At 42.8% G+C, this 64,799-nt stretch overlaps 2 protein-coding genes and 1 long non-coding RNA gene across 4 annotated transcripts in view; 2 read left to right on the top strand and 1 right to left on the bottom strand.

Moving 5' to 3' along the window:
• Nucleotides 1–15,356: 15,356 nt before the first annotated feature.
• On the top strand, nucleotides 15,357–24,784 carry LOC112961015 (dual specificity protein phosphatase 13-like). Its single transcript, XM_026055806.1, has 3 exons — nucleotides 15,357–15,547; nucleotides 16,236–16,456; nucleotides 24,570–24,784. Exons 1-3 carry the CDS (start codon nucleotides 15,357–15,359, stop codon nucleotides 24,782–24,784), a joined length of 627 nt encoding a protein of 208 aa, XP_025911591.1.
• On the bottom strand, nucleotides 16,515–23,588 carry LOC112961043. 2 transcript variants are annotated; one of them, XR_003251928.1, is made up of 3 exons: nucleotides 23,493–23,588; nucleotides 21,502–21,572; nucleotides 16,515–16,642 (listed from the first exon to the last, which is right to left on the bottom strand). It is a non-coding gene; the product is annotated as an uncharacterized LOC112961043 (long non-coding RNA). The 2 variants fall into 2 exon arrangements; XR_003251927.1 differs by lacking the exon at nucleotides 16,515–16,642 and adding an exon at nucleotides 21,195–21,313.
• A 27,963-nt stretch (nucleotides 24,785–52,747) lies between the features above and the next one.
• The window catches only part of DUPD1 (dual specificity phosphatase and pro isomerase domain containing 1), a 16,212-nt gene continuing 4,160 nt past the window's right edge, over nucleotides 52,748–64,799 (top strand). Inside the window, exons 1-2 of the mRNA XM_026055863.1 lie at nucleotides 52,748–52,923; nucleotides 63,483–63,703. Of these exons, the coding sequence (XP_025911648.1) occupies nucleotides 52,748–52,923; nucleotides 63,483–63,703 (397 nt within the window). The remainder of the gene's footprint in view (nucleotides 52,924–63,482; nucleotides 63,704–64,799) is intronic.

The raw sequence follows: 64,799 nt of genomic DNA, 5'->3' as shown, positions 1-64,799 counted from the left end.
TCCAGCGACGCGCGGGTCCGGCGCGGGTCCCGACCCCACGGACACGCGGGTCCGGGGCGGGTCCCGACCCCCCAGGCACGCGGGTCCGGGGACGACCCCGACCCCACGGACACGCGGGTCCGGGAACGACCCCGACCCCCCAGGCACGCGGGTCCGGGGCGGGTCCCGACCCCCCAGACACGCGGGTCCGGGGACGACCCCGACCCCACGGACACGCGGGTSCGGGGCGGACCAGGGCAGCCCCCACGGCGCCGGCCGGGTCTCATCCCTTTGCACCACCTGACGATTGGTCTCTGTCAACACGCCATGTCCCGCCACTGCTGCCCTCCAGCTCCTCTCTCTGGCTGATGCTTGCAGGTCCAAAGAGGGTAGGGAATTATGGTTTATAATTAACACAATTAAAAATAGACATTGAATAAACTCAACACCGAGAGGCCAGGAATCCGTTGTGCAACTGGCACGTTAGGAGGAAGCGAAGTGGCATTGCTCAAACAAAGGTAATCCAAGACACCGCAGCGCCGGAGCTTCGCCTACCAGGCAAGTACTTTTAAGCTTGTTTACAAATGAACCCCCAGCAAACTCAATACATGCACCGAGCAGCATGAACTGAGCCACAGCCAGGTCCACCAGCGGTGAGACAACTGCCGTGCTAGGCCATATTATTGTCTCTGTTGTCAGAAACTCTTAAGATTTGTGAAAAGCTAGTTTGCTTTTCAGCTGGATTCCCAGGGAAAGGAGCTCTCACTGAAAAAAATGCTTAAAGTTGAGTGGTGTTGGTTTTTTTTAATACTACTCCAGCTTGTATTTGAATTTCTTAAAGATCTGTCTATAAGGTAATAGTCATGAAACAATGTATAAGGGTTTTCTTCTCCTCAGCTGATGTTTACAAGAGTCTTTCTTGGGATGAGAGAAACTGGCCAACCAGTTACACTGGGGAAAATGTGTAACAGGCTGTGAATAAAGTGCTGAGCAGCACAAAAACAAAACCTGGGGAAAAAAAATTAAGAAGTTTGGGGGGGGGGTGCTTTGTCTCTACTAACTCTTTATAGCATAGGACTCCTTTGCATTATTTATAACTAGGATAGAATTTTGAGACAGAAATGGGATTTTTAATATCAACAGCCTTCCTCAGAACATTTTTATTGAGAAAGTATGTTCGTATGGCTGTGGAAGCCATTGGGATGCTTGGAGTAAAAGAGCACAGAAAGAGAAGACTGGGTTAAATTAATTCCTACTAAATACCTACCAGCAGACTCGCTGTCTATATGGGGAGCTGGAGACAGAACTGTACCAGCGTAAAAAGGATACTGTGTCTATTTATAGCATTGCCTTCAACGCAGTAGGAATTCAAAGGAAAACTCCAACTCAGCACACAGTCTTCTCATCATCTGCTTCTGTCAAGATTAAATCAGGGCTGAGCTCATTCCCTGCCCCTGCGAATCCCTGCAAGGAAGAGTCTCTTCCTTTCTGTGAGGGGCTACAGATCAGCTCAGCGCTCATGTGGCTGGGGCTCCTGGGGTCCCCGCGCAGCCAAAGGCCAGGACTGACCCCTACCTCATCCCTCTCAGTTGCCGATGAAGGGGGAGGAGAAGGGCCCAGCAATTTAGCGATGAGGACTCAAAGCGTTTCACCTGCCCTGCAGCCCTCTCCCCCTTCTCCCTACACCGGCTTCTCTGGGGCACTCGCAAGCAAAAGAGCGGCACAGTGCCCATGTGCACCCCGTCTCAGCAGGGAGGAGAGGAGGACATGCTCCTGGCCACCCATCATGTCACCTACCCGGATGAGACCCTTACTCTACAGCCCCGCTTGCTGACACCCTGGGGCAGTCCATCCCTGGGAGGGAATGGGGCGCAGTAGATGTGTGGGGCACGTATTTGTCTGCTTAAACAGTCCCTGATGTTATTAAGAGTAGAAATGAGAGTAGCCCTGAAAAATGTATTTGAAAAAGCCTGCCCACCTCTCTAAAAATGAGGCTCCTGAAGCTCCTCAGCTGCACTCTTCTTTCAGCATCATGGTGCCTCAGATCTTTCCCCCACATCTTCCACCTTCCAGCTTCTCTTTCATATGAGCTGCAGTTTTCTTCTTCACAAAGCACTATCTGCTCTACACTTTCGGTGCCCCTCCTTTGTTATTCTGTTGTCAAGCTATCTGCAAGGTGGGGAGCAGAAGTTGCAGGACTTGGCACTGCCTTTGAGGTACAGGTAATTATTATGTGCATCTGTTATTGTGGTTGCTGCCTTAACAGGTGGAAAACATGCTGTTCTCTGATAGATTTGCAGCACTCTGCGTTCCTACCTTGTCTTTTCTCCAAAGCCAGTCATGTGGTGTTCCTAAAATAATAAACACAGCCTCACTGCTGCCACAAAACCCCTGGTAAATATATTTTTATGGGAATGAAATATTAAAGGATTTGAACAGTTATTCACTGAAAGCAAAATATGAGCAGTAAGGTTGAGTAAAGATTCAAAGGCTGGTTTGCTTCTCTTCCCTGGGGTACATCTAGCCAGTACTGCTTGCACTTTGGAGACGGATAGTGGGGAATTACTTAACCCAAAATGATGGAAACAATTCAGGCTATAATAATATAGTATGAGAGTTTCTCACATTACATCTATTCCCCATACTGCTGGCTATATTCTGCCCTCAGATTCACAAGCACAACTCTCATTGGATTCTGGAGGAACTGTATTTGAAGACAAAATGCACTTCATTGTCTTTCTGAAATCTCTCTATGGTTTAGTTGCTAAATCCTGAGCTCAAGCATTGAGAACAAAGCTTGTTTAAACATTTCCTAGTGTCTGTCCGTGTGAGATTCCCATCTGCTGAGTTTTATTTTGAATGTCATCTTCCTACTTTCCCTGAAAACACAAAGCAGAAACACACGTTTCCTCTGCCCTAGACTGCAGGAATCACCAAAATTCCCAGCAGGTTCTCTCACAAAATACAATGGATCCAAGTCTGTCTAAAAATGCTGCAAACCCTTTGTGGAGTAGAGAGGGAGGAGACCAGAAATGTGGGCCAAGTTTCTGAGTGTTATGAACCCCCCTGACCCCAAAGGGACTCCATATCCTGTTTCCTCTCTCCCAAAAATTTCACCTGGCTTTGGGTTTCATTAGGAGAAATATACTTTGCTCCAGTTCCAGACTCTGCGTCTTCAGTTCGCGCTTCCTGCTGACACTGCAGAGAGCGCAAGGGCCATGAAAGTTGAGACTGACCTGGGGGCTTTAAATTTACTCCAATAGCAGAGCAAATTAAATAGAGAGCACATTAAGCAGGTTGGGAGATTGTTGTTGACCAACAAATCTTCATTAAGTTCCCGAGCCAACCTGTGCTGCACCTCTGATGAAACTGATTACCGTGTCTCCTTCCTCGCTTCAACTATTTGTTCACCAGGCTTACAACAAATTCAAACTTGTTTTAAGTCTAATTAGAAATAAGATACACCATTCATCCACCTTGCCCCATGCCTGCACCCAGCTTGCAGGTGTCAGTACATCATTCAAATAGACCAAACTCTACTCTCTTCACCACCGGTTATCTACTGTCCTGGTTTTTGCTAGCTCTTTTATTCACTGCCAGCATCTCATGGTGGCTTTGTTCATTGCTCTACGGTGACTTTCTTGGTTAATAGTTTGCATTGCCAAGGACAAGGTCTGAGATCAGTCCCTGGCACTGCTCTCCAGACCTTTCTGCTGAGCCCACCCTCCAAAGCCACCAGGATGAACTCGCACAACTTGTGCCTCCCTGCAGGGAAGCCTGTGCCCAGCGTAACTGCAGCTTTGACAGGATTAGAGCAAAGTCCTTATCTGGCCTCTGTGACTGAAGGGAGGCTACGGCGACTGGGGCCTTTGACACCCTTCCCTGCAAACCCCTCCTGAAAAGACTGCCCCACAGGTAAAACTCAGGTGCCAAGCTACTCTGCTGTATGGGTTTTAAAAACATCCTGCCCCATTTAGACCAAACTTAGAGAGGTAACCCCAGGGGAGGGAGTACAGGGGAAAGCGAGGGGAATTAAACAGCAGTGCTGAGAGGTACATGACTATCACATCAATAACACGCATGCACAGCAGGATCTGCTCACCCCAGCGTAAGTTGAGAAACAGTTATAAGGTATTTCTCCTCTAAATATAAGGTCAGAAACAAAAGGTATGCCCAGATAACGGGAACACCATGAATAAGGGAGTTAGTCTTCAGTGTTATTCTTTGCCTGATAATGTTCATAGTGGCCAAACTACATGTTGGCCATGGAGACTGGCTGTACCCCRTATAGTGTGTCTTTCCTCTCAGACAACACTTGGAAAATGTGGACAGGACTCAGCCTTTTTTGCACCAAAGAGAAGGCCTCAATTATTTATGCAATTTATGGGTTTAGGCAGCATCACCTCAGCACCCAAGCTGTCAGTATTTCCCAACACCTGGGCACTGCAGGGCAACAGCCCCTTTGAAAGCTGGGGAAGGGAAGACTGAAAAATGCAACCAAACCAGCTGCCTTCTAATGGGAGCTGTGTTATTTTTGTGCTGATGGTGAATTGGTTTCCAGCTCTAGAAAAAAATGAGTTCTGTTCTTCCTGTACCAGGTGATCTGTGACATTTTGGATCACATACTTTTAACTGCTAGTTGTTTTAGAAATATGGTAAGAATTAACCTAAAGGAAGAATGATTAGAAATACCTGTAATCCCAAGAGCTAACACAACTGCTGGGAAAATCTAGACCTCAAATCAGCTGTGYTACAGAATCTGACGAGTTCCTATTTTTTCCCCTTCAACAGAATTAGTAGTGAGATTTTACAATGAGAAGAAAACAATTTGCTTAGGTGACTTGGGATTTCACCTCCTTCCACACAGATGAGCCAGCAAGTCTCAGCTCTGTTCAGTCTCAGTCAGACCTCTGTACTAACTTCATTTATTGTTTCTAGTTCTCAAATAGTGTATTACGTTATACCCCAAAGGGCCTGATTAGAACTGGCCAGTATTTTAATGATTTATGAGGGGTATCTGGGACTGAACGGGTAGCATACGTGTTGTGTCACTGCTATAGGAGGAGCCTTTATTGATCCATACCAGTGTGCTCCAAGACAAGAGCGTGTCAAATTCCAATAAGCTTTAATTCACAAACCTGATTTGACAGGTGGCCAGGCTTGCACTGGGACTGACCATAGTTCTTATGGTGGGAATAAAAGAAAACAGCTGGATCACTTCTAGCCATTGCATTATGAGAGGATTTCCATTCCTTTCCCCTGTTCTATTTCTATCTTGCAGTGGTTAAGGAGGTGTTTATCTTTCCTCGTTCTTCAGCCAGAAACCTGGGTGACTGGAGCTTGCTGTCAGTTCTGTAGCTTATCTTTCTGCCAGAAGATACTGGTGGGAAATACAGGCTACTGGAACTAGCCTTGCAAGCCTGAGTCCTGCCATGCATATCACATTGCTAGAAAGACTCAAATCAGAGAGGTTGATGTAGGAGAAGGATGAAAAAGCACTTAGAAAGCTGGTGCAATTATTTCTAATCTATGATGTCACTGTGTTTAATAAAGGCTCATATTGTTTTTTAGGGAGAAGGACTTTGCAAGCACCGAAAGGAGGGTATCAGGAGCCCCAGGTGGAGTACAAGGTTTCCATGCTTAGGGGTGTCCCTTGATTTTACACATTCTGAGCGCCAAAGGCAAAATCAGCACAAAGCATTCCAAGAAAATCTCATCCCCCAGCATCATTTTTGGAAGGAAAACCAGTAGGCGGCCAAACTTGACCATGGCTTTCACTTCAGAATTTAAGCTGCCATTAGCTCACTAAAGGGGGCCACAGCTTTTGACCCAAATTGAACCTGAGAATGACTCTTCACTCAGGTTCAGCTGTCACTACAAGTGTTTGGCAGCACTCTGCCCTGAATTTCCGCCCAGCTCAGACCTGTGCAGWGATGTAGAGAAAACATCCAACTTCTCTTTACCATCTCCACTTGTACAGTGGGAAGAGCAGTGTTTTCCTCACAGGCTAACTAACAACTATAAAATGCATCCAGTGCTCAAGAAACGCTGATGAACCACAGCCACCTACCTCCTACTGCATCCCATCTTCCTTCCTAGCAGGTTCTTAAGTCCTCCTGCTATTTAAAGTGTAGAGATACATGTCTCTGCTCTCCTGTAGATGGGTAGCACAAAGCTACCTTGGTGGTTCTGGTGGAGACCGAAGGACAAGAACCAGGGGCAGGTAAGCAGTCAACGCCCCCAAACAGAACAGACCTCCCCTCCCCCCCCCAAAAGCAATACATTATTTTTAAGATAGAAGAACATACCAGAGCTAGTCATGGAGAGAAGGGCTTCACATTGTGCCATCTTTCCTGTTAAGTTCTGGGGGCAGGAACTGTTCATTTGTAAGCAATGGGATTCTTCCACTTCTAAAGCCTGATGTTGCTGGTGCTGGGCTGAAACATACTGCTCTATTAGTTATCATTATGGCAGGCTCGTTTACCTTCAGATGTGGCCTGGCAAACTCTGGCAGGGACACAAAATGCCCGCCTGAGGGACTGCATTACACCTGGGCTTCTGTGCAATGCATGGCATGTGAAATCCTTAGCCTCTGAACAGTTATTGCTGAAGCAATAAATAAATGTGACTGCCTCAGACCATTTGGGGTACCAGAGGTGACCTGGGAAAATTAGATTAATTAGATTAAGACTATGCAAGAGGGAGTAAACCTGAAGACGAGTAAAATAATGGCTGAGGGATTGGAAAGAGCGTTCAAGTGACATTTTGCCCTTCTTTAATCAAGCTAGAAGTAGTGTGCCCAGCAACCCGTGCGTGGCCTTCTCTGTTGTGTCCAGCTGGAGGTGAGATGCCCGGATTGACGGTCCTTACAAACTAGACAGTGTGTGAAGCCATGTAGTAGCAGAGCTGCTTGGCAGTGATGGTTTCACCCCAAACACCCGCAGTGAGGGAGCGCGACAATTTACACTGCAATGTGTAGTGCTAACAGGCCTAACAGGCTCTGGCTCCCACGCAGCAACGGTGCTGAGGCTGAAACGTATCACCACAAATGTAACCCTCCAGTACGCTGGGTCTGCTTCAGAGAAACAGACTCAGCAGCTTTCAGGCAACCTGTGAATAAACCTAAGCTTGCACATCTCTGCAGGGCCATGCTGTATTAACATCACCTGGTAACGAGAGTGCTACACACTCTCTACAACTGCAGGCTGCAGAAATTGAGAGGGCATTACTAAAAGTCATGAAAAAGAGAAACTGGGATTTCTGTTGTTCAGGGACAGTGAAGGCTTTGATGTGTTTGTGCAGAAACACCAGTGTCAGTCAGACAACCTAGCTGGTTACCGGCAGCTGCAAAATGAAACCAAAATGGCGCACACTACTCCTGATTTACAGCAACCTGGATAAACTGGCTAACCTTACTTTCAGGAGTATTTCATCCTTGGGGTTTTTCAGTAATTTTCTAGGTGTATTCCCAGAAACAAGGACAGAGATCACCTCTGCAGAGTATACTTGTCCTCACCCTGGAGAAGTCACTGCCAGAGGCGGCCGAGTTACAGCAGTGCTCCTTGCGCACTGGAGGAGAGTCAGCCTTACCCTGGAAGCACTGAATCTTAGGCAAGCTTGTCTTTAAGTGGGAGCACAGGGATAGGAAGCGTCTAATGAATGTAGCATATCCAAGAGGTGTTTGGTGTTACAGTGCTGTAAATTGGGATTTTTGTTTTCTCAAGGGGGAGTAAAATATAGTAGTATCTAAGGTAGGAAGGCATTACAGACTGTCAAGTCTGATGGCTGAAGTCCATGGCAGAAGGCACTAGCAATGATGTTTGACTCAGGAGCAGTACCCTGGCTGGGAGCTAGTCTCTCATGCACATGTGGACATGCTGTTGCAGTGACCGGTGGCATGCAGAGGTGGTAGATGCATTTTGGACCAGCTAGGGTCTTTGGGTCATGTGCAATGTGTCTGATACTCTACCCGATCAGGTTGGGTTAATGGGTGTAAGGATTTGCTTGGCAACTGAGAGCACAGGAGTACTGAGGGGCTCCAGAGGGCCCAATTTCACAGCTAATCTTCTGTACCCACTGCCAAAAACCCTCCATCTCTGCTGGGACTGGGGCTGGAGGGGAGCTGACTTTCCTTTGCTTGCTTGCCAAGAGCCAGGTTCAGGCCCTTGGAGCTCTGCAGTGCTCCTGCTCCAGCTGGTGACTTCACGAACACCTAGAGTAAGGAGGAACACAGCTCCCTGCACAGCTTTAAATGTTTGTCTTTCCCTGCATATGCTGATGACATCATTGCCACCTGAGGGCCTGAACTCTGGTCTTGGCAGGTAAAAGCCTTTCGGATCACCTTACACTGGGGTTCTTGCTCTCGATGCATATTTATGTAATGATTGCTAGATGGCTGTAATTAAATGATTGTAAAGCACCACCTAAAATGCACTAGTAATAAATTCTTAATAGCTGATGCTATAACAAGCAGTACAAAAAATATATCGTACCATGCAAATTGTTAAAACAGTGTCTGGGCCTGTTTGGTGCACAGCTTTAAATAGTTACAATGCGTGCTATTAAAATGGCCCATAAAATTTGTAACTAGTAAATAAAGGGTCCAATTCAGCAACAAAATATATCCAAGCTTCAGTGGTGGAGAAGCCATGGAAAACTGACTTTTGTGTCCATGCCTTCTGCCAGCTCTGCATGGCCAATCATTACACTGAAGCAGGCCCAAAATAGCTGTTAAAATAGAAAGAGGAGTTTTCTTAAGTTATTTTTCCTACAACCATGAAGCAAAGGATGAGAAGCCTGATTCTGCCACCCTGGCTCCCTACTAGCTCCACTGAAGCCTGTGAGACTGCTTGCACGTGCAAAGCTTGCTCCTGTGAGTGTGTCCTTGCCGGATGGACCTCTCTTAACTTTTCTGTAGCATCTTAACTCAGTGCCTATCCAAAGACACCTCACTCACCTGTTTACCAGAGCACAACACACTTTTGGGACCTTTCTTTCCATGCTCAGTCACTTTCATTTTAGCTATTTTTGGTCAAGTCTTTCTCATTTTCCTTCTGCAAGTTGCAGCAGGTTTTCTTCAGCCTGCTCTCTTCTCCTCTCTGGGCACAGGAAAGCAGACCTCCTCCTGCTGCTGGGGATGCCTTAGAAGGCCTGGTCCAAAGCTTGCTGATGTCAGTAGGATTGTTTTGAGCTTTGTTTCTCCAAGTCTTTCTCAATGAACTTGGGGTGGATGAGATCTCCCCTCCTATCTGTACAGCCCTTCTGGTGCTTCTACCTATTAGACATGGTTTCTGTGAAGCATGCTCCACTCCTGCCTGGTGCAAACTCTGTCCCTGCATCTGCCCTAGCTCAGAAACATGGTTAGGATCCTATTTATATTACAAAAATGCAACTGTGTCCGGAAAGCCCTTGGTTTTCCATTCWGTGAGGAAGAGGTGGGCTAGGGAAAATACATTTAGCTACCCATATTTGCCTTTTCTCTTTTATCCAGTTAAAGCTGCAGTGTGGGCAATGTCTCTACAGAGATGATTTTCTGTGGCCAACAAAATAAAATAAATATGCAGACAAGACCCAGAAAAAATAGCAACATCAGCAGGTGGCCAGGTTTTGCAAATTTGGTGTGATATTACTGCACATGAAAGGATGGCTGCTTCTGTCTAGCCACCATCAGGAACCACACACATGGTTGGTAAATACAAGTGCAGTAACCAACTGATGACAAGAGAATATTTTATACTACAGTTATAGAAGAAAAGTAGGCCACCCTGCCTCCAGGCCTACATGCTGCTGTACATCCTGAAACAGTCAAGATCATCAGGTCTGAGCCCTGCTGGCTGGCTCACAGACTTGCTATGAAAAATTTAGACATACATTTTTGAGGCTTCTGAGACCTGGCTACCCATAACATCAGTAGAAGTTGTGATAAATTCAGCATGCTTGAGAACCAGGATGGCTTGATTACCTTCTTCCTTACATTTGCATAGTCCTTTGCACCAGAATTATCCCTGTGGATTCCCCTGGATGTTACATGGTGCAAAGTTCTACTTGGACAGAGGGAAGGCATCACTGTACCTCGCTAATTAGGACAGAAAACTTGGTACCAGCATAATACTGAGGGGAAAAGACAGACAGATGTTTTCCTCTTGCTTCTGCTGCTCAAAGCTGTTCTATACAGAGATTAATTTAGCCAGTCCATTCCTCAGCATAGACCCTGCATAGTCTGTTGAGGGCAAGGCCATTGAAAAGCTTTTTACTAAGTCACACCAAGGCATGTGGTTGCCTTACCCTAAATGTATAGCTAGGTTAAAGTTGTCAGTCTGGAAGCCTCTACTAAATTTGGAAGTGCTGTTCAGATTACATCCCCCAGCTGCTGGAAAGATTTTCTTACAAACAGTTGGCTACTCAAATATCCCATGCCTCCCTGGAAACTGCCTGTATCTCAGCTTTCAAGTCCAGCCAGCCCTACCTCAGTCATTGCTATAGATGATTCATACTGTCCATATCCCATAGCGCTCCTAGCAATCAATAAATTATGGCTCCAGTGAGACTATTGGGTTAAACACCAAGGAAGAAAGAACGATGACAGCAATACTTGTCACTTGTGCAGAGATGTAGCAACACAAAACCCTCCCGCAAACATATGTTATCTTGGAGGAATCTTTCCAAGGGATAGGCTTTCTGAGAAACATTTATGACTTTCGAATACATGATAGGCATGAACCTGACACGACCCACTTTGGCCAAGCCCTGGGCTTCAGCCTGGTCTTTTACCATCACAAATCAAACACAGTCCATTTGAAGTGCGGTCAAACTGATATCTTCACTAAGTTGACAAGATTACAGCACATACCAGCTTGCCAAAAAACAGGATGCAGAGCACTTTGTTCTCAGGATTAAAAATTCTAAAAATATATTCACTAAAGCTAGGGGAAAATGGCTATGTTCTACCCATAAACGCAATGCTAATGCAATGCCTGGGGTGATTAAAATATTCAATACATCATTGAAATGCGAGTATTGACATGCTGATATTGTACTAATATCCCTTCTTTATCTTGGCAATGCAAGGAAAAGCTTTCTACTAGAATGCTTGAACACTTTCTACTAGAACACACCAGTTTAATACGCTAGCCATTAGAGCTGATGTTTCCTCCTGACTTTCCACAGCATTACGCCACAGGGTCTCCTGTCCCCCTATCTCAGCCTTCACACAGTCCTGTCAGCTTGATCTTGTGCCAATGTAATGTCAAGTGGGCAGATTGCACTGACCTTTGATTCCGTTCTTATCCCATTAAATTCTGTGGCACTGGAGAAATTGGCTAAAAAGTGGCACACATTTCCAAGGACTGAGATTCCTGTCCAGGGATCTGCCTCTAAAGGCCCTCTCCTCAGCATGGCACTGAGCGCCACTAGTTATGATATGGAGAAGTCTGTAGCCACTGAATTAACAGAAAAACTGCCAAAGCATCCACAGTACATACAATCCCAAGGGGCATTTGCTGCTGCACAGAGAGGAAACCTGAACAGTCAGGAAGGAGAGGTTCTCAGTGACCCTTTCACAGGCCCACTTTCCTTTCTTCCCAGCATATGCCATACACATTGCCTAGCATAATGAACCATCAAACTGGCTCTTTTCTTAGCCCTGTTGCAGAAAAGTCACTAATACTTTTCAAAAAAGTGGGTTATAGATATAGGCATTGCCTGGTGACATATACAGCCTGTGCTATACACTCAAGGTCACTCTAGATCAGCAGAATGACCTTTTACTCTGTGATAAGCCTCTTTGATTGCAATTCTCCTGCTGCTGGTAATTAAGGAAATTCTATTATACAGTTCAGCTAAAATTACAGTTGTAGTACAAACCAATTCAAAATTAATCTAAATATAATGGTAAAATTTCTCCTACGTGGTTGAATAATTACCGTGATACAAATCCAGTAGGGCAAGGATCAGAAACATTTCCTATGAATATCATTCAGAAACTGGCATTTTAAAATTGTATTGCTCATTACATACAACGTACATCACAGAAGCAGATCCATTACAAAAAAAGAATATAGAGGAATTAAGCTAAAAATCATTAAAATATATTTTTAAAATTAAGGAGAACCACACTATTACATATAATCATTTTCCTTTCATACTAATTTGTTTTAATCTATTCATGCTCCTTACAAAACATTACACAAGATTTTATTCATATCATTGTTTTCTTTTAAAATGTGCATTTCAGTAAATGGCATTTGCATGTATAAATTTAGTGAGTTAAAATGCTAGAGTGAAGCTAGAATTGAGCAGTCATTTATTCAGAAAAAAATTGCCTTGTTTTTCTATGTGTAAATTTTCTATGGAAAGCTATCCTTTTTTTTAGTGTATTCATTATTTAACATATTAGTTGAATAGTTCTAAAGAGAATTCTGTACTTCTGAATCATTCACAGGCCGTTAGTTCCAATTATTTCACATTTGAAACTTGAACCCTAGCCCTTAGTTTTTATTGGACATAGAGTTTACATGAAATTATTCTGTTCTCCAGTTGAACAAATGTGACCCAGATTGCAGAGGGAACAAGTTTTGTACACAAGTTCAGGATTTCACGTCTGTATTTCAACAAGAGCAAATTCTTTAGCTAGAATACAAAATTAATGTGAGCAGAAGCTGCAAGTCATCTTAGGATAACTCTGAAAGAGCATGCCCCTCTTACGAAGAAAATCATCATTCCAGAACTTCTGATATCCACAGAGCAAGCAAAGCATGCCACCTCCTTTTGCTGAGTCTGCACGGTTGTGTTCCCTTCTAGAAAGACAAGTTTTTAAAGTATCACCAAAAGAGCATTTTTCCTAAGGTTTGCTATACATCAGAGCTCTTGCCCCAGTTGGTACAAGGATGGGATTATGGGCCTGAAAAGCACAGTGAGTTGCAGCCTGTCCTTCACGATCTTAATGACAGCCTGAACACCGTAGTGCTACTCAGGGCTCTTTCACAGTGCCCTCTAATTCTCCATTCCCGTGACGCTTAGGAAAGCAAGACTGACAGCAGCCTTCAGTCCTCTGAGGCTAGGTAATAGGAAAATCAAAGTATTTATACAGTGGAGAGGGAAAGAGGAAGGAATAACAGGCAGTAGTAAATAAGAAACCAAAACCAAAACAGTTGAAAGCAACTTTATAGGGAGTGAGAAGTGCCCTAGAGTGGTCATTAGCCACACTGCAAGGAATGGGATACATCAAAAAAAAGGAGAACATTTGCTGCAGATATTATGAGGTGGGAAGGATTGGAGGAGGCTTATTCTTGGAAGTATTTAATGAAATAGCAGATGGCCCTGTGGCCAGGACACAGGAAATGCAAGTTCTATGTCTGCTGCCAGCTTCCTGTGTGGGATCAGACAGACCACGCAGGTGTCCAAGATCCCCAGCTGCAGCCGGGGTCATGACTGGTGCCGAAGGCATGGAGGCTCTTCTGACGTACCTGGCATCGGGGTGGCCAACATCAAAGAAGCTATCAAAATTGATGGGGAACGTCCATTCCAGTGTGGGAATTCCTCCATTCCTCCTCTTGCATAAAGCCATCTGAAATGGGCAAGAACATCTGCTTTTGTTTTCACAGTAAAAACTGAGACTCAAGGAGATATGTGCATTTGGGAGGGGAGTGCATTCCACAGTGGAGCTCTTTGTAATACAAACAATACGTGACCATCCTGGGAACATCATTATTTGGGGGAAATTTACTGTTTTCAAGAGTAAAAAACTATGCCTGTGAAGGYGGCAGAAGGAGGTGTACTGAAAAAAATCCCTCCACATAAAGGGCCCTGATAAACAGCCAGATGGCAAGATGAGTCACCTGAAGTGTGCAGCAGAAGGGTGGCTTCTAGGCAGTGTTCAGTGAATCTAGCACTGACTGACACAGCGGTCACTGCTCCCCCCTTCGTTTCTGTCAACAGGGATTTAGTAGTCCAACTTCTCCAACAAAGCAATGAGTTAACACAGAGGTGCAATGGGGCATAAGAGCCCTTCAGAGCTCCCAAAGCAGGTTAGTCTTCAGACTCTCTGTCTGTCCTTGTACATGCCAAGTTAATTTTTTTGAATAAAACTACACCTTATGTGAATTTAGTGCTAGTGACAGAGCCTTGATGGGAAACCAGAAAAGTGTTTCACCACAGCTAACGTTGTTTGGAAGGAAATTGTAAATGGAGGTCCTTGAACATGAATACAACYTATTTTTAAGTGGCAGAGCTGCTCAGCAGATAGATGGGAGGTTTCAGGTTTGCTCTTCTGGACACAAACCACCACAGACCACCCCTCCTCTAATCACTTAAGTGAAACACGTTCAGCACAGCCAGTGGCAGAGCAAGATTTTGAATCATTGCCTACAATTTTATCTATGCCATAGACTGATGCATCTGGTCTAGAGCTGCATGAGTTGACAGACTTCTTAATACCTCCATAATGCAGATACTTGACTAATTTTTAGAACACAAAAATACTTTTAAAACAATTTTTTAAAAACAGAACTCTAGTAAAAATATATTGTGTCTATTCTCTTCTTCTCAAAAGTCATCCCAACAGTTAAAATGCATCTACAGCTAACAGAAGGAGCCACTATTTCAAAAGAAGTGTGCCACATAGGAATTGAATAATTCCAGAAAGAAATCAAGGCCTGAAAAACTGTGTTTCTCCTTGTAATTAAAGTATCCTGTTCAAGATTAGAAATGGAGTAATAGTTGGAGGGGGACAGAGAGAAGAGGAATGCAAATGAAACAACCTATAAAAAAAATACACAAATGCTTATACAGAAGGCATCAGGAATCACTATATCTTACTCATGCAGATTCTTTCTGCCATGAACATTTCTTATCAGGACAGCAAGTATGGCTGGTAACTACTATTGGAAAGAACCAAAATGCTCATTACAGAGCTTTCCCTGTTGAACTTGACAGTTAAGAGTTAACCAGTGAAAAAATTTTTTATGATCAATTCTATTCAACTCAGCTCAGTTTGTTTAACAAATTATAAAAGACAACTAAGATAAAGCATGTATAAGCAAGTCCTGATTTCCTGGTTGCGTGGATAAAGGAAAGGCTCAGCATACAAAACTAGTAACTGTTTTCTATACCCATGGAGTAGCTACGGTTTTATAATACATTTTCCATAGCATTACCTCTTTCCATTCAAAAGCAGAAGAACACATGTGCTAGCATATCAAAGACTGGGACACTTTATAAAGTATATAAACACAGAACACAAAGACAATCTCTGCTCCAAAGAGCTTATTTCTGTAATTGTGCGTGAACTTTGTGAGGGGGTAAGGGAAGGTGAGAAGAAGAGAGGGCGACCTCAGAAATGTCTCCAGCTGGTGGTGAACATCTGCCCTCCCCCTTTCAGGATGGCTTGGGATTCACTCTGCAGAGGTGACTTACTGCGCCCCAAGATAAGAAGTGCCTCAAGACGGACTACAGGAAGCCAGAGCAGCTACAAAACACCATCTCTGGAGGAGCTGCGGCATCTGCTCTGGACACGCACACATCCCACTGGGCATGTGGACGAAGTCTGGCCAAACCTTTATGTGGGAGATCTGTAAGAGAGAGGGAAGGGTTGAATGTGTTTAACACAACTCTTAGCCTTGGTCCCTTCCCCCTACTCCCACAAAACCTCCACCCTTTATTTAAAGCGAGAGTTAGGTGCTGATTTTGGGACCCCTCATGGTAAGTCTAGTTGTTGAGTAAGATTGAAGTGCACTTAGGATGCCACAGCATAGAGAAAAGGCATCCTGAGTATCCTGATATTTCCATCCAAGAGACCAAGAGATATTTCTGCTCCTGCACTAGTACAGGAGTCCCACGTTGCTACAACCTGGCAGGGGCCATGACATGAGTGTGGCAGGCACGCACATTGGTACTATGTAAAACAGGATCATCCTGTTTTTCTTCTCATATTGCCAGATGACATCAGTCCCCCGCACTGATGAACACTCAGCAGAGGTGACTTGGTGAGACAGCAAACCAGAAGACACTTGACTTGTGCAGAAATATCATAACCACCACCTTTTTATTTTCCTTCAGTCGAGAGGAAAAACCCTCTGTTTCAAGACAGAYAGCCACGTGTGTCTTGAAACATTTTGGTGGACCACTTTGAACCCAGCTGACCTGTCAGAAAATAGCTAATACTGCTTCACGCCATTTTAACAAAYGGTGCACCATCAGCAGCTTGTTCTACCCTGTGTTGTAATGTAGCAGGGGAATATAACCCACCTTTCTTCTTTCAGGTATGTAGCTCGTGACAAAGCACAGCTGAGCCGAATGGGCATCTCCCATGTTGTGGACGCTGCTGCTGGGCGATTTCATATCGACACTGGACCGAAGTTCTACAAAGACCTGCCTGTGGATTACTACGGCATAGAAGCAGAGGACAACCCAAACTTCGATCTCAGCATTTACTTCTACCCAGTTGCTCGATACATAAGAGCAGCACTGAAGTCTCCAAGAGGTAACTAGACCATCTGTGCATGTTACGTACCTTCTGCATAGGAACCAAGTAGGGCAAGTTATCAAAGAGTATTCAGCATAAGCCAACCATCTGCAGATATGGGTAGGAATGGAAATACCCAAACCAAGCAGTGTTACACCTGCCTCCTGAACTCCCATGGTGAGACTGGGAAGCCGATAACATAGGCTGTAAAGAGAAAGTAAGTAGCTTGTTACTGAAATTGCTACCCTGTTCGGGAAAGGATAGAAATAAAGCCACGCTGCTTTAGAAGTCTATTTCTAGCCCTCTGGTGTGGCTTACATCATCTTCTTTTCGGAGGTGACTGTTCAGAAGCAACCTGGTTAGCGCAGAGATTCCTGAGGGCTTCTGCTACAGGACAGGGCTTGAGAGACGGGGCTGCAGTCCGTAACAGAGACAGAGCGCCAGACCCAGAGCACAGGAGCAAGGGTGCAGTTACCCTGAACCATCCCAGTGCAAAAGCTACCCAACATCTTTGCCAATGCACTGGGCAGGCTGTGCTCAACAGCCCTTGAAATGGCTCCTAACACACATGGTGTGATATGTCACAGCAGCCTCTGCTAGGGCACGCAAGTCTGCCACCATCATGGGCGGAGTGTGTGACATTGGTGCTTTTTGCTTTTGTTTGCTTGTTTTGAAAAAGCACACGCTTCTGTAGGCTTCCTGCAATTCACATGTTATGTCTTCTTTGTATTTGGCATGTGAAGGAAGGAAAATCTAAAAGATAACTGAAAAGATGATGATTTTCTCTGAAGGTGAAACAGGGAAGGATGCACTGAACAGGCTTTCAGAGGGGTTTTCCCTATACCTCATGCTATTCAGCATCTCTGTAAGCAAAAGACAACAGAATAGCAAGTATCCTCTATTACATGCATGGACACTCTGACCTGGGAGTTGCATACAACTGATCTTGCCAAATTAGTGATGGAGTTTAAAATAAAAGCTAGGATGGGATAAAGACACATGTGCAAGTATCATATTTGGGAAAAAGGATCAACTATAATTCTAAAACTGTAGAGATCCTACAACCACAGAATAGGGAACAACTTGCTAGGAAGCAGTTCTGTAGAAGAGAGCCTAAGCAACACCAGCAGTCAGGAGCTGATGGCATGCTGTTGCCAGAAAGGGTATAACCTTGGGATAGGAAGATAACCCGCAAAATCCTTGGACTTGCTTAACATTGTCCAGGTGCAATGCCAGAGGCCTGGGGCTGGTGGGGGGATCATGAATATTAATGACAAACCTTCACAAGAACAAGTCTCCACTGTGCCCATGCAAAAAACAAGTGATTTATTCAGAGAACAGTTATGCACTCAGCAGCCTGTTTTGCTTGCTTGCATAGCGAGCTTTAATATCAGCAAGGGTCTTAAAACGGTAACTACCCAGTCTGATGACATGTAACTGGTAGATGCAATCTACACCTCTACAGATCTACACTGTACAAGCTAGGGAAGAAGGATAGAGTAATTGAAAACCACGCAGCTACATGCAGAGTTTACACCTACACCTCAGAGTTTACTGCTGTTTGGAGGGTTTGATTTGTTAGAAAGTATCTGCCTCTGTGAAACTGAGAGTTGCGTTTGGATTGCAGAACCACTAGCATATTTAGGGAACTTGGATCTGCACCCATATCTATTACAGCATATGCTATTTACAATTGAAGTCAATATTGGTGGTGCTCCAGAGAAAGGTAAAATACAAAATCATTTCAAGTGTGTGCAAAAGGAGTAAAAAAACATTCCAAACTGATTCACAAGAGTCAGAAAACAACAGATGAATCATGGGGGCCACAAAAGCAAACAAAACCAGTGTTTCACAAGATGCATGCCCAAATACTGAAAGTTATGAATGCAGAACAAGTTAGGGCTCAAGGCGAACACAATGAACTCATCATGTCTAGAGTGCATATTTATCCCTACTCCTATGCCTTTAGATACTGATTTATTGAACTCCATATGGAAGCAGGGGTTCTGGGAATGGAGACAAGGTGAAATTCAATCGTATACAGTCCAGCTGTTGCTGACATTCATCATTTTAAGGAAAGTGCAACAGTTTGGAAATATATAAACAAGATGTTCTAGAAGCATAATTTCCTGAGCTACAAAAATTTAGCAGCTAAATACCCATGACCTGCACAGGGATGAGACACAGAGGGGATTTTTACTCACATCATTTAGAAGATGAGAAAGAACTGCATTTATTATAAGCAATGATGCCGAACAAAAAATCATACCAGGTGACAAGAGGCCTGTTCATATTAAATTCAGGCTGTAATGAGGTACTTCTGTTTGATTGACAAGTCATTTAAGAAGACTGCTGTTTTACTATTACTAGCAACTTCAACATCTCCTTTTTTTTTTTTAATGGAATTAAATTATCTTGTTCACCTGGGAGGATAAGTCAAAGTTAAAACTATATGAGGCACAAACATATTTAAAACTATGAATCAAATATTCATTAGAATTAAGTAAGAACTGCTATTCCTATCATGCTTGAAGCAAAACACCAGAAGAAGTCCAGAATACAGCATGGACAGATTTATTCCAGATTTCTCGCCTAAATGAGCAGAATAGGTCTTCAGTGATGCAGAGAATTTATTTTAATGCAATTAACATTTCTTCAAACCCAGATGCTAGAGCATGCGCAAAGGGAAGCGGGGGAGTGTGGACTAACATTCTCCTAATCGAGAACTATTGTCTTTTAGGCAGGTTGCCCTTTGCTTCTGCCCACTATTACTGTTCCAGCTGCAGTGGTAGATGACTGCATCGCACCCCCTGAATGACTGCTTTCATCCTCTTTATCACAGACATTACGTCCAGAGCACAGCTAAATCTACGTGCAAATGAGCAGGGTTTGATAAAAATCTAGTAAAAGAGAGAAGGAAAGCGAACTCAACACAGGTGAGAGGAGGCCATGGAAACTCTCAGACTAACACCACACAGAGAGAAAGACTTGCAAGTAGAGAGCTTCTCCATTTATTGATCTCCAAGCATTTTTAAAACAGTCAGATTAAAATCACCCATTATCTTAGTCAAATTGTAAACACTCTCATAAGGCATTTCTCTTCTTACACTTCACTGGAGCAAATTTCCTCTTTCCTTTTTGTTGTTGTTTTTTTGGTTATAAAAGAAGCTTCACTAGGGAGAAAAGGATCCTCTCTCTTGACTCTGCCATAGGTGCATTATGCGCATCACTTTGACCTCCTACTCCCCCTGCGGATGACAGCCCTCAACTGTTCTGGGATGCCTGGGAAGAAGGGGCGCTCCACAGTCGAAAGCCYGCCTTTGGCTTCTTGCTGTTTTCAGCTGTGAGAAAAGAGACAACTAATAAATACAGAACTAGGCAATTGACTCTGCACCTGGCTATAGGATGGTGGCTAAAATGCAACAAGAGCTGGGAAAMTGCTGCGGCCTGCTGGCCCAGCTGAGATCTCCTCCTGGTCAGCAGTGTAATGCTGCTGGATTCAATGGAGCTAGGGCAGCTGGGGCATTCACCACGGGTGGTGGATCTGGTGCCTGGTCTTAAGCCAAATTGAATCCATCCTGCAAGGAAGCAAGGGCTAGTTCAGGACATTTAGCTCAGTTAATGATGAGTAGCAAAAGGACTATAAGATATTATGTGTTTTAATGGCTAATTTGTTCAACAACATTGAATTCCCCAACTTGAACTTGGCCAACGAAGTTGAATGTACAAACTTCATCCCTGGCGCAAACCCTTTGATGTCAGTAGAGTTACAGCAGGCATGAGCTGGATACAATATCCATAATCCATTGCTAAAAACCAAGTGTTATTGTTCTGCACAAATCCCAGCCAGATGACAGTTATTGTCTGCCTCTGCAAAGAGTAGCTTGAGATGTGCAGCGCAACATTTCAAGTAAGAACTGCAAGATTTAATAATGCCAGAAGCTAAGCACTCCCACTTCTCCTCAGTTAATCCTCCTCATTCCTAAGGGATCCTGTTACACGCTCGCTGCGAGGAGGTTGCAACATGGCCCTCTAATGTGGGATTGGTCCAACTTCTTTTTGGACTACACGTTGAAGCAAACAGGGGGAAGGGCAGAGCTGGAGAACTTCTGCTTGTGGCATTGGTGCTGATACGCAGGAGATCCGGACACAACCCCCCTGAACATTGCTGGACAGAAGCGTGTACTTGCTGCAGTGAACGCTCCCACAGGGGCTTCCAGCACTGCTTTCGCAGGCTGCGGGCCGACAGCCGCCCTGGTGTTTTCCCTGCGCCGCAAGGGAGTCTCTGGCAGGAGGAGCTGCCGGGGCGGCTGCGTCTCGGCTGCAGCCCCATAAGAGGCTTATGCGACTTTCTGTCATGGAGCACACTGCAGTCGGCACATCTGCATTTGAATAGAGCCCAAAGCGCATTATATCATCGTGGGTTCAGATTGTCACTTAACCCATTTACAGCAACTGCTAAGAGACAAGGGTCTGAACCTGTAAACAGAGCTAAATAGCAACACAGCTTTTGTTTCCTGACTCAAGTTTAACGTTCAATTTGTTTGCTACAAATAATCACACAGTAAATTCAAATCTGCTTTCATTAGAGCAATTTTACATCAATTAAATCATTTCACATGACTGATTTATCTGCAACAAACAGTCATTTTACTGTCAGAGTACCAGTATTTATCATAACCTCTGTGCCTAGTGAAACAAAGACTAACATTGTGGAACAGATATTGCAAAGGTAAAAGAGATAATATACCTGCATCCTTGCGGGAACAGGTGTATTAGGGAGCCACAGATTAGAGCCAAGGTCAATAACTGGGACTTGTCCAGATTTTTGCTGAGATGCTACCCAAATCTAGTTGCTGATCTAGGAGGGCTCTTCTGAAATGCAGAGAAGCAGGAAAGAAAAGACAGTCGTCTTATTGCCCCTTCACCTCCTCCTCTCAGAGACAGAGTTAGACATAAAATGGTAGAGAACGAGGCTGTARAAGCAGGACCCTGGAATTTGCTCTGCTTTCTGTGTTCCCCACAAAAGCACCTTAGGCAATGTTTAACAGCAGCATCCTTACCTGCACATAGCTAGGTCTTCGCTTCCAGACTGCAGGTGGGGCTGAGCATTTCCCAAGGCAGAAGACTCCATCTGGGTGAAAAAATATGGAGTGAAGAACCATTTTATGAAGATGTGGTTCAAAATAGCAACCATCATGTCCGCTTGAATTTCTGGAACAGTTTAGATTGAGTTTCAAACTCTTCAGTGATTCAAAGTCAAATCCAACCCAACACCTCTCTCTCTCTCTCTTTTTTTTTCCCCTCCCAGTACAGTTCAAACCATCAATATAATTTCTTTTTCCTATTAGGTGTAGGGTACTGTGAGTTTAGAAATTTTCAGACAAAGAAAAGAGAGTGTTTTTAGTTTCAAGAAAATCTTTCAGAGCATCTTGTTCGCTAGTTTCTATTATCTGGGAAGCGCATCAGGGTGAATGTCTGAATTTTCCCAGTCCCTGCCACTATCTTGCAGTTAGGCCTTCTGCAAACTAGCAAAGCATGGATTTTCAAAAGGCCTTTGAGACTTAGCCCTGTCTCCAGTATTTCTCAAAGAGGAGTTGTGCTCTTGACTCCTTTACGTTTCTCTGACCATGTCAGACCTGGGTTATTTGGGTCTGTAGTGCCTCCTCTGGAGAGGATAATTCAGCATACACCCATCCCACAAGGTTGCTGTGAAGACTAATGGTAGTGCTGCACACTGAAAATAAAGCCTAGTGAAAATTCAAATTAGCATTATCTTTTAGCAGGAGTGCAGAGCATTTCTCCTCATTCCCACACAAAGTAGTACTTCAAGAATTTCCATTGAGTCCAAAGAGACTGACAGCTAGATATAAATCCAACTTGAATAGTGACATCAGGTGTCTCAATAAACCTCCTAAAGCTATGTCTGAAGGGGAAAACACAAATAGAAATCCCTTGATCCTTGAATTTTGCTAAATTGACATTACATTAAAAAAAMCCTCTTCTTTCCCCCAAAGTTTCAATGCCCAGTCCATGTCAGCTGTCACCAGAGCTGGTTTTGCTGCTTCCTTGGAGACTATATTTGTCCCGTTATTTCTGCTGAAGACATGTCTATCTTTAGGGCTGAGCTCAGGTTTCTCATGCCGGGATAATGAAAGGTGGCTGTGTCACATACACTGTGGGATTCAACACTTCCCCGACCCTGCTGGCCATGGCAGGTTTTTACAGCACATGCTTGCTTGCTCACTCGCTCACTCGGAGCATGTGGCTATGTGATCATCATTAGTCAGAATGGGAACAGTTGCTAAATAAATACTCTGTCACAAACAAAGCAGGATTTAAGATGAAAAGCTGCGCACAAAGTACCCGGAATTAACACCCAGGGAGACAGGGGCAATCAGTCAGAGGTTTTGGGCTGGATTTAGCATCATCATCCAACAAGGCTATTTTTGTCTTTATCCCTGGTAATAGAGAAATTAAAATGCTGTAAGCACAAACAAAACAAGCAACTTCCACTGAAAAGCTCTAAAGATACCTGGCCATTCTTTCTACCCATCCTTACGTTTTACAGAGAAGCAGCAACTGAGATATTTTATCCTATCTCCAAAAAAAAAAGCAACCTTTTTGCTGTTTTTCATCTTTTTCTGGATGTAAAATGTACTGTTAAATTGCATTTTGGAGAGCTATATGGCTAGAAGACAGAAGACTACAAATACGACAACCTAAAAAAATTAAGATTTTTAAAACGCAGAAAATATTTACTTTCAAACTTGTGCCTTACAGTGAAAAAGAAGTTTTGTGAAATTTTCATACTAAAGATACAGCATCTTTTCAGCTGCCTTAATGGGATACAGAGCTGTTCATGAGATGGTCAAAAGTTCAAATCTGATTCTAATCACTTTAATAATGCCCAATTGCTGAGCCATGGTCTCTCTGAAAAGACCAGATCTGACAGCAGCAAAGGACAAGAGAAGTCGAAAGTTCTCAGGCATGGTTGTAATTAAGTACAATGCCAGAACATTTTTTTATTAAAAATTTCCTCATCAAAACATACCATTTTTRTGAAAGTTGAAGCATTTTTGCAATATTCACAGGATGTAGGTTTTCAAGTTCCAGAATGCATTCTTTGGTCACGTCCWGTGGGAGAAGATTACAAACTTGAATTTTTCCATCTGAAAGCAATCCTTTTGACAAGATTTCCTTTAATTTCACATAAAACCATTCAAAAAGACATTTATCTCTTTCTAGCATGGGTCAAAGACACGTTATAGAAACCTGGAAAGTTGTCATGATACAGAATTGCCTTTCTCTAGCTGCTTCTGTCAGTGATTACAGCAGAGAAACCAAAAGCAGAGCAGAGGGAAAGAGGGAGGAGGAGAGCTGTGCTCTTGCATCCTGAGAAGGTCTTGTATCCTGAGAAGCAAGTCTGCGGCTTGCTTAGGGCACATGGAAGGACTCACAACATTGCTCTTAGTGAAGCAGCGCAACTCATATTCAAATCTCTGGGGAACTCAAGATAATTAACAAACCATTTTTCAAGTGGTCACCTAACAAAGAAGGGAAGATGACAACCTACCAAGGCTGCTTCTCGTAGCAGGACCTTCCTGCATTCAAACATGAACGCTAGAAGCTTCACCCACTGCCCACCCTTTGCTAGCAACTGCATCACTCCCATAGCTACAGGTGGGCAAACAGGGATATCGGGGCATGCCAGGCTAGACATGACTAGGGCATGAGGGCCAGACGAAACCCTGGGCTGTTGTGCTGCCCATGGTGCTGCCCACAGTTTGCTTTAACCTGAAGTCTGCCCCTGCAAGCAGACTGTGCAGCTCTTTACGCTTTTTCTCTGCTACCTGTGTGCCATCGGGCTTAGGGCTAAGCCCAAAAATCACACAGTGAGTCACAGATCCTAGAAGAGAATTTGAGCTTTCTGTCCCCAACCAGCACTGCACCCTGTCTGCTCTCACAGCCTTAAAGCACTTGCTTAGACAGCCCCAACTATCAGCACTATTTCCCCCTTTGCTCTGGTGTGGTGAACCCCACCAGTTGGCTACACATCCTAGTGTAATTGCACCTCTCCCTCCCTCCCTCCCTCTCTCTCTCTCTCTCTCCCCCCCCCTCCTTTTTCCAGGCAAAGTACTAGTTCACTGTGCAATGGGGATCAGTCGCTCAGCAACTCTTGTCCTTGCTTTCTTAATGATCTGCGAAGAGATGTCCCTTGCTGATGCCATTCGGACTGTGCGCTCACACAGAGGGATCTGCCCCAACTCTGGCTTCCTCAAGCAGCTTTGGGAGTTAGACCTCCGGTTAGGAAGGGAGAAACGCAGAGGAGCAAAGGTCTTCTAGCTGGAGAGGGGGGATGCCCTCTGCTACCAGACTGGGAGAGCATGAGGAGGCTGAATCTGGACTGTTTTGTAGTTGCACTGAGAAACTCCTCTGGAAATGGGTGTGTATGAGCAAGCTGGGTAGAAGCTTGGTATGTATGTTTTGGACAAGTTCACTAATTGAAGGAAAAAGAAATAAAGAAAAATTCAAAGTTGCAGCTTTACCCACCTGGGCCTGTTTCTTTAACTACCTGCTGTGCAGGGCATAGGGAGCAGTTGGGTTCTCATGCAGAATTAAAAAGTAGCACAGTCAACTGGAGGAAAGACTTTTTATTTACTTATAATTGCATTTATATGGCAAGAGGGAAAACAGCTAAACTAGTAAAAAGGAAAAGAAACTGGGAGGTTTTAAAGCAAGCTTTAACATTTCCCATCCAGCTGGCACAAGGCGAGACTTCAGGTTTTGTAGGTAGATATGCTCCTTTAGTCAGACATGGTAACACCAGTGCAGGATGTTGTGCTCTCTCCATTACAAGCCATGGAGGCTGTCACTGTGAGGGACCTACACATGTCCTTTCAGCTTCAAAACCACAGCAAACACTCAGAACCTTGAAAAGATCATGAAATGCTCAGGAGCTGATACTGGAGAGCCCAGGCAGATGCTGCACCCTGGGACACAGCTATCGATAGCCTTACTGTGCTATTCAGAGGGAAATAAGTTGTCCCTGGTGTTTGGGCAAGGCAAAGGGCACACCCGGAGCAAACTGCTCACCAGTGCACCGCATAGTGGTCACGATGCCAGACAGGAATGTCCTGCTCTGGGCTTGCAGTCCAGCACTCAGAATCACATTCCCTAAATTTCCCTGTTATGAAGGAAAGCCAGAATCCAGTGTCACCGTGTCAAAGCAAAAATGAGCAATACCTCTAACAAATCCAAAGCAGCAGCTATGCACTTCGATTACTCTTTTACGCCCAATTGGCCACATTTAATCTTGTGAAGAACTCAAAGCAGATACTTGCTTCAGTGCGATTACAGCCACATACAGAACACTGGCAAATGCAAACAATATAGAATTTCCACTTGACGGCAGATTAATTTGGTGTGATGTTTTCCCTTGAGAGGTCTTAAAGGCTTGCAGTTCTGAAAGTACCATGCAGTTTGTATTTATAGCACTGTGGATGTTGAACAGAAAGAGAGAGAAACATACTCATTCTGAAGTTTTTTGCCTCAATACATTAAAAAAATTAACTGAGCACAGCACATTTCCACTGCATTTCTCATAATGCAATATGGAAACATGATTTCCCTGTAGAGCCTACAGAGAAACTCAGGTGGTGTTTCCACTTTCATAAGAATAATAATTGAAAAGCAAGCAATGCTACAGAGTAATTTCCTCTGAGGGAACAGAGATGGGTCTTGCCTCCAGAAAGAGTCCCATCCTTTGGGACTGGAGTAAGTGGCCAGAAGGGAGGTCACGGCTAATGATGGAAAAAAATCAGTCAAGTTATAGCTTTCACAGGCTCCTTACTGGCTGCCACAGCAAGGAGATTAGATTTCCATGAGCATGGCAGCTGAACCACTCCTGGCATTGGGTCTCCTTTAGATGGGTCTGTGTGGGGATCTTTTATTATTGCAGGCCATACTGAAGCTGCTTTGTGAGTAGTCTTTTCAGCTGCCTTATTAAGCACTCCCTTGAACTCACTGTAACTCAGCATATGCCAAGCCAAATGGCACTGTATTAAAGCACAAGGGACATATGAAAAACCCTGGTCCAAAATCTCAGCGCACTGAGGCTGTCAGAACAGGTAATAATTCCCGGCAAGTTCCACACCTGGGAACATCTGTGATTGCAGGGTGGAATTTAAAATGAACAAGTTCTCAAAGTGACTGAACCTAAATTTGCCCCAGCTGAGGCCTGTTAACCATTGCAGGACCAGCTGGCCAGGGACAGCTGTAGCTGCCCTCACCCTGCATGGCTCACACCTGGGAGCAGTACCTGGCTGGACTTGCAGCCCGCCGGGGGAGCCAGGACACTGGTAGAGCAAGACTGGGAGCCGCAGTCCAAGGCATGGCCGGATGCATCTGTTACAGGTCTATAGCAGAAGCATACTCTTCTGTCTGAAAAACACAGTGAAGAACAGGAGGCCGAAAAACCGAACCAAAGGCAATAAAGTAGCTGAGGGAGAACTTTTCCATCCTCAGGGCATCCTTGTTTCCCTTTCTAGAAGGGCTTGGGCTGTTTCCAGGGCTCTGCGTTGCTGTGAAGTTCAGACAGCAGGAGGCAGGTTCCCCCCCCTCCATCTCCTTACAGCTTCTCCACCCTCCATCGGATGACAGTACCTGAGCCCACCATCACATTTTCCTCAAATATGTAACTACAGCAAGGGGTGCAGCAGCATGGAGGCTGCCTCAAGCACATGGCAGGGGCACAGGTGCAGGCTCAGTAGTTGCTGACAATGAAATAAAATTGTAATCTCTGACCTACACGTGTTGCACACCCTGGTGGCTTGTTGCCACTGTGCTTAGTTAAACAGGAGTCTCTTAAAACTATGGATGGAATTAAAAAACAAAGAAAATAAAAGCAATGTTGGAGGTGGTTCCAGGTATAGGTATATAATTGTAATTATATATACAATTTCCAGATCCAGAACTGCTGGCTCTTTGCAAGCTGCCAACTCAACCTGAGAAACAAGGGATAGCTTCCTTCCACCGCAGCCATTCCTGCTAACAACGAGGAGTTGGATCCTGGAGCACAGCTGTCARTTTTGCTGATTATGAGTCAGGCAGAATAAAGCCTCACTTACTCTACTGCAGGTGTACTTCCTCTGCAGTGCCAGCTATAATCACACTTGCTAAATATTACCTGCAGGAAACACCGACTGTAGAAACTGCAGGCAGGGGGAGGTGATCAAAGTGGCAGATTCAGGCATATTAACAGGCAGATTCAGGTTTATGCCATCACCTTCTTCATGCCTACCTCCTACCCAGTGCAGCGCTAATGCTGAGGTTTCTTTATGAGCATTTATCCATTCTGAGTGCTTATCCAGCAGCTACTCCAGCTCTGTGGTAGTGTGGTATTTTCACACAATATGTCTATGAAGGAGGGAGTCCTATCCCCATTTCAAGGACAAGGCACCAGGAGCTCACCTAAAAGCTCCAGCAGGGTGTTTGGGGCAAAGCACTGTATTGCTCTCCAGAATCAGCACAATAGCATGAGAGCATTTTTCTTAGTTAAAATATCTTGCTTTCTCCAGCTCTTACTCCCAGACTTTCAGCAATGGTAAATACAGAGAATATTGCTGTGAGCATGTCTGCACTGCATTATTTATCCTTCAGATTTGCACTTAGGGCTTTATTTGTAAAAGTGGGACCATAAACCTGCTCTGCAAAGAGCCAAGGGAACAAGTTGCATAGAAGATGCTGCTGCCAAGGGCAGGTTTCCCATGGAAAGAAATGTCATCTAGGATACTGCACAGGTACACACCACATGAAGTAGTAGCATATCAGCCATTTTGTTGCAGGTGCATTAATTCATTCCTCTTTGCACAGATAGTTTTGGGGTTGCTATTAGCAGGGACAAACCTCCTATTGGACCTTCCTGAGCCATAGTTTTTGCCCTTTTTCTCTTACAAAGAGAGTCTGAATTGGGACCAGAATAGACCACAAAGCTCAAAAGCTAAGTATGCCCAAGACAAACTTGTCAGCCTCTAGGGCATGAAGGGATGAATAACAAGCCACTGGACCAGCCTAAAATGGCCACATTCCAGGGTAACTGTTTTGTTCACGGCCTTCGGTGTACACATACGAAGGCACGCTGGGTACAGTGCCCAAAGTAACGCACAGTGCCTGTGGGCAAGGATGGAGCCAGGCTTGGTCTCATAAGCAAATCTCCTGTTTTTACATTACGCTGTATTGTTCTGATTTAACCAGTGGCTCCCACTTCTGCTTGAACTTCAGCTCTGCCTGCCAGAACCAGGTGACTTCTTCTGTTTAACACTGATGTCTGGCTCAGGTCTGCCCAGCTCCCAGCTGTCCTCCAGATTTTCAAAGCACTGTCGAATCCACTTGCTAGCTGTTATTTCTCCTCTTGCTGGTTTTCATTCCCAATAATAAGGCTGAGCCATGCATTTCTGTGGAGAGGGGCATACTCCAGAATAGCTTTGTGCTTTGCAAATTTTCTTGATACTTTTTGGTTAGAAGATTATATGCAGCTTCACAACCCAAGTCAAGCAGAAATCTATAGCCTACAAGGCTTTCAACATTTAGGTTTTCTTTAGGCTATGGCTATTCTGCTTAGAAACCAGACCCCCATCTGTTGCAGAAGGATGCAATTCTAATGAAGTCAGACAATTTGCTCTTTGCAATGCACTATTTGTGGTACAAGAATCATTGAATAATATTGCTCCCCCTCAGTGCCATCCCCTGGAACCTTGCCTGTCTACATACAGGGAACACTTTTAGGAAGTGCTCCTAAAAATACCCAGTGACGTTAACAGAGGGTCTGGCTCTGTCTCTCCTCCTCCTGCTTCTGTCTCAGTCTCCCATCATCTTCATGCTCTATCATCCAGTTCTGGCTGTTCAAGCCACCTCATTCTTGTCTCATGCTCTAAAATCATCCTCCTTCTTCTTGTTTCTTTGCCAGTAGCCATTGTCCACCACAGAGCAACTTCCATGATGTTGCCACGTGATGTCCCATATGTTTTGCTTGTGCTTTCTCATTTGATCACTAAGGTTACAGTGAAGCTCACGTTGTCTTTTATCAAACCCTTGAGTACACCTGCATGGCTCTTTCCCTTTTTCAGACAACAAGAAGATAGCAAGTCAGCAAGAAAATAGCATCAGAAAAAGTAAAATCTGTTTAATACTGTTTAAAGCTAACTTGGCATATGAGGACTGCAAATTAAGATGCCCTATCCCCCTTAATCTAAGTTTCAAAACCACTCTCAGGGAAGTTACCCAGAAGACAAAATTTTCTCAAGGGAAATATTGCAAATAAAAATATTTTCATAGTACAAATAAAAAAATCTGCATAGCAAAAATCCAGCCAGCTTACAAAAATATCAGTTATTAAACTTCAGAAGTAGGTCTAAGATTCAGCTAACATTTCTGAGGAGCTGATCTGTCCACTTCCCCTAAGATGTGAGCAGAGCCTCCTCTAATACAAAACACCAATCATCAATGGATAGAGTCTTCCATTTGCTGCAATGTGATCCTGTTTGTTGCCAATCATCCTCATGACCGCAAAGATTTTCCAGTGCATCCCAGCAGGCACCCAGCATGGACCGAGATCAAGACTGGCACAGAGGAACATTGATCCCTCAAGTTGTCCATGTATCACTAATTGACTTCAGTGTCTCTCTTTTGTAAGTATTCAGCAGAGACAGCCTGAATATGAAAGCCAAATTCTGCCTTTGTTGCTTAGTAGGACACAAGACCTGCCCTTGTGATCATTCTTAGCATAAAACCTTTCTGAACAGTAGTAGATGGCCCACATGTCCCATTCTATGAAAACAAAGCATCTGAAGTGTCTAGTATTAAATATCATCAATGAGCTAGTCAGAAAAATTTACAAACAAAATGATTGTCCAAATCCTTTAAGATTGCTTTTGGAAGATCAACAATTTTTAGAAAACCTCAAGAAACCTTTAGAAAACCTATTGAAAGGCACAGAATGGTAAAAATGAGAAATATCGATATTTTAAAAAAACCTCTATGATGGGAAGGGACCCCAAACCCACCCATCATTGGAAAAATGTCAACCAGCAACCAGCTAGCTAGGAATTATTTGCTCAGCTCTGGTGACAATTGGCTGTTACTAGAATTATTCTGACACATTGTTTCAGAGAACATCTGTTTCCACTCTGACTCCTTTAACTTTCAGATGTGAAAAACAAAAGCTCATTTTCATGCCATGTCTCCCATCCCCAGTTGGCAACAGTTGCATGATTATGAAGTCATTGTTATGCTAGATGTTGTTTGTCAGTTTATATYCTCCTATCATATCTATTTTTAGCTGCTCATTAGTATTACTTGGAGCCTCTCCTATAAGTCTTAAACATTTATAGCACATCTCGACAATTCATCAAATGGAGCCAACCTCCAAGGAAAGGAAATCCAAACCACTTCCCCCTGCTCAATTGAATGAGAATCAGATCCTTGTCTTTTAAACTTCAAACTCAACATTTTCCCATCTGCTCTTTATACACAACAGCCCTTTTGCTCTACCAATATTTTATTCTCCATTCATAACTTTTTATTTCCCTCCAGAGGTTTCCTGATGCATTTAGTCTGCTGGACTCATAGAAGACTTGGATTTGGGAGGTTTCTGCCCCCTCTCCCTCCATTGAAGGGGAAAAATAATCATTCAGCAATGAATGGCCACTTTTCATTACTCATTCACAAGAGAGACACAGCAGGATCCCAGGGCTAGACTTAAAGACACTGTTCTTAGCCATTCTCACAAGAAGAAAACAGCATTTTACCAAAGACTATTGAAACTAAGGAAATTTGGATAATTTAATTTACTTTGCACTCTCTGCTCTATTCATTGACTTGCATTTCTAACTCTGTGCATGCAGGCATAACTATCATTCAGCTGCACAATTTTAGTAGCTATGACCATGCCTGGAGGTAGCAGTACCTGTGATTTAGTCAGGTCGCCCATGCAGGGACCATTCCTAAAGGGTTTGCTCCCCAAATGACCAATGGTGTTCAAGTTGATTTCAAGAAAAAATATCCAGAAAACATTGCCTTGCCAAGAGTTTTGCAGGAGAAAATCTCTAACCGTGAAGCAGCACCATCACGTGCCAAGCAGCGCTCTGTTGATGGGGAGAGACTGTGCAGCTGTTCCTGGCTTGCGGGAGCAGGCACGTGTACTTTGTCAGGTCAGCGGCAGCCAAGGGGGAGTCTGCTGTCCTCCATGCCGCTTCCTCCCTCCTCCTCCTCCTCAGCTCTCCCAGGGAAAACTGAGCCTTGTAAGCACTGCACGTTTGAAGGCTATGCAACACATTTCTCAGATGGAAATGTTAATTGTCTGTATGTAATTAGCTGATCCCCAACTGGAAAGCACAACTGATTAAAAAATTAGACTGACCATCTTTTTCATTTGCTACGTACTTTAGTGAATCAAAAGAGACGCCATATAACAAGAAATGAAAACTACTGAGGAAAACAGTTCTGGCATGCACGTTAGTCTAATAGAGTAGCTTTAATTCCTAAAGGTCATCTGACCAGGCAAAATAGCTGTTGCTTTTTAGGGAGGAAGAGTGTGCTTGGGAGAATGCAGTAACAGAAAAGCAAATTTAGATTTTTTTTTCCAGTCTAAGTTGCTTTTCATCAGCTCACACAATTCTTTGATTTACCTGTTGTCTTTTCCTACTGTCATTGTTTGTGGAAAAGAAAATAACTAGTTTAGACCCAGTTATGCCTCTGCTAGTTACAACCTGATTCCAAGTTCACTATGACCTCCAGGAAGTCCCCCACTTCCTAACACATCCTGCTAATCATCACAAACATAGGTTGCCTACTTACTGGCATCTCTGCTGTTTCAAATCCTTTCGGCCAGATGTAAAGTATCAGGGCAATAACAGTCTGTCTGGTAAGTCACCCAAAAGCACTTGAACAGATGAACACTAATACATCTTGACCATTCTAGTCACGCTCACAACAGTCATCCTAGCGCTCAGAAATGCCTGCTTGCTAATAAATAAATGAATAAATTATGGGTTACTTGGACAAAAATCATGAGAGTCTATAAATTCTGTATATGCCAGTAGTGCAGTCCCTATCCCATGCAAAACACTGCAAGAGAGCTTCTGGCGTGCTTTGATTACAATGGCAGAACCACACCATGGATTATCAGCTCTCAAAGTGGAGCAGATATTTTGAAGAAAGAGCAAACTGTGCAGGTACAATTGCTCACAGAGGTGAGAGATTGCAAACCAAAGCAAATTAAAGAAAGTACCTTCATAGCAAGAAAACATACATTAAGATCTTCCTCCCCAAACAACTTTTCCCATGAAACCAGTCCTTAAGAAGCATGCCAAATTCCTTACAATTCTTTCAAATTAAACCACAGGATTAAACTGAAGATTGACGCAAACTACAAGATTCACATCTTATCCAGATTTCCCTTAGCACTAAACACTTACGGACCTGGGATCTTAAAGTCTATTATGGCAATAGCAACCTTGGATCTAAAATCACGGCTAGACTCAGACATGCATACAAATCACTCGTTTTGCTGCCTAAGCAAGAATTGCATTTCTGCCAACCCCAGATGTTCAGAACTCCTGGGTCAGGCCCCACCCTTTCCCATATCGAGACTGTCTTTATAAGTCATGGGATTTATTATTATTATTAATCTTAAGGTTCTATGTTTTCATTATTTTCTTGACAGGGGCAATAATCTTACATTTCTCCCCCTGCCCCCACCAAGGCAAGCTGAGATTCTCTGGTAGATTTAAGATTGCGTGCTGTATTATGAGACACAAAAAACCCACAAGCGCTAGAGCACTTCCACCTGGTACACCACAGACATGTTCTAGGGCTGAAGCAGCTGGAAGCACATGCTGCTGAAAACGAGCAGAGCTGGGGAAGGATGTATACATACACATATATATTACAGCATCAGCAACATCCATGACATTGGGACATTTAACAAATCACTTACCAGCAACTCCCAGCCCTGCTCTGTCAGGTTTTGGTAGGAATAGCCCCTTGTGAACTCCCAGTCACACTGAGATTGCTGGTCAAACTAAGACGATTCCCACCAGAAAGTGGAAATTTGACCGGGCCCTGTGTTATCGCATACAAACTGATGGAACAAATGTGTTTCTCAATTTGAAAGGAATCATTTACAAACAGAGCCATAACAAATCAATTTTTTTACATCTGGAAGGACCATATAATAATACAATTTATGCAAGGCTTCAGTCTTTAAAAGAAGATTTAGCTACGTTAGCCCATAAGATGATGTGTAAATTGCCTGATTTTGAAGCTATCTTCTCAGCAGCGCCATATACTGCGAGGATGCACTCACAGATGAGAGTTCTGCTGTAAAGCAGGGAGACAGTGACATGTCACATAGAAGTAAAGGTTATAAGATGAACCACTGCATAGTCCAAAGGATCTCATTTGTAACAATGACAACATCATTGTTTTTGTAACTAACAGCACAAATATTCCACAGCATCAAGAAACATAATTCAGAAATAGAAAACACTTGCAATCCATGCTTAATATAAGCAGGATACAAGAGATGGGCCCTAAGGCACAGCCAGGTAAGAGCTTACAGAAGGCTTGGACAGGCAGGAAATCCTGTGCATGCCAATTCACCATCCCTCTGTGCTTTCCTTCTGTGTAAAACCTTTCTTGGACACCACTGCTCACCACCACGGGGTCTGACAGATACTTTGGCCCCGACCACAACAGTTGCATCGCTAAGGTAGGAGCAGCTGATGGCTTTGACCTGAGGCTCCCCAAACTGCTCGGTGGCTGAGGAGAGGCAAGGCCCATGCAGGGCGTTACAGGAACGGCAGGAGGAGGGACACTCCTGAGGCAGCCCCGTGAGCAGAAACTCCTTTTGTGCAAAGGTCCAAACTCCTGCCCAGCCAACAACTCCAGAAAGTGCCGATGCTCCARTGCAGGTCCTGCTTCATGACAATAAAAATGTCTTGAGGTTTTCACTGCCCTGTCACAACCATCTGAAGCATTTAGAACGCCGAGCTGAAGACTTTTAGTAATTTCTGCCACAGCAACATAGCAGGACTCTGGAGACACTGACTGTATTTATAAGTGTGTGTGAAAAATGGACCTCTTCTCACCAACCAAACCATTTCCCCAAACTAAATCTTTGGGCAGCTAATTGAGAGAAGACTGTCATGAACCCTAACCTAAATTCACTCTTGGTCCTCAAGATCAGGTTGGTTGACTATGTTGTGACAGCAGTGTCTAAAGAGAGGTCACGTTCATTTCTAAGTTTCTCTTCTAGGAACAAGAATTTCTCCTGCATCTATACTATTAGGTTTCTATTTATAGTCTTGAACCCTGTGATGTAATCTTCCTTTTTGTTTCCAAGGAAAAAATATTTGATATATTCTACTTCCAACTTTGTCTTCTTTTAGGGTTGCCTCCCTCCCTTTTTTAAATGAATAAGTCAAGAAGTAAAACCTGTACTTCTGTATCTCTGGTGTGCAGCATAGTTTTCTAACACTAAGCTTATTCATCATCATTGAAAAATGTAAGTTATTTCATAAATATGCTTAGCAGTAGTTTTATGCACTGTTTCTACATATTACTTTTTTAAAAGTAAATGAACTAAAATTGCAGTAGGCAGTAACTCCTGCTGATAGTTCCATTTTCTTAAAAAAAATTCTGTTGTGCATCTCAGCCCCAAGCCCAGTTTTCCTGGAAACATTTTTGAATCCTCTCACTATCCTATCCTTCCAGCTTTCAAGGAATTTTACTTCTCAGGCTGGTACTCCTGACTTCCAGTGCTATTCCCCTGCCTTTTCTGGCATCAGGGAAGTTTCTTAAACCTCTCTGCATGATCTTATCATCTGGCACAAGCCAGTTTTGTCAGGGCTGCTGTGACACTCAGAAGTTGTAATTCACATGAAAACCCTCTACACAAATGTTCTTTTAAAACAATTGGTTGTCACTTCACTCTCTGTAAATGATGAAAATTCAGGGGATTGAAGTCATAATTCAAACTGAAATCAGCATCTGTAACAGCTGGAATAAAATGTGTTAAATGGATTTTTGGAGAAATACAGGTGCTTTGTAGTCTTAATGGAAGAGGAACGTGTCAAGCTAAAGACTTTCCCTAAAATCCTCCGTGCTAGTGTGTTTATGTGGACAGGCTGAAAGTTATGGGAAAAACTGTCTGGTTTCACAAAAATGAATATTTTAACATTGCATAAGAATTAAGAGCAGCAAGGTTCAGTGCATAAATGCAGCTGATTAACTCTGCCTAGGAAACAAACGCACTCATTTGTTACCCTCCTATCTTGTGCCTCAGTGACATACAACAACAAATGAGCTAGACTGATGATCTTCTACCCCATATACAATGAAGTTACAGCAGGAATCTTTAACGCTACCCAGTTCTGAACATAAAAGAGCAGGTATGATCCCAAACTAAAAGATGAGGACCAAACAGACTAAGTAATAGGTTGTGTAGTTAAGAGGGGGTGGGGAGTGGCTATAGCTTCTGGTACCCTCCCAGCCCGGTAAACCATGTGCTGGATATATAGTCAGCAAGTTTTACACCATCAAAGAAAGGTCTGCCAGAGGTAAACAGGGAAATTATCTGCAGTCAGCATCTTACACCCAGCAGTTCCTCTATTAGCTTCAAAAAAGGCCAGACTTTTTAAAGGTATCTGATCTCAGTTCAGCATCTCTGAGTCATTCTGACTTGGCGACAGCAAGGGTCATGGGATGGGGAGACTTACTGGGCCTAGACATCTGCCAACATCTCTGGATCCCTTTCAAAAATTATCACAATTTTTCTTCAAAACCCTAAAACAAGGGTTTCTCACACTCTGCACTCCCACTGGAAGCTGTTCCAGGAAGCCACTTCTCCCTCTGTTAGAAGCCTTCTCATTTCCAACTTAAATGCATTCATAGTCAGTTTTGTCCCAAAAGATCACATACGTTGTCAAGCCTTCACATCTCCCAGTCCAACCATGGCCTAATCACTAGACAACACTGCCTCCTCCCTAGTGGTGTCCCGGTCTCTTGAACAACCTCAGTAAAAATCATGTTTGACTAGAAGGGGAACTATTAGCAATCTTCAAATATTTGTCACTAGGTTTTTTTCATTTATTTCTGAAGTAAAATATTTCTGCTAGCTAAAATGCACAGCACATTTCATGGTCTGGCAATACATTGCTTTAGAGATTGTGGTTCTGTAAAGAAGAGCTTTATCAAGTGTGTTTGTATCTCAAAGACACCCATCCTTGGCACTGGGCAGGTCCAATTGGGTCTCAGTAAATCAAATGCTTATTTGATGTCAGTGAAACTAAGATGCAACTGTTGTTTTGCTCAAGGTTGTCAGGAAGCTTCTCAGTAATCGCTTTCAGCCAGAATAGATGCTCAATTGTTCTTCTTTCCTGCTGTAAGGGGGGAAAAAAACACCAGCTTGCTCTTCCTCAGTAATTCCCTCATATTTCATTTTTAATCTCTTAAGCAAATTACAAGTGAAGACCTTTGATGTACGCGCCAGCCAAACTCATTCATTTCTCAGTACTTGCTGTACTAGAGAGGATCTCTCGTTCTTATGCATGTGGATGATAATAACAACTTCAAAGCCCCCAGGCATATGTTAGCTTTTCTTGATTTCCTTTCTAAGTATGTGTTTTGTGGGCCAACACCAGTAAGACCCATAAACAGCTGCACTCAAATGCCATCTATTAAGACAGCCTTGCTATCTCTTGTAGGGTAACAACTCTATTTCTACTTCACAGAACTACTCTGTCTGGCTTTTGCATTTTCCCTGTAATGCAGTACCTCATTTCCAACATTTATGGTGTTCTCAGTTTAAAAGAGCCTGGAACCTGATCAAACTCTGAGCTAAAAGCCATCAAAAGGCACTTGCCCCGAGGTGGTGTGAAGCATTCCTCGCAGATCATGAGGCATTGTTTTACTGTTGTGGGGTTTTATAACATGAAGTGTACTTGATTACTTCTACATGGACAGTACGTTGCAGCCATGTGGTACCAGAGGACCAGATGTTCTGAGTAGCCACAGAACAGCTGCACCTGAGCAGTGGTCGGGTAAGCTTCCCCCAAGCTGGCTCAAGGAAAATGAAAAGGGGGCATGTTTCAAACCAGTTAAAGAGATAAAGATACTTATTTTCATTATTTAGTCTGTTGCATTCATTATCACAAGACTTGAAGGCAAAGAGCATAGAAGAGTTAAAGAAAATTTCAGATAGTCGTATGAATAAAATCCACCACCACCACCAGAGACAATTAACATTGTAAGAAAATAAATAGTTTTGAAAAAGCTATAAAACTTCATGCTTCAGGCTTCCAGCCAGGCTTTATCTGAGGAGGTGGAGCGGGGAGATTAAACAGATATTTTTTGTGGGGCAGAAAGTTTATCCCATAAATGGGCAGCACAGATTTCATGTACTTTCCTTTAAGGCTTTTAATGTTGACCACAGTCAGCAGTACAGACATCAAACGAATGGCACCAGCATGACAGTTCTGGTGTTTCTCCATCTGCACTGCCAGTGAGCCGGAAGCCTGTACCAGGAGGACAGCAAGCATCAATCCACTTTCTGGCTCTCAGCTCCATTTAAGACTAGATTTGGCACTCAGTATACCATGCAATTACTCTGACCTGAAACCTGCTCTCAGCATGTCTGGACAAAGCTTTCTAATCAGTTACATACCAAGTATCTATTATTTTTTTCAAACACGCTATGCTATGCTTAGGGAATAGGTTGGACCACATTTCTGGAATCTCTGCAGCAATTTGAGAGTAATGATACAGAGAAGGAAAAGAAGAAAACCTTCTTATCCCAGTGAAAAATGAGAGTAGAAACAGACTGTGGCAATTTCCCAATTTGTCACCAGGGGAATTTAAGTTCAGTAATGTGTGTGATACTCTAGTACAAAGTACAGTGCCATTTTCCTTGTAGGGCAGTTCAAATACTACAAGCAGCTGGAGAAGCCTAATTTCTAGATCTCAGGAGTGTGTCAGGGTGCCCTGCAAAGCACAGAATAACGTACTCACTGGTTAATACTCTTTCCCCTTAGGATTTCTCTGTAAAGTGCTTTTCTCCCAGGGCTCTTCAGCACTGACTAGGAAATAGAAGAGTGAGCATTTTGGGGCCTCAAGCTCCTCCTTTTCCCAGCATTCTTCAGTAAAGAAAGGTCACACACTTCATTGTGCCTTGGGATCTACATTCCACTTGAACACAAATCTCCCCAAAGGCGTTTTCTGCTGACAGTGAGAGAAAAAGCAGAACCTTGAACAAACCTCCTTTCAGAGCACTGGCCCCAGGCCCCACTAACCTTGCTCAAGACTAGGGCCCTTCCTTCCTGGTCCCCAGTGAGTTTGTTTTGTCCCTAGCCTCAAATACTGTCTTATAAACACAGCTATAAATCTGTTGGGCTATTAGCTCTGTGTCAGAGATACAGCAAGAGACACCAGCCAGTAAATCACTCTAACCATGTCAAACCCAGGTTACCTTCCTGATAATACTGCCTAAAAACTCATAAACCAATACTTCTGCCTGTCATACTGCTTGGACAAACACCACCAACTGTTATCTACAAGAACACTTATTTATTGACTGAAGAAAAGTAGCTTAAGAAGATACCATGCGTCTACCATTTCTGCTGGGCCTTTCAGTCCATCTTCCTTTCAGAATTTCAGGACTTTCTTGAAGACTGTATATTTCTAATCACGGTCACAGTAGAGATGCTCCTAATGCATTGACTTAAAACATTCAGACACTGAGCTCCTTGCCCTGTGAAGTAAAGCTTCCCCTTCGATTTGCAAAATGGTCTTGTTGTTCAACGTAATTTTGATTTCCCTGCACATAGAAGTTAGCATAACCAATGCCTAGCTGAAATAAAGTATTGAACACTGCATACAATACTTACTAGAGAATCAGATAAAATGCTGAATATATCATCAGCCAGAAATAAGCAAACAACTGACTTTTTTGGTAATCCTTAACTAGGAGAGGAAGAGAGAACAAACTCAAGCTCAAATTGTAGGCAACGTAGCGCAGTAACTGTCCTTTTTGTTTTATGTATCTGCAGCACTTACCTCAGCAGAGCCTCACTCTCTGATGGGGCCATTAAGCAACACCTGAGTATAAAAAGAGATTAAACAAATAATGCCGAACTAGATTCTCACGCACACAAGGCATTGTCAAACAAGTTTTATCTAGTGCTTCATAAGCACCAGTTGACTTCAGCAAGAATCAAGGACATTCAGCATTTTGTGAGGAGGGTGCATAGTCATTTAAAACATTTCTCTCTTTATCTGCAGTAATCAAAACAAGTTATAGCTGGGCTGTAGCTATATGTCTAGTTTGAAGACTGCTTGTCTGTGCAAGAGAACACCATCTGGATTTACTTTATGGTTAATTTTAAAATATATATATAAAGTTTCTTAACTTTTGCCAAACAACTGGAACATAATGGTTTCTGCATGCTGTTAGCATCTCAGTACAGCTGCAAATGTCCACTAGGACAATCTTATATAATTATACATGTATTCTTCCTATGCAATTGTTGAAACCCCTGCTTTTCCAAATAATAGCATATTTTGCAGCAAAGCGGAAATCTTCCCGTCCACCAGGTTGGAGGAGGGAGGAAAATCTTCTAAAGCAGAACTTTACTCAAAGCTTTTATTTTAAACTAATGTAAAAATTTCAAACCCTAGGAAATAGAAAGTCAAATTTTTCCAACTGTACCTCTAGTGTGGTCTGGCCAGAAAACTGTCATTTCTCTCCCTTCTCCTTTTCGCCCAGTATTTGTGGGAGAAATTCAGTCCTTCCAAAAAAAAAAAAAAAGACAAAAAACTCCCAACCCCCCCCTAAACCTCCACCCCAAAAAACTTCCATCCACCCCCCGGTTAATGAGACACTATCACTCATCCTTCCCACTACTTCGTACTCTGTACAGCAGACACTGCCACCTACAAAGCTGGTCTGCAGGATTTTTCTGCCACTGTATTGCTCATTCTGCTTGGGTGTCCCTCCTTTCTCTACCTAAGCCTCTTTTATCTAGAATATTAGCTCTCCAGGCTAGGGATTGCCTCTTATTACATATCTGAACAGTGCCTAGCACTGTTCTTGGTTGAGCCTTTGACACTTTGGGACTAGACATGATAAATAAAGGCACAATAGGTTTTGCCAGGGTAACTTTTTGGGGCTGGTGCTGATGCAGCTGCTTTGCCAAGGGGGGCAAGCAGGGCCAGTGGCCAGCTCTTGGTTGCGCTTACCCACTGATGGCACACAATGACAAAAGCACCTGAATTCATGCAAAGCTCCAGGGAAGGGGAATGATCTGCACGTTCAAAGCACCATCATCAGCTTAGCCGGGATTTTCAAAAGTGACCAGTAACATGGCAAACATCTGCTTTTAAGAGCCCAAGGCAACTATTCAACTTTTCAGAGGGCAGGTGCTTAGCTCTTTCAAAGTAAGAGCCATATTTCCTGGCTCCAAAGTGTTCTAAGTCATTGGCAGTTCTAAAAACATCTCAGCAGCTAACATTTTTAACCTAATAAAAACAAAACTAGTGGAAACACACAACTGGTCCCAAAAATAGAACATTGTTTTCCAGGAGGTGAATACTCCCTCCCTAAACTTCKGGGGATCCTGCAGAGAGAGGAGCAGCAAGGGCTTGTATTGTTTTGGCAGCCAGGGAGACAAACAAATACTTCCATTTCAGCTTAATATTCTCGGCACTCAAAATGTCAGTCTGAAAAAACAATACCACAGAACATTGCCATTCCATCGATCTGACATCAGAAAGACAACCTTGCTGAATGACAGGCCAACAGAAGCAACAGCCCATCCCCATATTGGCACCATCTGGCGCCTGTACAGCTTAGATGGCGCACGCTACCAAACCTCTTCTCATGGGCATTGCCATTGTGCTATATCATTTTACCTATATTTCCCCACACTGGCTTGCCTGCAGGGATAAAGCAGCTAGTGTTAGTTGTTACATAGGGCCCGTATCGCCCCCTCCCCAGAGTTTCTCTGTTATCACTATAGAATAAATTTGCACAATAACCTTCTGAGGTAACTTAGAAGGCACAGCAGGTTTCTAACATCTAAGCTCTTTTGCATTTTAAAAGCAACTATCTGAATAATTGGAAGGGAGGAGCTTGGCTGCTCTGTAGTACAGTAACTTGGCTAGAATAATGCTGTTAGTTTCAGTTCAAGTTCTGGGCGTTGGATCTGTTGCTGCATTACTATGTTATTACTGCTCATCTGTACTGCAGTAGTATCCACCAGAGCCATGGGCCAAGACCAAACTAACATCCTGAAAAATGTGTTATAAAAACTAAATGTGAAGACCAAGTTTTTTGGAATGGACTTTGATCTTCTAGAAAGACAGCAGATGACAGAGGTAGTGGAAAAGATTTGAAGTAACATTAAAAATAACTGGCAAAGTCAGTAACTCATGACCCACTGAAAGTTAATGGCACCTATCTTGGGAATCAGCTGCTTTTGAAAAAACACTTGGGCAACCTGAAACTTTGCTCAGGCACAGGCATTTGCATTCACAGGAGACCATTTCTGTTCTTGYAAGAGATTAAAGATTCATATTCATCAACATCTACATTTATCAACAGCAGCTACTTTTTGCACACGGTGGGGTGGGCACAGGAAGTCAATTTCCTACAACGAGCCAGAACGATCAGCAAATGGCATATACAGGTCCGCTCAGAGAGCTCATTCCTGAGACGATCATCTCAACAAGAGAGGCAGGCACCAAAAAGCAGGTGTGGAGGCCAGCAGGCTACTTCAGCATCCTGCCCTTGCCCTGACTGGTCTCTGACTCCTTCCCTCGCTCCCAGAGAGGGGGCAACCGATTAGGAGAATTTTCCTTGAGAAGTGCTGTTACGCACACGACAGCTGGAGCTTCTCATGTCATTGTGAGCCTGGCTCCAGCAGGGACCACATCTCATTACTGCTAATGAAGGTGTCAGAGTTGGCAACACTGAGCCATGGTCTGCTGCAAAACAAACCTGCAGAAAGAGGATACTGTGTCCCGGCTTCTTACTTGTGATCACTGTTCCCTCTAGCGGACAGTCCTGCATGCCAGTGAAGGTCAATGCTCTTACAGCAAATGGAACGCTTGAGTGGAAGAGGTGTRGTTTTGACACTGAGGAATCCAGATTTGATCTTTGATGAATCTGCCATGGCTTATTACAGAAAGTTTTAGGCTTTCTGTAATAGAAAAGCAGGAAGGTTTTAAAGAAAGCTTTATAGAAAATCAGGGAACCTTTCAAAGGTTAGAGTGTGGAATGAAGAAAAGACATTAGAAAAAAGATAAGAAAGTTGCCTTTGGCCACATAAACATCAAGGGGAAGGCTAAAAGCTGCCTGCCCTGAGATAACTAAAGATAAGAATGCAGGACATGCTGACACTGGTGGCAGTGATACCAGAGACCCTAAAGTATACTAGAAGCCAGGAAAGCGAATGTATTTTGGTTGCCAGCACATGCTAAAAAGCTAGGTGACCATACCCACCATGCTTACAGTGAGTGTGAAGCTGAGTGCGAACACACATCCATGAGGAAAAGCAGTTGTCCAGCCAGTATGCAGCAAGGGTATCTGTGTACACATCCATATACATATCCATGTACATGCTGCAGCTGAGCCTTCATGTGTAGAGCAGACAGCCAGGAAGCCTCAGGTGACAGGGAGTGGAGAAGATTAATTATGGGGTGGATGGCTGGTGATGCTTACCACCAACTACAGCCCCTGAGATACTGAAATGCAGCTGCTCTAGGCCTCCATGATAGTAACAGCCACATCAGTGCGAGAGGCTTCAAATTTGGGCATATCTTGCACTAGGTAACTGCTCACCTTGCCTCCTAACAGCCTTTCATTTCCCCCATCGCCTCATTCCCCACTTTGTTGACCCTACCCAGAACGTAAGTACCTCCACCTCCCTCTGGCAAGTTCTGTCCACATGACCAGAGAGGGAAGAAAGTCTACTTTCTAAGCAGCGAACAGCATTTCAGAAGTCAGATAAATACTGAGAGTGGCAGTGCTGGAGAAGAATAGACTGTATTAGAGGAGTGCAGCTGCACGGTGGTGTGCATGCAAGAGGAGAGGAGTCTGGATCCCTGTGCACGACACAGCTGCCAGGATGCCACCTCTCCTGCCACCCACTGTTGTGGTGCTACCAAACCACTTACATGCAGCACAGCAGGCAACAGCAGTGAAATGCTTCTAATCTAAAGGCAGTAGTAAACTTAGCATCAAGCTTGACAAGGAGACAAGAGGATAAAAGATGACTTTTGGTTTATTATAGCTGACATGTAGACATCACATTGTCTTAGTCATACTGCAATTTGCCACATGCTAGGTAACTAAATTGCCAGGTTTAATGTTTCAGGTCACATCAGGGAATAGTTTTTACTAGCAGATGTAAAGATCTTCCTTTGGAGTGGGTAGCACTGAAGGTCAGAGTCAGCAAATCCTACTCTAAAAATAGATCCTAGTTTCAAAGTCGGTGAGATTTCTTTTGTCGTTCTGCCACACTTCATAGATCCCAGCTACCTACAGCACCTGCCTAAACTTACAGGTAAGCCTAATCAATATAAATTGTGCACTATATTTCTTATGTTCCCTTGCTTCCTTTTATAATCTAGTTAAGTAATCCAGGGAGAGTACCGAGAGCTGACAAACTTTCTAAGGCAACTGATGGCTTCATAAATTTGTAACAGAGAAAAAAGCATGAAAGATTACAGAGCCAAAAGTTTGTGAAAAGTGCAATTTATGACTTAAAAAAACTAAATTGAACTTATTTGAGAGATTACTTTAGAAAATAGGAAATGAAACCAAAAATGTATTTATCTTAGGGATAAATAATTTTAACAGATAGAAATAAAAATGCAGTTTTCAAGCTTTTTTGTGACATCCCTCCAAGAATATTTTGCTTATTCTTTGCTAATTCCTCCACCTTCCATGTAAATCTAACTTTTCCAATTCAATTACAATTCTCTCAGATGAGACTGAGTTTTAAGTTTCTTTGGGCATTCTCAAAATATTTAAAGAAATCTCAGTATAAACTGTTTTAAATTAACTGGTTCAGTGAAAATGAAGAATGAGGGCAAAAATATATTTTTTAAAAGTCACCAGTGGCTTAGAAATTCATTGAAATAACTGGTTAGTTTTGAATAGTCACAGCAGGAGGGCTTAGGAAATAATTACACAGAGGCTATGATTCTTCTGGTTTGAAGCTGTTTAAAGACAGCTATACTGGATGAACTATTTTACAATCCCTGAACTCTTCAAACATAAGAGTGGGATGCAGGATACAATAAAGGAACTGAAGTAAATGACAATTTTTGGTTAAGGCTGGGACAGGAATAAGAACATGGATTGTGTTATTCTCCACTTAAATATGCTGCAGGTACCCTGGAATTTCCAATTCTGGATGTACAACACTTTGCTTAATTCTTTGGGGGCTTTTTTTAGAGAAAGATTTTTTGAAGGCCTTACTCCTCTTCCCTTTCATGAAATATTTGTACAAAATTAAGTATTTGGGGGGAAGCTAGCATTAAAAAAAAAAAAGAAAGAAAGAAAGGAAAAAAAAAATCCAAGGAACCTTCACAATGCCTCACTTTACTCCTCTGGTGTTTAGCAAGTGTGAGGTTGACACAGGATACCATAAAGCTCTTCACAGCTATTGTTAGCATTTGGAGTATGAGCAAAATGTCACTGTATGGCATAACAGGAGGCACCACTTTTAAATTCATTTAAGTTAAATCAACCAACAAAGCAAGCTTTTGTTATTGCAACTAACCAACTCTCAGCTCAACTGATGTAATTCAAGTCATGAAAAAATCTCAGAACTTAGAAACCAAAGCACTGCTTATACTCTTCCCAAGTGTAAACATTGCGCTTCAGACAGCATGTGCACTGAATTCTGCAAGTGGAGCTTTCCACTGTATAAAACCACCTCTGTTTAGTCATATGCAAAAAGGGTAAAGTCCGTTTTTGCCACGAAGAGAAGTATGTAGCTTGCATGCTGGCTAAAAAGGGAGGAAACAAAACATTTCCTAAGAATTCAGGTACTTGCTAGATATCACCTCTCACTATTTTTGAGGGCCCATAGTCATTAGAACTATCCCCCCTTAGCACTGAGAACATGCTCACTGCAGACAGGTTACTAACTTGGATTCAAATCTTTTGCCCACTTTTTGAAAATGTATGAGAACCGGTATTCTCCGTCCTTACCTGCTCTCAGGCACTTCCCTATTCTCTCATACACACTTGTTGCAGATACTGTTTTCTTCAAGTAGACCTTACCCTGAAGTGGTTACTAAATTGAAAAAAATAAAAAATAAAAAAGCATTATTTTTGCAGTTGTCTGAGAGCCAGGAAAGTCAGGTTTGGACTCAYTGGAAGACTGATGGCAAAATATCCTCTGAGTTCAATGGAGCTGAATTGCACCTGATAAATAAAACCATTCAAATAAATCATCTCTCTATACAGTATCAGGAAAGAAAAYGGTAATCATTTGTCAATACAAGAGCTTCATACATGGAAGTAATTTAACYGTAACTAGTTTTTTCACTTTATTATTCGTCTTTCAAATTACTGTTAATGGCAGTAGATAAATTCAATCCTCAGATCTGAGGATCAGATCACTGACTAATTTCAAGGACACCATGTTCCTCTCCTGCTGTATTGGTATGGGTACAGGGTTTATTGGAAATGTCACAACTTCTGTAGACATGTCATAGAAGGTCCAGTGCTGATAAATGGATATTGGTCATTTGCTTTCCTTCCCTTGGTGTCTTGAAAAACACTTTTAAAAATACCACAGCTCTGTTCCTTTTTCAGAATTGTCATGAGGAAAGAGGTAGGAGGAAAATTTTGAAAGCAAAGCAAGAATGAAGTTCAGAAGCTGCCTTTGTGTTTATGAACAGGTCACATACTTTGGTGTTTAGTGGATGCTGAACACCTTTCGTTCCCAGCTAAACCAGTAGAATTTGCAATTGCTTGGTGTCTTCAAGGAGCAGTAGCTCTTAGTAGATGCCTAGATAAACAGCAACTCTGAGTACAAGAGTAAAGCAGGTACACTTGTGTACCAAATTAAATTTAATGAAGTCACTAACACACACAGATGACTGATGTAATCTGGGCTGGAGGAACTCCCAAGACCAGGAAATAGGGGTGGTAAAGAATTTAAACTATTCTGTTATATTAACATGGACTGAAGTAGGTGATAACACAAAGAAGTCCTATGGCCAACATTAGGCAGGACAGAACTGCCAGGAGGATTTCAGTTGTTTCTTCTGAAAGAAAGAGCAAGAGAAATTTGTCTTCTTTCTCCATTTTTCTTCCCACCTTTTCTTTATTTAGCCTCTCCCTTTTTGTCTGTTTGCAGAGCACGCAAACACCATTGGGCCCTGACCGTACTGGGGGCCTGTAGCCTCAGTCACGCAAACACAGCTAAGCATAGGCAGCTGGAATACATAAGCTTGGGTGACAGTAGCAACCCCAAAGAACTCCTGGGTCAGGGAGAGACACTAGCAAATAAGGGGAGAGGGTAAACAGGTCTTTGCAGGAAGACAAAGACAAATACAGTCCTTTTCTGTGCACCACTGTGTGTGTTGTTTTTTTTAATCTCTACAGCTGACTTGGATCTTAACTGCTAGGCATAAATCTTGCCAAATTTGTTTGGCATCTTTATACACAGCACTAAGGCTTGTACAGCACATTGAGCCAAAAATATTAAGAAACATAGTATTTTGTTATGTAGCTAATGACTTACAGTTTTCAGTCTTAAAGTGCTTCGGAAACTTTCACCAAGTCTAGAAAACAAGCATGAGAAATGTGCACACCATCACAGGAGCTCTGATATTTGCCTCTAGATATGAATGTCAGCTCCCCTCCCTTCATCTGTGGGATTACAGAACTATGGAGGTCATGTCCGAGTTTTCCAGAAGCATTAACCAACTTTGGAGCCCCTGCAATTTCACTTGCCCATCCCTCCAGCAGAAAAAAAATCTGAAAATGGGCCACTAAGTTCTGTGACTCCCCAAGGCTTTCCTGGAAATTCTGGGTTAATCTGAGTAGTTCAGGGGACTAGGAATAAGATGCAGAAGCAAGACAGAAAATCTTTAACTGTCATATCTGTGATCCAGCCACTAGACAGTATTCCCTCTCTGAATTGAACAGCAGATAGCCTGGCAGATTTTCTTTTTTTGACTTGTACTTTTTCCTCCCTCCCTTTTTTGTTAAAAATAAAATAAAATAGCTAAAAAGCACTATAAGCAATTTGGCAGCTGTAGAGTGGCTAGTGAACATAAAGAAGAGATTCCTTTGCTGTGCCTAATGCATGCTGCTTATCCAAATTAGCCACACAATTACTTCTATCAACGCAAAAATAGTTTAATGTTTGTTTTTTTTTCTAGTGCACAGCACTTGAGAATGACTTGAAATGCAGTGTAATTTGCCACAGTGTATGTCCTGAAGTGGCTCGCTAATGAAAAGAGGATTAACTCTCCATTATTCTGAATTACCATTTTGTGAAGTCACTAACAATATTTTCATTTATATACATATAACCCAAGGGGGAGAAATATTCCAGTCATCCAAGTGATTAACAAATAAAATTCATTAGATAACATGCTCTTTGGTCTTATTCGTGAAGAGAACGATTAGAGTATAAAAATGTAGATGCCTGAATTTTTATCATCCTTGTTCTGATAATACACTTAAGTCCGTGACAGCATAATTGGTGAGCACCAGCAGCTAAGCATTATATTCACACACCGGATTGGCAAGCAGAACCTGCAGATATATCAGACAAGTCAGAYGAAATCACACAGGCTTGAGGCGTGTACCTTGGCACCGTTGGCAGGTCCCTGGGGCTGCAGCAAGCAGAGTCCAGATCAGCCACCACAGGGTGGAGCAAGGAAGAGACAGAAAGGTCCCAGCAGCTCGCACCACCTGGCCTCAGCACTTTGGCAGCAGAAAGCAAGAGGAGCCTGTGGCTTCATCATGGTGGGGGGGGAGGAGGGGGGGAGCTGAAGCCCAGGCGAGGAGGGGACGAACCCAAAGTTGTCCTACCTCTGCCTCACTGAAAAGGATGGCCAGGACGACACCTGCGTCCTGGGCTCTGCTCCCGAGTACCTCAAAGTTGCCTGCTGAGAGGAACCTTTTGGGGACAACACCACAACTATTGTTCCTGCCAGCTGACTCTCCTCTTCATTTTCCCTCCATGCAATAGGAAAGGTTATTGTGTGCTGGAGCAGCACTTCAAGGAGCAGCAGGGTGCAGAGTCATTACACACGGGGCATGAGGGTCTGTCCCTACCACAGAGGCATTTGCATCCAAGGTTATGTCCACCCAGCACGGTGCAGTGCCATGAAGCAATCTCCCAGCTAGTACAGGAAAGCTGCACTAGTGCATCATTCAGCCTGCACTACCTAGGCTATAAGGCAAGGCATCTGGCCCAAATAGAGCACCACTAGTGGTGGGAGACTCCCAAGAAGCCTATGCAGAGGTAGTCCTGGAGTCTGCCTGCCATTGGACTGCATGGGTTAACACCCTGCAAGGGACAGCCTCCATTCCCCAAAAGTCTGCAAAAGAAATCTGAGCTTTCACAGTCAGGACTTGTGCTAGACAAACTGTCATCTTTATATTTACAACAGCATTAAGTACAACCATCAAAAAAATCCAGTCTTTTTTTGCTTTTTAATCTAACAGGGCTGGACTAGGGAGCAGTCTTCCTTTGGCTCCGCTTGGTTTACACAAAGCAGTCAATAAAAGATGAGGTTAGACATCTTTGGTTCCTGGAAAGACACAAACCTTTCTATCCTTCTCCTCAAACAAATTCTTCATGGTAATTAATTCCAGAGCTCATGTAGCAAGCCAGCCCTCTTTTTCTTCCTCTTCTTTGCTAAACTCTGTTACTTCTTACTTAGTCTAGAACAAATTCTGAAATATATGATTTATTATGGGAATTGCAACTGATGCTTCCTTGTACTCTAATTCAATTTAAAAATCCCTGCAGCAGATAACATTGGCAAGAAATAAAAGAACATATTTTACTTGAAAGTTCAGGGAGAATATGGCTTCCCAAGACAGACAGAACAGAGTATTTCTCAGCAGACATCTAACTTTCAGATTGGTAAACAAGCTTCAAACTGAAACGGTATGTTACAGTACCATAGACTATCATTTACAGATGTAATTGCCCTGTTTTGAGGTCTGCACTCTAAGTGCAAGACTATTGGTGTAACAAATCAATGTACTGTGGCCACCAGACATAATTACTAATCACATTTCCTTCTCTTACTCTTCTTCCCCTTGTTTCCTCCCCCCCACTTTTATGAAGCCCTGATTAAAAGCACAGTCAATTCTTCAGCATCAAGGCAACAGGTTACCATCTCTTGAGTCAAGATATTTCTTTACTGTACAAATAGTAGCTCTTATCAAGTTAGAGATAACAGCTCATTCACTCACAAATTAGATTATATTACATTTGCATCTCTGGCAGTATAATTTTATTTACATTGTCGTCTGCATGCAGAACTAGCATAATTCTGGCACTAGGAGGAAAAAGGCTCTCCTAGGGAATGGCTGCTGAAGGCACAGAACTGGGACTCTGTCACCCAGAGGGGCACAAGATAGAGCAGAAGGCAAACATGCTAGAAACTGGAATTCTCAGGACATATTAGAAATCCAAACAGAGGACCTTTTAGCTAAACATCATTATCATGTTTTAGGAAATTTGGCTGAAAGATAGATCCCCTTGTCAGTGAAAGCAAGCCAATTTTTGAGCAAAGGTGTACACATGCCAAACAAAAACTGACTCCATAATCTTGCCTAGCTTTGGAGTAGTAAAACAGGACTTGTTTGCCTTTTACAAGTTTTGTGGAACAACAAAATGTGACAGGCACAAAAGCCCAAACTGTCAAAACAAACTCCCCCGGTACACAGGATGTCAGTGAAAAATGGTCATCCTGCTTGCAGGGGAACCCTGCAACTGCTACATGAAGGCACTAGCCAGATTTTTGTAAAGAAAAGGACACAAACATCACTAATGGCCAGCATACAAAATTCATGGGAGTGACTACAGGGTTTGTGACTGCAAAAAAGGCAGATTTTTGGCAGGCTGTACTTGCACACTTCATAAGATCAAGCCCAACTCCACCTCTTCTTGTTAGGAGCCTCCTGCAGAACTGCAAGGTTCAACTTCTTCCTTCAGAGGAATAAGGGAAGGAAGCAACCACTGGGCTGGAACAGTGGACACTGCAACAGAAGAAACAAGACAGACCCAACAAGAGAGGGAGCAGGCAAGGAGAGAAGCTGCAACAGAAAGCTGGCAATGTGAAAAAAAGGAAAACTTTTTTCACACTTCTCAATCTCATTTCTTATTCTTTACTGAGAATACATAAATGTTCTGTACCATGGCTCCCTCCCTGCAAAAATGACCAAAAACTTGAAGCAAAAATAATTGTAAAGACCTTTGACCTAAAACACACCCCAGCATCACACAGAGTGGAGATACCAGCTGACTCCCCCAGCAGGGAAGCGCAGTGCTGCAGCTGGCCTAACAAGTGCAGCCTAGCCCTCTTGCAGCCTTACTGTGCCAGCASCTAGCGTGGTTGCTGCTGGTGCAAGGGTTCTTGTATCACACTTATTTCACTGGTTTCTTCCCGAGATCCCTCAGCTGTAGGAGGTTAAAGTTAAAGATGGATCAAAATAACTGACGAAGGGACAAGAAGATTCTGGTAAACGGATGTTACCTGCCGCGTTCTAAGACATAACGGCAGCGATGGAGGAGGTAAGACTCAAGTTAGTCTATGGCTTTCATATGCACTAGCATTTGCCTTCACTCACCAGCTGTGAAAACTCCAGATTGCCCTCTGAGTCCTCTGCTTGCAGGGTCAGTACCCACTTTCCAAGTAAGGTGCAGCCCCAGAAGAAGTAGGGGAGGATGGAGGTGACTAATGGGGCTGTAACTGTGGAGTCAAGAACTGAAAGGGAGGCAAACTATACAGGGGAAAGTCTAAATCAGGATGGTGGCCAAGGCAGTCACAGCAGGCAAAAGACAGTCTGGAGCTTGAAGAGACAAGTAAAGCTGACACCAAAGGATTCAGCACTGGCAGATAGCTTAAACATGCAGGACATTAAGGTTGTCAGTTCTGAAAAAAACCATGTCTGATAACATGGCCAGGCCAGGCAAAGGGTTTTGTTTTCAGCCACACTAATGACGCTCTGGTTTTAGCTACTGGATAACATTGCTCTATTGCTTCCTTCTATTGCTTCTTTTACCACTTGGTGTGCAGGGATTYAGGTAAAAAAGGAGAGAGCCTGAAAAGAAAGTCCTTGAGCCCCTCTTCTCAAAAGCTTCTACCACAACTTCTAGTGCTGAAAGCTGCTCAGAGAGTGGGAACACTAGAAGGGGTAACTAACAGAAGGCAAAACCTGAGTTCTCCTTAATTCAGTGTATACCTGCAACATGAGAAGGTGCTGCAGTGATACCACGCTGAGACTAGGATAGAGCACTCACTGATTGCAGCAGAGAATTCATACTCAGATCTCCTCACCTGGATTGCTACCTTTGCAAGCTCTCCATCCCAGACAGTTGCAACCCTGGTTAAAGAATACTTTGTCAATCAGTCACACTGGCTTAGGGGAAGTGCTGCAACAATGTAAATTCTCATTTCTGGAAACAGCCTATGAGGTTCAGTGTGCAGGGCTGCATTAAGATTTTGAAAGAGTAAAACTGGTGCACGCAGCATCCAGTTGGATGGACATACCGAGTCTCACTAGATTGCCGAATAGCACAAAAAAAAGAGAAGCCTTTGGGAGCTAACAATTAATGATAAAGCCATATCTTACATTTCCCTTGCCTGGTCCACTGGCTGCTCTAAATTCCTTACATCAGGCTGCTAGATCTACCAAACTCTTACCAGTGGATTTTCTAGGAAACAAATTCCCAGTGGAGACAGAACTTTGTTAATCACAAACCCCTGCCTTTTGTTCCCACTGCTGATGAGCCCATCCAACAAACCCAGCTCAGGGGAGATAGAAGTAGAAACAAACTGCAGGTGTGGGTCCATGCCTGCCACAGAGCACATACATCCATCTCTCACCATGCCACATTGCACCTGGACAATGCTGCTCCCAGTGTTTCCTTAGCAGGAGCAGAACTCGCTTACTTCATGCTTCCTCACAACCTCACATTCCTTTTTGGTTGCATTCCAGTATCTCACACGTGCTGAGCACACTGCTCCTGGGACAAGATGTCATCAGTAGGTTTGAACACTGGGAAGAAAAATGCATACACAGCAGTCAAAGTGGATCCTGACGGGGATTACTGTACCCCAGGTGCATTTGAACTGGAGCGACTCTTCTGGAAAGGATGTCCGAAGTACACTCACGTCAATGAAGTCTGGCCCAACCTCTACATAGGAGATGAGTAAGTGCTAAGTATAGCTCACCAATAAAGCAAGGTATTTCTTTCTTTCTGCCAGCCATTAGCCAGTAGTCAGCTCTGATGATCTGATTTGATGATCCACTGACAGAAGTCAGAGTTCAACAAAGCAATCAGTCTGCCATAGTCCTTACACAGTACAAGCAGACAGTTTTGGTTGCTGTTGCTTAAAGAAAATGTTGGGTAAATGTGGAGGGGTCTACCCTTGAAGAGCTCTGAGTAATAGAGCAGTGGGGCACTAGTGCAGGCTGCAAAGGTTGAAGCTAATTGCAGTCTATTTTTAAATGGCTCATTTCTAGGAATAATTTGTCATTTATCTCTGAGGGACAGTTCTTCCACAGTTGCTGTGACTGAAGCATCTGGGCTAGATGCATTGGACCACAGCTTAGGTTGGTTTAAGCCTAAACCATAATTCTTGAAAGTGACTGAAGAGACAGCTCAACCTGCAGAGGTATTTCTGCATTTCCTAGCCTTTGCTTATGTACATGGAGTACTCCGCATTTTCAAATTGTGCAAGAGATTAAAACAAATGGAACCCTGTGAAAGGGTGAAGCTGCAGAGGTGTATCTCATCGATCAGGCCAAATGGCAATTTGAAAAAGAACAGACTTAGCTCTGCTGAACACAGGACTAAGACAGAAACAGCCAGCATATTCTGGCATACAGAGCTGGCTGCTGCAGCAGGGAGACAGGCCATCAGAAAATCCCCCAACCCAAACCCTGAGTACAGCAAGAGAGCTTTTCTTACCCCTTAGGCATTATTGGTTGACTTCCCATTTTCCTCTACACCCTTCCCTAACAAGATGTTTATTTTACATCATCACTATAAGGCACAAGCTGCAACCCCACTGACTCCAAAGTTCTCAGTAATTTTTTAAAAGGTCCTAAAATTCATCTGTTGCCAGCTTATAAAAGAGGAAAGATATACAGCTTTGAAAGTTACAAGACTCCTAATATCATTGACCAGTTATTTCTGTGGCGCCAGAGGCAATAGAAAGACACACGAGATCTGGGCTTTAAGCAAGCAGGGGCTGCCACTCTAGAAAGAGAGGGGAGGAAAAAAACTAAAACAAACAAACAAAAAAAACACATCACACACACGCCTCTCAAACTATGGGAAGAGCCTGGCCAAATGACTCAGGAATAAAGGAAAATGGGTTTGCCTGCCCTCCCTCCCTCCCCTCCCCCTTTTGGTAGATATTTTTATCTCAAGATTCAGTAAAAAACAAAACAAAACAAAAAACAGGCTCTTCTGACATTTCTTTCCTACATCCTTGTTTAAAATCACCAGAAGAATTATTCTAAATGAAACGGTTAGAAGAATGTCACTCTTATCTCTGTGATGAAGCTACTGTCCTGCCCTCTGAGCAAAGAAGCCTAATTAGACAACAGGTCTTGAGATAATCCCTGGTCTTAGAGACTGTGACTATCTTTCCTATAATTGTTGCTGTAACACTGGATTGTTACACCTTGTATTTGAGTAAATGCTAAGAGGTGTGACTGAATAAAACATACACCTGCACTTAGTACAAACTAACCAGGGGAATGGAATAACAGGCTTCTTGACAGGTTTTTAGAGCTATACCCATTTCAGCTGGACAGCTATTTATTTCTGCAAGGGCGGGGGGAGGGCAGGGACAGGTCTTAAGCCAGGAAAAGCAATGGTGCTTCAAGAGGAAACAAGTCCTCCATATTACCAAGGGCAGGGAGGGGAGAAAACCAGCAGAGAAGGGAAGAGAAATGGGGAGCAGGGAAAAACAAACAAATAAACAAACAGTGAACAGAAACATAGCTTCACCAGCAAACAGGGCCTCCTGCAAAAGAATGACTTGCTTTCAGTCAGATAAGGCCAAACTCCCCATCCAGTGCCAGAAAATCTGGGGTGAGAACTGGTCTGCAGGCAAGACGCAGTTTTCATTACCAGAACAAACATTTCATTTGAAGCAGACAAAGTCCAGGGACCCCTAATGTCCTTTCTCAGCCAGCTCCACATCTTACTTCTGACCAACAGCTTCCCCCATCAGTGTGGCAGGGGAGTTTAGTTTATTTCAAGATTTTACTGTAGCACTGGTTGCCAAAGAGCTGCCATGGAGATGTGAACAGCTGTTGACTGTATTTGCATCCTTAGCTACGCTAAATTAAGGTTGGTTTTAAAAGTATTTAGTGGAGCTCATCAACAAAATCAAGCGAACACACACATGCAGAGTTTATCTTCAGAGCCTTCACATCTGTGCTTCATTCCTGCCTTCTGCATTTACAAGGTTAACAGGACTTGTGACTGCTTATGGAAATGCTAATTAATTACCCTGACTACGTAATCACATCTTCGATCTAATGCAATACAGGCTATCAAGGAGCCCTGTGAGGCCACTCAATCCTTTTGTTACAAGGCTTCACTGCAGATGTTGCCCAGAGGCAATGAAATCTCCATGAGCCTGTCAGACCCAGAATAATCAAAGCCTCAAAATATAACATGCTGTGTTCAGCTCCAACTGAAATTTTCCTCCAGCAAGTTCCAAGGACTTTTAAAGACCAAACACTGGAACTTGTAGGAGACAGCCCAATGATAGGAACAAAGCATGCTTTGCCAAGCTTTTGATTCATCTGCTACCAGGATGAGTACTTGCATGTATTCTGCTCAAATCCAGAAGCCTTTTATAGGGATGGAAAGGAAAGCAGCGTTGTCTTGCTTCCTCCTTTTACTAGTCACCAGTTTACTGGCATGAGCAGTCTGACTGGCTAATCCCAAACTTGCTTGGTTCACTCCAAGCACATGGAAAATCTCTGCCAGATACATAGCTTGTAGTTTTTTCTTTGTGGCTTTTCAGTGATTGCTTTGTTACCAAAGATGATGGTTGTGGTTCCACATTTCTGAATTCCAAAGAATATTTTAGCTGAAGACAAAGGCCTCCTAAGATTCTGTCTTCATCTTAACCATCCTCCAGCTCTGATCAGGATTTCAGGCCTGATCACAATTTCATCCATATCTGAATAACACATTCTCAAGCTACTCCCACAGAAAAGAAAGTATTCTGGAGTCTAATTCCTTACAGGTTAAATACCAAAGAGAAACTTCTGGACATAAAGTTGAACAGAGCTTTCACTTTAAGAAAACTGTGGTCTGTGCTTGTTCTAAAGCCCCAGGGCTTATGTTTTAAGAACCATAACCCAGGTAAGGTGCCACAGCACACAGGTAGTTCACCTACAGACTGGAGCCTACTACTGTAGATTCACTAAGAAATATAGCTAAACCTTAAATACATGCTTAACAAACTCTCCCTCCCCTTCTCCTGTTTCCAGAAAACCAATACAGTTTGGCTTTTTCCAAGTGACTAAGTAGAAATGCAATTTATACTAACCTAGAAGAAAACAGATGGGACTCATTCAGCATAGCTGATAAGTTACCTCCCACTGTTTAGCATTATGAACTCCTACAACTTATGCGAGTATTAAACATATAAAAATAGGAGCGCTCCAGGTTGCATGGAATTAAAGATGTCTACAAAAAGAGCATATGTAGCTTTAGTTTATAATAACAACACTCATGAAGACATAGTTTCAACTGTATTAGCATGAAAATCTGCCAATTGTAACAGCACTTTAGCAATCCAGAAAGTCAGATACGTAACACTGGACAATAAACCTCTTAAAGCAGCAACTGTTTCCAAGGCAAGTAACACTTGTCATTTAATCTTCTAGTTTTCCCCACACAACATCTCAGTTTGTAGGTGATTTCTAACAGTTGGAGATGCACATATGAGTGACTGAAGTCAAGGCTAGGAATAGACTGACTACAAATGCCTTTGCTATATAGAAAGCAGAGAGGAGTTTCCTTTACTTATATCACTTACAAAACCCATCTACTGTTTTGGTCTAGAGGAAAACAGATTGCTAAATCTTTTTCTACCACAAGTTATGAAGAGCTTGTTCAGTATTTTCAGTGGGACAAAAAAAATTGTTCTAGTTGAACAGGATGTATCCACAGAAATGGAGCAACACCCAACACCTCAGAAGGAAAAGGGGATACAATATTATACTATCTCTAGATTCCCTGGATGCTAGAGTTAAAGGAAATTGGGTCAGTATTATTGGAAATTCTCAACATCTCATGAGGGAAAGCTGCCAGATTTTCTAAAGAAAGTGTCAGTATTGCTTATATTCAGAAAGCTTCTTTCTGACACTGACCAGATGGTAAATTATCATCCTGCATCAAGTTTTCCTTTGGTGGTTAAGAAAATGGAAAAGTTTGAAAGAGATGATTCCTCTTCTAGTAACTCGTTGCCTCAGATTTCCTTGTTTTGTCAGTCTCAGTCAGATCATATGTGGGCTTTAACAGTCTATACTGAAACATGTTTGCCTTGCTCATCCTTTGCATGATGCCTAGGAGATTTGGCTCTACTTAGAGCTTATAAACATACCAGCTAAGAAGTGCTAACTTACCTGTGGAGGGAGCTGTTCTACCCATTTCTTGATAAGAAGTCTCAGACAACTACTTGCCTGCTCTTAGATGCACTCCAGTTTTTGTTGTGAGCCACTGGTGTCTCCCCTTTGAGAGCTGCTACTAAGATGCTTAATACTTCATGTGGAGGTGCAGGCTGCGGTGTCTGCAAGTTGTATTTCCTTCTCTTCCAATGGCATTGGTTTGGGCATCTTCCATAGTATTGGCTGGGAATAAAGCTTGTTGATGATAATACTTTGAAAAGAGAGAAAAGTGATTTGGTGCATTGAAGAAGACAACTTAAAAGTCTTTTACACTGTAAGTACTACATTGTTACTTCCAGAATAAGGAAAATTTGCTGCAGTACTTGCATTTTCTCCTATGAATCTTACCTTTAAAATTGAGAGCAGGTGCAGTTAAAATCTTGGACCTGCCATTGCACAGACTAAAGGTACAAATATTCTTTTGGGAAGCATCTGAAATTGGATGACATTTGTTTGGGTCAGTTCTCCCTCTCAGTGATAGGGTTATATTCATATATCAGATCACATGAAAGTGATCTCCAACTTTCACCGTTTAAGTGGCATTCCTGTATCAAAGYGCTCTCCCTTGCCCCAGAACTTCAAAAATATGTTTGAGTCTACCTGTCTTACAGTAAAAGCAGGGCCTGATTCAGCAAAGCACTGCACTTTGGCTTAGCATGCTTTGCTGTACAGAGAGGAACTTCTGAGCATGCTTAACTTCTAGCATATGCTTATGTGCTCTCTTGAATTGAAGAGCTGATAAGTTTTTACATGGAATAAATCTGCCCAGTTCACCTCTCAAACTGAAATAAACTGAAATTTTTATGATTATCTTGTAGTGCAATACTTCACCTTCTAAGTACAGAAACACATTCAAGGCAGACACTGAAAACCATGGTTGCATCATGCAGAAGGAAATCAAGAGCTAAAAACACAGATGGTGCAGATGTACAAAATGAAAGCAATTACAAGAGTAGTCAAATGCTTCTGGCTTCACCTAGACTGGGCATTTGCAGCAAACTTTTTACAGTGGCTACTTTAAATTTAATCATTACAACAGAAATGGAAAATTCATTGCATTTTATTAGGAAATAGCAGCACCCGAAGAGAAAATAAGAAGAATACTGTTAGCTTGACTATTAAATTCTGGTAGTGAGCCAATTTCAAGGGAAAGAAGTCTATGCCATTTCTAGCCTGAAATGAATTAGAAACTGAGTTATAAACCCTCCAACAAGGTGTATGATTCATACAGCAGTCTGAGTGATCCTATGCTATTAGGTACCTCAACAAATCAGAAACTTGCCAATATTGATGCTTTCATATATTCTTTCCTTTCATCCAAAATATCGATAACTTAGGCATGGTAGAAACTGCAAGGAAAACCAAAAGCATTCCCCCCTCCTTGTGATGTAACCAGGATTCTCATGATGAAACATGAAGAAATTAGCCGGTGGTTCCAGTAAATAGAAAACGAGGGATGCTTCCACAAGGGTAGCTACACTACAGCTTCAGCTGCAGTTGGAAACAAAGCCAGTTCTTCACACAAAGCTGGAGTTCACTGATGGGCTAAGCCAGTACAAGCAAAACACATCAAGGGGCAGAGAAACATTTGCATTACAGGCATCTGTGTTCCCCTATATGAGAACTTAACAGCCTCCTCCTTACTCTGTGTTAACTGGCAATCAACATGCAGCAGACACAGCATGACCTAGGTTTTATTGCCTGTACTATGGTGGTGTCAAGAGCCTCAGCACAGGCCATGAGCTCAGTGCAGTAGATACTAGATAGAGACAACACATACCCCACAGTATTTATGATAAAAATACAAGGTAAAAAGATGGATGATGGGAAAGAAAAGCAGACAAATCCAGTTTAGCATAGTAAGTGGTGGTCTGACTGGGCTGTTTGCCCAGCTTTGGGTTTACAAGAGAAAATTGAAAAAAACCTTTCAAAACAATAGTAGAGGTATCTTATTAAATACTTGATTAAGTGCAATTATCAAGTGTTGGGGGGAGGGAGAGAAGGGACAAAGCATAAGTGCTTTCTAAAAATTAGCCTCCACATGAAGTTTGAAACCAAGCATTATTGCTCTTGTAAAAAGAAATGGTGTCACTTCAGTTTTCTTCAGAAGATGCAGACTCTAAAAATGCATCATTTGATGGGGAAAGAAATCCTTCTGAAAGATGTTTGTAGCCCTGTTGCTGCTACTTCCTATACAAGAGGAAACACCTAGGATATTAACACCCAGCAAGCTTGTTTCAGTGCCCAAGAGCATTGTGAAGGATCCTCTTTCAGGAGCTGATTGCCTGTTGACTTAACTGTCTCAGAGCTGCACTTCCTTTTCTTCGGCTGCAGTAACAACAGGGCTTCAATACAGCGGGTGTTGCCTCTTCAGAGGGGAGCCCAAGGCAGGCGCCTCTTGTTGCTCTGTGGAACACTGTTTTGTATTGCACAGTTTCCTCAGATCTCAACACAACATTAGGTATCAGAAATCTCAGAAAAAGCTTTCCATAGATAATATTGTCAAGGCTATCTGCCTAAACAAAGGTACCTAATATGCTCCTTACAGATCTAGCAATAGCTTTGCTTGCAGATACACAAGGCACGTAGTCACATGGCCTAGAGCAGCTCTGCTCTACTTAGCCAGGACAAATGTTCCAGGTCTCAGTTCAACTAAGTCTCTGTGACACCTGTACACATCACAGTTTGAGTACCAATTCTGGTGGCACTGCTAGGATCATAATGTTTGAGTGCTCAACATTGAGGTCTCATTTTTTTTGGAAGTTTTTTACCCTCTACATTAGCAGCTTCAGCAGAAAGAACAATATTTGGATTCATATTACAAAGAAAAAGATGGTATTGGGCAAGGAACCTGTGGCAATAAGTGACCTTTTCTATGCTCAGTTCAAAAGGATATAGCTGAATGAGGTTATATAACAAGTAATTAAAAAGCAGACATTTTAAAATCACTCTACCCCAAGCATGCAGGAAAACAGAATGCAGATTCTTCAGYGGCAAAAACAAAGGACTAGAGAGCTATCCAAGTATTTCCTTGGTATGCTTATAATTTGCTTCAAAGGAGAAGAAATATTTCACAGAAGATGATCTAGTCATGTTTGACTATTCACGATGGGCTTTTTGCAATAGCATTCAAGGTAGATGCATTGCTGCTCTTCATTCTGTTTCCAGCCCGAGCTATGGGAAACACTGAGCGAGCTAACAGAATAACAGTGTGTGTACACCCAAACTCCAACAAGCCAAGAGTAAAACAATGGCTAATCCAAACTGTGATGAGAAATCAACACCTGACTGCCTTTTGTGTTTAATTAATTGAATAAGGATGATGGAATTCCATTCTGGGCCCCAAATTCACAGTATGCAACTACAGATAAGACCTGGAGGGGGTTGGGGGAAAGAGAGAGAAGCATGGAAAAACATGGATTTTCCTCAAAACATCTACCATATGCTCACTAGTGGAGTACTCACTGTGCCAGGACAGAACAGTAGGCACTGACCTACAACATGCCTTGGCATTTTAAGCACTGGAACATTAGGCAGCATAGGAGCAGCTGGATGGATGTAGGCCTAAGATGCTCATACTGAAACAAATATCTTAAGAAATGTATTAAACCTGCCCAGTATGTGCTAAAGAGCTCCAGTTCCCAGGAGCTTGAGGAGACTGAGCTGAATGGTTATGCAGTTAATGAAAGGCAGTATCCCTTTTTCCTGAATACTTAAACACTGAACACTTAAAGATGAGATCCTGAGACACGGAACACCACAGTAATTCAGACTGTCAGAAACCAATGCGTTAGATGCAGCCACTGTGTCAATAGGCAATCTCCTGAGAACCTAATCAAGGAAACGGGAAAATGGGATTTCAGATGAATGTAGCAGTGTCAAATGTTAAAATAATTGTCATACGACCTATTGTTTGACATTGTCCTTGCTCAGAACAACAACAATATCATTTAATTCAAATGCTATTTATTAGATTGAGCAGTGGTTGCAGAATCCAAGTTTGGTAGTATCTACGGTACATCAGAAACCCCTCCCCCCCCCACACACAAACAGTTAATCTTAATTCTTCCATTGACTCTAACTACAATGCAGTCCTACTTGCTATTCAGCATGTAGGACTCAACTTGCAGGGGTTCTAATTGAGCCCAGATCTCTGACCTGAAAGCATCAGTCTTTCATTGTTTGTTGGATACATGCTTTGGGCCAACTCTGGTGAATGGAAAACAGATTTTCTCCATCCCAGTATCAGGGAGGCAAAACAAAACACAACTTAACTTGAAAGCGGAATCTGTTTTTCTCCTCAAGCATATCAAAACCAAGAGAAGAGTTATTCGCTATCCTTTCTACTTTTTGACAAGGACAACATTTGATCTGTTTTTAAAGTATTGGCCATCTTTACAGTCCTGCGCTGAAGTGCCTTTGCTGGCTACATGTGTAGAGCATACCAACTTGAGGAGACTCCAGAGAATGAGTGTCTGAATGGAAGAGAGAAAAAAATGTCTTTCTAGGTCAGTCACTGCAACAAGAATATGAAGGGCAGGAGTGAGCATGACTGACCTGAAGGGAAGGTGGCAAGTCGCAGCACTAGCGGCAAGATGCTTTTGCCTCTCTGCCCTCCAGAGTCTACTGAGCTTAGGCTGGCATCACCAAACTGACTCAAGAATTCTTTATTATTATTATTACTTTTAACTATCACATGGGGAACTTGTGACATTATTTCACGGGAAAAATGCCAGCGGGATCAAGATATTTTTGTTCTTGTCCAGAAGGGAATTTCTGCAGGGAGGAAGATCTACTCAGAACAGCCAATTATGAGTTTGATTTAAATCAAARGAACACAGATAACACCCTGAAAATCCATATCCCAGTTAACTGTCCTAATCATCACGTTCTTGCCTGCTTAAAGGGGGATTTTGACTGAGAGAAAGTGGGAAGGTGCAGTTGACTTTATTTTCAAGCCATTCTGAGCTGTCACCATTAGAATTATGAAACACAACAGGTAGCCCAAGATGACATTTTGTGTGACAGTAGCTGCATTTACACATTGAAATGCTYAGGAAACATTCATGGAGAGAGGTAGTTTTGGCTGGAAAAAGCTGTTTTATATCATGCACTAGTTCACTTATGGCAGTAGTAGTTATGTGAATACATATTAATTGAACAAAGCCTATAAAATTCTTTGTGAAAAGCTCACCAGTCCTTTTAGACACTAATGAAACTTGACAGCTTTTCCAGAACAGAGCTTTTCAAAATTAAAAGCTTTCTGCAATGGAAATTCTAAAAACGAGTTTTTACATGTCTGCCACAAACTGCACATTTTGAGGAATTTCAAGCTGCTGGCACACAAACATCTATGATTCCCTCTTCTGACTTCTCTTTTCCAAAGAAAGAGAGGACAAAGAATAGAATATTGAGCTTTTACTGAAGGCTGATATCTGGTTTCTATGTCTAGTTCTTTTTGCTTAAGACCTCTAGTTTAACCCAACATGGCAGCAAGAGGAAGCTTGATAGGGATTGTATCAGAGAAAAAAAATTTGTAGGTATAAATGTAGAAAAAAAGCTTAGTAACTGAGGTTCTTTTAGAGATGATGAAGAGCTTTTTGAATTCCAGCTGATCTTACTACTCACATCTCGCTGATTCTTTTATTAGTTCTGCAATATCGAATGATGGGAGAGAAGGGGAAAGCAGCATTCCTGGGTCCTATTTCAAGCTCTGCCACTGATTTGCCTTTATGACCCTGAGTAATTCACTCTCTATGTATCTTAAGTTTCTTCTCGTATAGGAGGGATAGAAGCCAGTATTGCCTGCACTACTTAGGTGTCAGGGGAATATGTTCATTTGTAAGGTGCTCTGACACCTTCTAACACTTGGGAGAGCATCATAAATTTCAGGGGATCATTCTCTTTCTAAATGACAACATCTTAAAATTTTTACAGTGGTAACTGATGCATTTTTGAAGCATTACCAATTTCATTAACAATTAGCACATACCAAATCAGAGTTTTTTTGGCTTGCTGGATGAGGAAGCATCTTCATTCACATGACAGCTTTTGTTTCAACAGGAAAACTGCATTAGATCGCTACAGCCTTGAGAAGGCAGGCTTCACCCACATCCTCAATGCAGCCCATGGTCAACGGAACGTGGACACAGGACCAGAATATTATCGTGACATGACTGTGGAGTACCACGGAGTGGAAGCAGATGATCTCCCCACTTTCAAGCTCAGCCAGTTCTTTTATTCAGCTTCTAAATTCATTGATAACGCACTTCAGGATGAAAGAAGTAAGGAGGGTGTTGAAAATGGTTAAAAACAGGACAGTATTTACTTAAGCTGGATAAGCATAATTCAAGGCGTCCAGCTCTGTGGGAATAAAACAAGGCCAAGATTGTTTAACAGAGGATATAAAAACAGTAGCAGAGAAGTGGTTGTTTAAGATAAGACAGTGGTGGTAACTGGGTTTAGGACGTTTCTCACTGCAGAGCTGGTACCAGCCCAAGCACCCCTTCCAAGCTGTTTGATAGAAGTCCACATCACAGTTCACAGTTTGTGTTCAGGTGTCCGGTCTACTAGTGGTGCTTTCTTCTTTTCTTTTTTTTTTCCCGGGGGGGGGGGGACGGACGGACGGACTACTTTATAAACACCTCAAAGATAGAAATTGCATAGGTGCCTTGCATTAGCTGCCTTTTCCTCAAATGGGTCCCTATTACGACAGGTTTAATGAATATTGGCTGCAAAGCAGCACAAGAGGGGTGTTCTGCAGAGATTCCAGACCGTCACTCCACAACTTCACGCTCTGCAGCATTAGTTTCACTCTCCACAAATATAAAAGACACCTTCCTACCTGGCCATCACATTGCCCAAAAAGCTATAACAGGGATTTCTCTCTGTCATCTTCCAAGCAATAGGGGACTGAAACCTCTTTGACAGCAGAGATCTAGAAAAATTTTGTTAAAGCCTTTGTAATTTCTCAGCTTGATTACCACAATTCATTATTTACTGACCTCCAGCATGTTCTATCAGAAAGCTTTACACTGATGGGAAGTATTGCAGCCTCAATCTCACACTAGCTTCCAATATTACTCCTCCTACTCCTGCCCCTGCCCTCCCCCTGCCTTCTTTTATTAAATCTCCACAGGGTATTTTACCAGAAATAAGTTGAGAAATTTAGTACTCTCCTGTTGACCTAAGAAGTTCTTAATATCAAAGGGTCACATACCAAGTTTCTAGCCTCCTGTCAGCTTCTGTTCTTGGCTGTTTAGCTCAGCTATAGCCAGCTACTACCTGGCTTGCCCCCAGTAGCCAGCCAGGTCTGTACAATTTTACCCTTTCAGCAAGTGCAGTCTATAGCAACAGTCCCTTTCCTTGTTCAGGAGAAGG

The sequence above is a fragment of the Apteryx rowi genome, unplaced genomic scaffold, assembly GCF_003343035.1.
Source record: "Apteryx rowi isolate R43461 unplaced genomic scaffold, aptRow1 scaffold_126, whole genome shotgun sequence".
Taxonomy (NCBI): domain Eukaryota; kingdom Metazoa; phylum Chordata; class Aves; order Apterygiformes; family Apterygidae; genus Apteryx; species Apteryx rowi.
This window is presented reverse-complemented; position numbering and strand designations above follow the sequence as displayed.

What these genes read in the sequence shown, in the direction of transcription:
- LOC112961015 (XM_026055806.1), top strand. Translation starts at nt 15,357, where the DNA reads ATGGCTTGGGATTCACTCTGCAGAGGTGACTTACTGCGCCCCAAGATA. An exon ending in AACCTTTATGTGGGAGATCT is followed by an intron (nt 15,548 to 16,235) that starts GTAAGAGAGAGG and finishes TTCTTCTTTCAG; the next exon opens with GTATGTAGCTCGTGACAAAG. An exon ending in AGCACTGAAGTCTCCAAGAG is followed by an intron (nt 16,457 to 24,569) that starts GTAACTAGACCA and finishes TCCTTTTTCCAG; the next exon opens with GCAAAGTACTAGTTCACTGT.